General features: G+C 43.3%; 3 protein-coding genes and 1 non-coding gene across 5 annotated transcripts; 1 reads left to right on the top strand and 3 right to left on the bottom strand.

Moving 5' to 3' along the window:
• Positions 1-7,628: 7,628 nt before the first annotated feature.
• On the bottom strand, positions 7,629-14,155 carry LOC126913105 (histone H3.3A). The gene is made up of 4 exons (XM_035559796.1): positions 13,965-14,155; positions 12,570-12,724; positions 11,001-11,154; positions 7,629-8,267 (listed from the first exon to the last, which is right to left on the bottom strand). The coding sequence occupies exons 2-4, from the start codon at positions 12,695-12,697 to the stop codon at positions 8,139-8,141; spliced, it is 411 nt and encodes a 136-aa protein (XP_035415689.1). The 5' UTR covers positions 12,698-12,724; positions 13,965-14,155; the 3' UTR covers positions 7,629-8,138.
• A 242-nt stretch (positions 14,156-14,397) lies between these two features.
• LOC118254515 (uncharacterized) lies at positions 14,398-25,879 on the bottom strand. Of its 2 annotated transcripts, XR_007708116.1 has the most exons (5): positions 25,730-25,879; positions 21,600-21,801; positions 17,153-17,310; positions 15,781-15,937; positions 14,398-14,525 (listed from the first exon to the last, which is right to left on the bottom strand). It is a non-coding gene; the product is annotated as an uncharacterized LOC118254515 (transcript). The 2 variants fall into 2 exon arrangements; XR_007708117.1 differs by lacking the exons at positions 15,781-15,937; positions 17,153-17,310; positions 21,600-21,801; positions 25,730-25,879 and adding exons at positions 14,774-14,834; positions 15,044-15,383.
• Positions 25,880-29,967: 4,088 nt separating this feature from the next.
• SDE2 (SDE2 telomere maintenance homolog) lies at positions 29,968-42,240 on the top strand. Its single transcript, XM_035563541.2, has 7 exons — positions 29,968-30,133; positions 30,318-30,435; positions 32,488-32,599; positions 33,193-33,362; positions 34,094-34,205; positions 34,852-35,251; positions 38,282-42,240. Exons 1-7 carry the CDS (start codon positions 30,023-30,025, stop codon positions 38,501-38,503), a joined length of 1,245 nt encoding a protein of 414 aa, XP_035419434.1. The 5' UTR covers positions 29,968-30,022; the 3' UTR covers positions 38,504-42,240.
• A 5,197-nt stretch (positions 42,241-47,437) lies between these two features.
• LOC118255649 (left-right determination factor 2-like) lies at positions 47,438-50,272 on the bottom strand. Its single transcript, XM_035562001.1, has 4 exons — positions 50,008-50,272; positions 48,940-49,171; positions 47,944-48,183; positions 47,438-47,777 (listed from the first exon to the last, which is right to left on the bottom strand). Exons 1-4 carry the CDS (start codon positions 50,270-50,272, stop codon positions 47,438-47,440), a joined length of 1,077 nt encoding a protein of 358 aa, XP_035417894.1.
• Positions 50,273-65,138: the final 14,866 nt, after the last annotated feature.

The following is a 65,138-nucleotide window of genomic DNA, read 5'->3' as shown; positions in this document are numbered from 1 at the left end:
TGCCCAAAAGGGACCTCTTCTGCAGTCCTGCCTCAACTCCTTCCTCGCACACCAGCAGAGCTTTGATTTTCTCTCTGTGTTGTACCTTTCTGGAAATCCAGAACTAAAACACTTATCCTACCGAATTTTACCTTATTTATTTTTTTGGACTGAAAAATACCCTCGGCATAGGGCTAACAGTTTCAGCTAACATCACTGCCTTCTTCTCACTTGCATGGGGAGGGGTATGGACTCAGAGGGAGAAAGTTGAACAAGCTCCGTCTTGGGGAAAGTGATGGGCACGTATTTTCCTCAGAGGGAAGTGTAGGTAGTTCTGATCCCGAGTTGGATCCATCTTCATTCACTAGCCAGTAGAGCACATAACCACTCAACAAAATCTTTGCTGGCATTAGGAGGAACCAGACCTTTGCATGACACCAGATCAAGCCAGGAGACTGCTGAAATTGGGCATTTGTTGTGTCCCGTTCCCTACCTCACGTTGCACATCTTTGCAGATTGGAACTTGAGACATGAACCTTGACTCTGAGCTGTTTGCAAAGCAAATGCTGGAATCTAAATACAAACACAGGCTACTTTGGCATTTATTGAAAGATAGGCAAGAAAGGACTTAGTCATTAGGACTGCGTCTGCCTCAAAGCTGCAAACACAACCTCCCAGAGGAGGGTGAAGAGGATAGAAAATGCAGCAGTGCACGTGTGGATTCACAAGGGAGAGCAGCCACAGATCTCCGTTTTGCTGCACGTCACACATTCTGAAGAGTGCCTGCACAGGCACTGGTGGCTGTGGCCTAGGTAAAAGCAAAAAACTTGAAAGTTTTGTCAGTGCTACTTTAACAGCTGTGCTTCTGTAAAAACGGTTCTTCATCATGAAGAATCCACTTACTTTTTGCTCCTTTAAAAAAAAAAAAAATGAACAAGGCAATATTAACAAGTAAACCTAAGGCAATCTACCTTTACCAGCCCTCCTTCGGCATCAGCACATTTCCCAGCATCTCCTGCTGCTCACATAGCTGCGCTGGAAGCAGAGCAGCTCCTCACCAGCGTGGATGGGAACAGATACGGCTCTACAGAGCTGTTGTGCCTGGGTTCCACTATGCTCACGGGTGCAGTATAACTGCTATCTGCACGGGCAGCCAGGTTTTTTGTATTATGGATAGTGGCGACTGTGGTGTTCAATGCTAGCAGTAGCCACAAAGGCTTAAAAATAAATTACTTCACTGCTGTGAACTTCAGTGCTCCCCTATTAGTGTTTATTTTATTAATTTATTGAATAAACACTAGCAGGTTCGATACTGTCTGTGGCTTTGGCTTCTTCTCCCACAGCATTCAAAGCAATTACTTTCATGAAAGCAAACGGTCCATTTAGTTGGGGAATCTATGCAGCAGCAATGAGATCAGATTCCTGAACAGATGTGTCCTCCTCTAGAGGGATTTGATGTCTGGTAGGCTTCATGCTGACACTACAGAGAAAGCATCTCTTAACTTCCCTAGCTGGCTGTTATACCAAAGAGCCGGGTCTGTAACTTCAAAACAAGTGCAAGTACCTATCAATGTAAAGCATTTCAGCTGGCAGAGAATGGCAAGCAGGAAGGAGTCCCCTGTCATGGGGATGGAGGGAGAAGACAGGAGGTGGGAGGGCGAGACCAAATAAACCTACCCCAAATCACTGAAGGAAGATCAATCCACCTTCCTCAATCAAAAAAAAAATAATCCTACTGTTCATTTCTATTACTACTGCATTGTTGCACATGTGGGCATGAAAATGGGCGCTGCAGGAAGCAGACAACCAATGTTGCAGTTGTTTTTTTTTTTTCTCCCCACACCATTTATAACTCTATCCTGGTTTCTGCTACACATCTTGGTAAGCAGCTGAGCTCCCCATCTAGCATAGCCCCATTGGCTATTAGCCCATTAGCATTGGCAAGCTCACACAAGGAAGCCTGTGCTGCTGCCTCTGACAGTTCTCTACCTGCTCTGTGGCTAAGCCGAAGCTTGAAGTCTCAGGTCTATGTGTACCTGTGCCTAGCAGCAATCCCAGACCCAAATTAGCTGGCGGGAAGACCGAAGCCACTCCAGCCTTTAGATGTAGTGACACAGAGTTCCTCAAAAGAAGGCAGTCCTGGGGATGCACCCATCTGGGGTTCCTCTCCAGAACCTGTGCTCCTCATGCAGCAGCACCCACATGGCCAGCACCCATGCCCATGTGCTGGCCTGGAAGCCTTCCAACCCACAAGCTGCTTGACCAAGCCTCAGCTGCTGGGCAGTTACGTGTTCAGAGCAGGACTGCAGATATCATTTCTCCAGGCCGCCTCCCCGAGCAGAGGGGAAGAACAAAGCATCTCGCACCTGACAGCTGCAGTGTCAATCTTTGTCCACTTGGAGCACAAGAAGATCAAGACAGACAAGACACATATTATACTCACCATCAACGAGGAGGTGAAGCTACGTTCCTGTCAAGGTAAGGGGAAAGGAATGCATGGTCCAAATGCTTGCAGGAGATATCGGTTTTTTCCAGACCTGTAGGGATGGCTTTTCACTTTTTTTCCCTCTCTCTTTCTTGGCTTTTTTTTTTTCCCTTAAATCTTTCTGACTTCACAGAAGCTTCCAGCAACATAAAGCACCCCTGCTGTGCTAGAGATCATACTTGCCTGCCTCCAGCAGGAGATGAGGGGGATGCTGCTGGCAGGGGACAACGCAGAAGAGAATACATGTGCACATCTCAAACCCCAAGCTAAGGATAAGCCTACAAATGTGTTATCAACAGAAATGGGCAGTAATCTAGGCTTGTTTCCCACTCATGAATGACAGCACATGCTGTACCTGCCTTCAGCTCCAGCCTCATCTTCTGTGAGATTTTACCTTAGCATCTTGATATTCAGTGTTACTACTGCAGAGGAGCAATAAGCATCACCATTAAGGAAAAGGCAGAAATTACGCCCTAGGCATGCTGCAAAGGAGAGCATTCCTAAACCCATTTCCTTACAATTACGCAATACTCTCCTTTTTGAATAGTTTCTTACATATGGTATTTAGTTGTGATCACGTAACAGGTAATATTCAGAGGGTTGACAGGCAGAAAGCCACCGAAAAGCTCATCAGACTTACAGCTGTAACTCATGCTGCCCTTTCCCATTCATTCAGAAGTATCTCATCACTGCCAAAACTAGAGAGAGAATCCTCAAATGAAGACGGTACCTAGCCTCCTACAAGGATCTGATTATTTTTCTTTTTTTTTTTTAATAAATTAAAATCCCCATGCATGGGCCAGAAGCAAGGTAATGGGTGGTATGAATGAAAAAAACAGGTGGGATGAATCTTAGTTTGGGGATTTATTTTCTTTTTGAGAGCAATTCACTGCCTCATTTAACTATCAGATAGTGGCTCTACCAAACAGAAAACAGATAATCACTAGAGATGCTTTCAGAGCACACTTTCATAGCAAGTCTTCAGACTGCTAGATCCATCGTATGTTTCAAATTCAAAGAGACAATACGAACTGGATTAGGTACCATCTGATGAAATTCAATAGCATGCATTAAGCAGGTCAGACTATACAACCAAAATGGACGCTTTTAATTCTACAATTGATAGATGCAGAGTTTTTCAGTTTTTTTCTAGGTGGTGTGTTTTTTTTTCCTTGTTTGTTTGTTTTTGACATATTATCCAGGTCAGAAAATATCAAAGCCTCCTCAGATAAAAAAAAAAAAAAAAAAAAAAGTTATTCCCCAGTACATTCACTTTAGTTTCTAGTAGGCATGACTGCTTTGTGTTGTTGAGACAGTGTTCAACTTTACAAAATCTTTTGGTTTTACTCTTGAAAAAATGCAAGTAAATACAGCTGCTAACGTAAAAAAATCTTAAACAAGGACCTAAAAAGCAGGTTGCATACATGTATAATATGTGTATAAATACTTTACAAGGTACTTCAGACATTCAAACATAGACATGCATGCAACAATATGTCTTGAACAGGTGATCTACCTTTGAACATTTGCCACTAACATGTAGCAAGCTACCTCACTTCCATCCCTCCACCCAAACTGCTCCCGGTGACCACAACTTGTTTCTAATATTCAGAATCCCACCTGTAATTGAATTGCCCAGGAAACAGTAGAACCGGTAAAGGGAAAAAAGCTAACTATTTTTAGGAACTAAGTTCAACCTATTTTTTTTTCAGATAGGGAAGAAACCTGAAGCCATTTCTTCCACAGAACGCAGATGCTTTACATCAGCATTACATCTCTCTCGCATGTAAAAAGATGATGCAGCATGTGTGAGTTAAGTGGGTTTCTTTTTCTGTCACAGTTAAATCAGTCCACATTCAAGTTTAATGATATTCCCCTTTTCCCACAATTCCCAAACACCAGAAGTTAATAGGATTTTACATTTTTAAATATGACAATTTCCTCAACTCACGGTAACTGTAGATACTAAGACTCTTGCAAGATTATAAACAGTGCTTGCAAAACTGGCCGAAGAAAAGCTTGCAACTCTGAAATACTTAAAATTATTGTAAAATGCATTCAAATTTGTCAGTAGTTTCCTCAAAAATGATCTCACCCAGTAAATAGGCATATACAGTTGCAAGAGGACGACCCCTTGGTTTTATCAAAAGAACAATTAGGGCACCCAAGAGCAACAAAATGTTGTAGCAGACATCCTGTGGGTCAGCCACCTCCCCATGCAACCCATTTCCCCACCTGCCAGCTTCAGCGGAAGCAGCCCAGGCAACTGAGAGTGAAAAGATAAGCTGCAGTACCTATCTGATGAATGCCTGCATAATTTGCAGCACAGGCTGACCTTCCTTTCAGCTGATACCCAAACCTCCATATGCAGACAACTAACAGGGCCACCAACAGCTATTGCTCACTCCCATCAAACAGCATGGTGGATGCGTGGCAATGTGTGAAAGAAGAAGATTGATGCAATCAAAACACAACTCTCCAGTTACTTTTAAAAGACACTATTGCACGTAACTGCATCAGATCTATTTTGTCAGCACCTCCTTTTCACTCCAGGGAGCAGGATCCTGTAATCCTGAAGCGACTACAGGAAGGAAGCACCAGCATCACTTCTGCAGCTTAAGAATTGAATCTAAATAACATGCCGCACCGTACCTTCTCTAACGACCCGTGTATACCCTAATCCTTGATCTTGAGCGCTGTGCAGTCCTCCTGTCCCTCCACCACCTTCCAAAAACGTTTTTGTGGGAATGCTATTACACAAGGAAAAGAAGTTGATTAAAACAGGAACCATAGAAGGTCCATCTCCGCCAGCAGCTTTTGTATTAACCCCATCTTTCTGCTTTGTTTTCTATGTTGCAAAGCCTGTTTTTGACAGACTCCCAGGCCTGGCAAATGAACTGTCATCTCCGGTTAAGTTATGCCAACAGACAGATAGCTTCAAAATCTGCTGGAAAAGACAATCCCAAATAACTGAACTCTCAGCATTAAAAAAAGGAAAAAAGGAAGAAAAAAGGAAAGTCACCTTTTGTACTCTCCTCCCTCCATTAACCCTAGCTAAACAGCATTGACTAGAAGATCCATCCAAAATTACACTGACACCTTTGACACCTTACCATTCTGGCAAAATATTAAGAAAAAAGCAACTCTTATCGAAAGCTGACGATTAATTGTTCCTATTTTCATGCTGCTGCACAGTAAAGACAAAATATGCACTTGGCGCAGGGGGTAAGAGAGCTAGAAATTAAATAATTTGTTCCGTTGCACAGTGGGAAAAAAAAAATCTCTGAAGAATTAAAATTCATCTAATTTGAAAAGACAAATGAAGAGCAGAGAGGTGGTACCCTAAGATTCCACAGCAATAAAAACAAGCCAACACACTTGGTATCAATACACATGGTATCTCTAGGACCACAACTGTCAGAACACTCTCAAAGAAGCAAAGCTTACCCTAAGCTGTAGGTGTAGCACTGCACGCTTAAATGCTGTCAGCTGCCTAATTCCTGATCCTCTCACTCTTCCCTTATGAATTCTTCTGCCTTGAACAGTTTACGTGCACTGTTCATCGTATTCCTCATCCCGTCTCTCTCTTTTAAAGGGAGAAACTCAGTATTACATTTGCATACCAGAATTTCTAGATTTGGTTTTCTAACATATATACAAGAAAGAAAAACTTAAGTTCTTTTGTCAATACTTCACAATTCCACGTTATCAAAAAAAAACAAAACAGCTTTACCTTTTTGTGCGAGTGCTTGCAGCATTGTTGACTGATGCATGAAACAATTCTGAGGTATAGGACAAAATAGTATTTAATATCTGCAGACTTGGTATATTGAAATGCATTTATATCAAGTTTAACAGGGCTGTTATCAACCTAACAGAAGTGACGTCTCATGTCAGTTAAATCTCAGTTGTACATCTTTTATATTTGCCGTTCAGGATGCTCCAAAACAAGTTCTCCTTAATTTTTACTTCATAGCTATGAACTGCTTGGCATCAAGTGTGTGCAGTCACATTTTGTCTAGCACTAGTTTTCTCTGTGACAAACTACTCCATTAGAACAAACTTTACATGGCACAACCCTGGCAGACAGCAAATTATGAATAATGTGATTTATTCTGTAATCTTTGGCTCTGTTCTAGATGCCAAAGTAGATAATACATCTCTATTAATCCTCTTTAGAAATCTTCAGACAACTTCACTTGTGTGTTTAGAACTCACTCAGAGCTTCTTCAAAGAAGTTAGCACCAAATAAGCTTTGTAGGAATCTTTGCATCCGTTCGCTGCCTGTGTGTTTTCTTCTCTGTAACTCGTTTCATCATCTGCAAGAGCTATCAAGAAATACACCACATAACTCATTTTCAGATCGTCCCATCAGAATCTTTAACCCAGTTTCAGGTGAAAAATTTAAACCACGTTTTGACAGACAATCTCAGCAGTAAATTTCTTCGCAGGAGCTTTCATCAGTGATGGAAGGAGGTATATAAAAAATAGTAGGTTTTAAACGTATGTTCATGTCTAAGTACTGCTTCTATAAAGTACTTTAACAAAAACATTACAAAAGTGTCTTTTTGATTGGAGGGTACAAACCACAACTAGTCATGTGGACTAAGCTCTCCAACATCCTAGAGGGTGTTACTGAAAAAGAAAAGAGGTAGTCAACCAAGAAAGTGAATACCTACAAATCAAGAAACCAGATAATGGAGTGCAGAAAGGTTTAATAATAACAAAAAAAAGAAAAAAAACCCACCACTTATACTGACTGCACTTTCTAGTGAAGCACAAAAAGATAAATGGTTCCAAATTCAGCATTAATTCAAATAAGAGAAGAATCTAAACAGCAACAAAGCTACAGTGCTAAGAAAAAGCAGTTAAGTTAGAAAGCTCAGTTGAGCTCCAGGCTCTACACAGCAATATACACATACCAAACTTGCTTTCATGTGGAGTAGACAGATTTTAACCTCTTAAAAAAAAACCCTTACATATACAGTACTTCAGCCAAGGTAATATCAGCTGTGTTTGTTTCCTCAATCTACCTTAGGTATTCAGGCCACATATGGAAGAGAAAAAGGAAAGGGGTAAGAAAATTTATCCAGATACAGACTGATTACTTTTTAATCAAATATAACCCAAACGTAATATTTAAAAATCAAGACTAAAACCAGGCATCATTTAATGTATTTTAATAGCAAACTTACAGGAACAGCACAGAAGACAGACAACATTAAAAACATGTATTTGCATGTAGGACAACTCAGTTAGAAAAGTATAGTGAATGGATGGAATCTACTGTATGATAAAAATGCTACAAACACCATTTAGTTGCCATTGATAAGAAATTTACTTGTTTAAAAAAAATCCAAATGCTGGCATTGTCCAGAAAAAATTTGACAGGTTTATTTATAATTTTTATAAAGCTGAATTGTTGAAACTTGTTCACTGAGACTTTTTTTTTTGCCTGCATTGATGTTTTATGCCCCCTCATTGATATTAAAAATCCACACACAAATGAAAATGGAAAAAAACTTGCCAATACCAATTCTGTCCCCTATTTTTCCATTTGCAACCATATACTTAGGTACCTTTTAACCCCATGGAAAAAATATCTAACGTTCATTACTACCAATAACAGGAAGAATATTTTGCTTCAAGAATGACAAACCCATCGTGGTGAAGTTTACGCACGCTCTCCACGTATGCGGCGTGCTAGCTGGATATCTTTTGGCATGATTGTGACACGTTTGGCATGGATAGCACACAGGTTGGTATCTTCAAACAGGCCAACCAAGTAGGCTTCACTTGCCTCCTAGTATAGAACAAAAGAGTTAAGAATACTTTCACTCTCTGAGTATAAGGCAGAAAAAAGAATTCCAAGTACAACATAAGATGGCATTAAGTCTAGGCTTCTACCTTTATTAATACACACCAAAAGTTTTAGATTGTTAAAACATAAAAGACTCCATTTTCTTACAAACCACCAAATAATATTCTATGTCAAAGCTACTACCACTTAGTGAGGACATTCTCCGGAATACAACTGAATAAATATTGTGACAGCACTCTCACAGATAAGGGATCATCTTATCAAAAGGTGAGTTTGTTTAAGAACTTCTCTTTTTAAAGGCCGTGTTACACCATTTAAGTTACTTTTCTGTTCTTCCAAAGTAACAGCTACTGAGCGTCAAGTAACATTGGCTGTTGCTAAGGAAAAGAGCAGATATTCCTTCACAACACACAGTTAAGGCACACAGCTCCTTGCTGTAGGATGCTGCAGCTACTGAAGAGGTTGCTTAATTCAAAAATCACAAACTAAAAAAAGAAATGTACTGAGAATTATTTGATACAAGGGTACGACACCTCTGACTGACAAACTTCTCGAATCACCAAAAGCAGAACAGCAGTCTGAGAATTACTATTAGACACTTTTCACGATCCTATACTCTGTTCCCTCCCTAAGCATCACCAGTCTATTTGGGGCTCAGATGTCACAGCCCCCAGCTACACAGCAGGCTCTCACGTCTGTGAGAATCACACGGCCAGCACCTTGGAAGGGCAAAGGACAAGCCCTGTCCTAGGAAAACTACAACCCTGATCACTGTGCTGTCCCCGTTACTAAACCACTGCAGACCGGATCTGGGGTTAGACAGATGCCCAGTTGGACCTAATTATTCTTCTAACTCACATTAATTTGGCTGGTATTAAGCCTAGCACATAACAGTTTACCCATTTTGGGGTCGATTCAGAATTCTAACACCTAGCAGCCTCCTAAGAAGCATGCCACTATGAGACGCAGAACAGGACACAGCATGCACGTGGGATAAAAAGACAGAAGCAATGGGGCTCACTTCCAGAAGGAAGGCCGAGGTCCACCCTTCTAGAATACATGCAAAAGATCAGCTTGTGTGAGCCTCCAAATCAGCTTCCTAGGTTACATAGAACATTTAATTCGAAGAAAAAAATATTTACTACAGCAGATGCTGACTGTAGTATTAAGTCATTTCATATGCCATAAGTTATCCTAACACAGCTTTGCTAATTCTCTACATGAAAAGTTAAGACGCTTCACTAAGTAAGCAATACTAGCATGAACAACATGGTACTAGAAGAGTTAAGTTTGCCTTTTTTTTTTCTTGAAAACATGCAAGTACAAATATTATACAAACAACTTCTCTAACAACTGCTTAACACAAAACCAGGAACATTCAAGCTAGCATTCTGAATTTGAATCTAATACTGACTAAATTTTAACGCGGAATTCCTGATTTAAAAGACCAAAACACAGATAAACCTCATGATTTAAGAACTAACATATTCACTCACAGCAATGAAGTCAGAACACCAACTAAAAGCAAAAGCAGCAACCATACAAATGCAGTCACCTTTTGAAGCTAAGTGCGTGCTCAAGTTTACAGGACATCATGGCACACATTTTGGCCAAAGTGGAAGCCATGAATCAGAAAAAGACAGCTGTGTTTTGATATATTCTATAATTACAGATACGTTTTGGAACAATCTTTTAAATCAGGAATATATTTCTCTCATGAGAAAGAAATGCAGCATTTAATTCCATGATGTTCCATGAATTCCCTCCATAGCCTTGGAGGGGACCTAACTTAGATGCAAAATCTCTGCCACAGGATTAAACTTTCGGGCACCATATTTAGGAAGTACAGCTACACAGCTGCAGTCCATCAGTTTTCAGAACACAGGAAGCAAAAGCATACAACTACTTTAACAAGGATATCAAGTTCTAAGTAGGTTACACTAGATTTTAAATTATACTGCCAAGATTTTTGGTCAGAAGGAGCAATCAATACTTCACCGTCAATGTATTTTAAGTCAGTTATTTAACTAACATATAAGAAAATGTGTTTATTATCAAGTACTTTACACAAAACCACTTATTTCCTCAACCACGTTTAGGTGTGGCTCATCAAGCTGGTTTTCTTTATTTTTCAAATGAAGACCTCCATTTGGACAGACTAGAAAGTTCTACACAGTGACACTTTCCTCTCTTCCAAATGTAAGAACTCTGACAATGCTCGAGGACAGAAGAAACAGATTTATCTTAAGTGTCTTATTAAATTAACTCTTCTGTCACCTGGAGAAGAGCTGGGGTAGCTGGTTACAAAAACACATTTGTTGCTGTTAGAAGGAGCTGCTGACCTGCCACTGCATTAGTTTAGCTATGGTAACTGCAGGGCGTCACCGCATCAACTGTGAGCAATGGATGCCAGTGAGGGTGCATCTCCCATGCCAAAGCCCCTCTGACAGCAGCTCTGCCCATCAATCCAGGGCAGCTAGAGCTAACCACAGAAACATTCTGGCCAACGGGGCAGGGGGCAGAGCCCTCCCCTACCTTAAACCTCTGCCTTTTAGGGTGCAAGAGCCACTTTATTACAACATTTACAATAGCAGTAGTTGTGTCCTTACAATAATGGCTTCTTTTGGAAAGCAGATAGATGCATGCTTTAGCAACTTCCTTGAGAACCCATACCAATTGCCACCCAGGCGAGGTGCTTCTCCCAGTAGCACTTACCTGCAAAGCACCGATAGCAGCGCTCTGGAAGCGCAGATCTGTTTTGAAGTCCTGAGCAATTTCACGCACCAGACGCTGGAAGGGAAGTTTGCGGATCAAAAGTTCAGTAGACTTCTGATAGCGTCTGATTTCACGGAGAGCCACAGTACCTGGCCTTTTAAAATTAAATAATAATAATAATAAAAAAAAGAATTAGTATTCAAAACATAGTTCATCACCTTAACATACGGGTTCACAATCTAACCTAAACTAAGTACATACACGCACTGTGTATAAGCATCCCAGCACCTACAATAGGAAACCAGTCTCTCTTTCAAAGGGCCCCTATTTCTCACCACTGATCTGTATGATCTGTAGCCCCAGTAGGGATCCCTGCAGGACAAGACGAGGCTGTCAAGGGTCCTGACAGCAACGAAAAGGCTGTGTAACATATGTCAGCTACCTTACACTGATATGTGTTAGTGGTCTCACTGCAGACTATTGTGAGTTACCTTGTTCAGCAATACAAGGAGATACCCTCCTGGCAATTAGCCTGACAAGCGATACAATTTTAAGGGTCATCTGGCTCTTCCTCCCTGCTGACATAAACCACTGACAATGTTCTCAGAAGTAACAGAATTTATATTCTGTACAGCATTATCAGTAAAAGTATCCCATCTATTTCCTGGTGTTAGAACTACAAATTCTGATGGACAATATACTTACACACAGAGTTTACCCAAAAAGTTAGCAATGCAATTATTTCTGCAGAAGTTTGGTACTTTCTAACTCTAGCCTTATAACCTGCCTCCTAGGCTGTCAATTCAGCCTCACACCTCCCACAATAAACTTTCGGTTACGCTCACTATTCGCAATCCGCTCCTCCTCCAACTAACTTGGCGCTTTTCCCCAGGTAACACGCACACCTATCCCGGGACCGTCCCCAAGCTGCAGCACAACTCTCACTGCTCCGGACTGAGGAAGGGCTTCCCCGGGCGGAGAGCTTCGCTATCGGAGCGCCGCTGAAAAGATCCGCCTCTCCTCCTGAACAAACTATTCCCTTTCTTGCTGCGAGCGGCTATTTTGGGGACGAGCCGCGGTGCACCCGCGGGCGTTTCGCGCCCCCCCGTGGCCGGCCGTGCCTGCTGCACCGCCACCGCGGGCGGAGCGGCACCGAGGGGGGACAGCAGCAGAGCCGCTCCGCGACGGTAAACTTGGCGGCGGCACCATCCTGCTGCGGGACTGCGGTCCGCACGCGCCAAAAATAAACGCCACGCACCCACCACCTCCACGGCGGCAGCGGCGTGCGCGCGCGTGCGGTGCGTTACCGGTTAAATGGTGAAAGGCGGAAGGCGCCGAAAAGGCACGATAATTATTAAATTGTAATTAACGGGGGGGCTGCGGGGGTGCAGTGCTGCCGGGAGGCCGGCGAGCCGGGCAGGCAGGGAGGGAGCACGGCGGCGGCCCCCCCGCCCCGCCCGCCCGCCCGCCGCCCCCCCGCAGCGCGGCCCGTTGCGGGAGGGGGGGGTTGGGGGGGGTGGGTGCGGGAGCGGTGCGGGCGCGGCGCCGCCGGTGCGGGGCGCTGCGTACCTGTAGCGGTGCGGCTTCTTCACCCCGCCGGTAGAGGGCGCGCTCTTGCGCGCCGCCTTGGTGGCCAGCTGCTTGCGGGGCGCCTTGCCGCCGGTGGACTTGCGGGCGGTCTGCTTGGTGCGGGCCATGCTCCTGCCGACGTCGCTGACTTACACCTGCGGCGACAAGCCCCCGCCCCGCGTAACGACCGCTGTCCCCCGGGGAGAGGAGGGGGGGGGGGAACGTTAAACCGGCCCCCCCGCGCCCCCCCCGCCCGCTGCGCCCACCGGCTGAGCAGAGGGGCTGCGGCCCCACCAGCCCGGGGAGCCGGGCGCCGAGAGGCGGCTGCGGGTCCCCTGCCGGCCGGCAGCCACCGGCAAAGTGCCGCGAACGCCGCCCGGGGAAGGCCGGGGGGGGCTCGCAGGCGGTGGGCGGCCTCCGCCCGGCCAAATCCCCCCCCGGGGCGGCGGAGGAGGGGGCAGACCGAGGGGCAGCCCCGGGCGGCCGGACCAACGGGTGCCCCCCCCCCCCCCGCTCCGCCGGCCGGCAGCGCTCGGCGGGCGATCAGGCGCGGACCGGCGGTTGCCGTGCGGGAAGGGAAGGGAAGGGAAGGGGCCGGGTGGAAGTGCAGGAGAGCGGCAAACTTTTCGGGGGGCTGCCTTGGGAGCCGCCTCGCCTCCGCTCCGCGGAAGCGCTTCCCCCGAAGCCGCCTCGCTCCCAAGCGCCTCTCAGAGGCAAACTCGGCTCCCGGCCCCAGAACAAGATGGAAACAATCGCGAAGCGCAGCCCCAGTCCTCTCCGGCGAAGGAGGCAAAAAATAAAACGCGAAAAAAATAACGCGAAAAAATTGCGAGGAGCTGCAAAGCACGCGGGTGCCCGTGAGGGGGGGGGGCCAGCGGAAAAGTTTACGCTCGAAAACCGAAAAATTGCGTGGGGTTTGGGCCGTTCCTTCGGCCCGTTTCTTTCCCTTTTTATTGTTTTTTTTTTATGCACTAGGAAAAAAAATATGGTCGGTGACCAGAGAAAAGAGACAAGATGGTGAAGCTGAGCAACAACTGTGGGGAGCAGGGGAAGGCAGGCAGGCAGCGGAGTTACCCGGGGCTGCCCAGAGCCCCCGCTCCGCGGCCCCGACCGGGGGGATGCCGGCCCCAGGGGGCAGCCGAGGGGCCGGGGAGGCCGCCGGGGGGGTCCGGAGCGGGACCGAGAGGGCCAGCGGGGGGCAAAGGGCCCGAGAAGCGGGGGCGGGGGGTGCCGGCGGAGGGAGCCGCTCCGGCCGAGCGGGGGAGGCGGCGGGGGACGGGGGCTGCCGCCGCCTGCCGAGCCCCCAAAAGTTTGTGAGGTGGGACGGGGGGCGACGGGCGGGGGGGGGGGGACGAGGGGCGCGGGGGGGGGCGGCGGGCGCGGCGCGAGACTTACCCCGTCCGCTGGGCGAGCGCGGCTGCCGTGCGGGAGGGAGGGAGGGAGGCAGGGAGGAGGGAGGCAGGGCGGTGGGCGGGGAGGGGGCGGGCGCGAGGAGGAGCCGGAGCTGCGGCGGCTGCTGCTGGCGGCGGCGGCGGCCGGGAGCACAATTGGAAGATGGCCGCCTAGCGAGGGGCGGGCCCCGCCACGCCCCGCCCCCGGCCCGCCCGCCCGCCAATGGCGCACAATGGAGGGAAGGCGCCGCCCCGCCCCCGGCGCCGCCCCCTCCCTCCCTCGCTCCCTCCCCGGGCGCCGTGTGTACAAACACAAAAGGCACGCCGCCAGCCGCGCCGCGCGGGGGTACCCGCACGCACCGCACGGCGCGGGGCGCGCGAGGCCGCGGCGGGTAACGGCCGCCCAACCGCCCGGAGCTAACGAGGCGAACCTGGGGCTCGGGAAGGCAGAGGCAGCTTGTTCCCGTGTCGGCTCTCCCAAACTATTTCCGTTTCGATTGGACACGCGGTGTGAATTTTAGCAGGCGCTTCCAGCAGACCCCGCTCAGTTAGGGCCGCTGCCGTGCTGTGTAACGAGAAAAACCCACTCTATTTTCTGCTGACATCAATAACAAAATGCCCCATGTGAAAGTAACCTCTACTTTGACTGAACAGCCGCTTGCTATTTTAACTACATTTCAACTACAGCCTCAAATTCTGTACTCATGCGAACCTCTCTCGTCTGTCACTTGGCTATAGGAAGTCATATTTGGTTTGCAAAGTCTTTATTACAAACGATGACACAATGCGGTTCTGTGCAGACATGCAACCTACCTCCAGTAGCAGAAACAGCCGAGCCATGCGAGCGGAGCGATTTGCTTGGGGCTCACCAACCCTGCCGAGGAGCAGAGCGTTGTCAGCAGCACAGCGCCCTGCTACAGCAGGCACACTGCTCTGGCCCTCACATAAACACGGTGAGCCGCGCTACACAGGCTGCTGCGGACATACCATACCCTCTGACCCTGCTGAGTTTATCAAAGGCGACTGCTTGGGTGAAGCTACCAAGGATTTTAGTCAAGAAGCAGAATTAGTGGATTAATTTACCTGTTGGCGCTATTTTGTGAGAGAACAGAATCCTAATGAGTAGCCAGAGAGAGAACTGGGAGCTGCACAGTGGAACATTCTGCAAACTTTAAGAGCCAGGCACCAAGATGGGCATCCACCCAACACAACACACACGTAGGATAACGAGCAGCTGGAGGAGTCACAAGCCAGCAGTGCCAGTTCCCAGCTGCAAGAAACCTCCCGGAGATTAACAATCCGGAGATCGCTTCCATCAGAACTACGGCCCCGAGAACGCCAGCAGGGGAGACGGAAGCAGCCCTGCCACTCCGCGTTGCCCTGCGAGCCCTCTTCCCGCAGCCAGCAGCCGGCTGTGGCCGGGCAGGGCGCTCACCCGGCCGCACGGAGCACGCAGCCAGCCCCCCCCCCTCAGCGCCCTGCCGCTGGCGCAGCGCCCGGCGCCGCGATTGGCGGAAGCGCGCAGGAATCCCGTGACGCGCGGGGCGGGGCGCGGCCCCGCGGCTGCTCCGCCCGGCCTCGGCAGCGGGAGCGGGGGCAGCGGGGCTCGCCCCCACTCTGCGGCTGCCCTCGGGGGCACGGCGCCCACCGACGCCAAGTGTTTACGAACGGCGCAGTGCGCTGAGGCGGCCTGTGTTAATTACACGCACCGCACCAACTTTTGAGCGACCAGCGTTTGGTCCTCCTTTCTCAAGGCCTTTATCTCGCAGGCCACAAGGATACCCTTCAACCTCGTTAGGACACCCCCCAAGAAAGCTAACCTGATAAGATCCCGCGGGTTTAGCTGACGATAGCGTGCCAAGCGCAGCGACGGTACTTCATCCACAGCCAGAGTAACCGCTGCTAGCATGTCCCGATGGGTAGAGGAAATGAGATTAGGGTGGAGAGCAGCTGGAGCCAAAGAAAACTGAAGTGACGCTGGACAGAAAAGAGGAACATTGAAATGAGAAGCTGTCTGATGTTTTTAACACCTTTCACAGGAAGCGCACAGCCCTTATCTAGCTCAGAGAGGCAGGCTTTCACAGCCCCTACACATTTTGGCTTTATATCCAAGTAGCATACGTTTTCCAAAATTCTTTCACCTTGTTGGGAGACTCTTATCTTGCTGAGGACAGTCTGGACAGAGAAGGGAATGCGTTTTTCATACCAGGTTGGATTAGTTGCAACTCATTGTATCAAGCAGAAAATACTGCTTCAAAATTGTTACTGACAATAAATAAATAAATACGTGCTTTGGAGCAAAAGCCTCAAGCTTGAGTCCTTCAGACAGCTCCTAGTCAGCTCCAAATACCAGAATAAGGCATTGGGCCTGGTTAGCACAAGAGCTAACAAATCATCATCCCCAGTAACATCACAGACTGGAGCAGCTGCTCTCCTTTGCAACAGCACAGACTACAAACCCCAGAACAAAACAAAGCAGAGAAGATGAAGTGTGCCTTTTTTAAGGCACTTGGACAAAGGAGAACATGCAAGTCCAGAGTATAATTGTTCTTAAGCAACACTGCAGGCATCTTTCAGGAACACCTGAAAAAGATTTTCCCTCTATAAGAGACATTCACAGTTTGTTATATCACCAAACTCATTCCAAACAGTCTCTGATCAAAGATTTTTCTTTCCTATCCCCACAAAAAGCACAAAGTAAAAATCCAAACCACTTGTCCCCACTAATCCCCACTCAACAAATAAAGAAAGGTCTCCTCCTGTTACCCAGGGGAAGTTAGGGTTGCTATTAATTTTTATGTGAAAAGTTACTCAGACACTCCAGTGAGGGAAGGAGTATAAAATACTAGCTTTACTTACATACAACACACACTTGCCTGCCTCAGACTTCCACACCTCTCCTCCAGGATCCAGTTCGCCCTTCCCATTCTCCTTCAAGATCCATCTCTCTCCTTCAAACCTCTAACCACATCTGCACTCACGTTCTGCATACTCGCTCTCTGTCTCAGCTCCCAGACTGCTGGACATTTCATGATTTCGCATTCCTTAAACAACCTCCTCGATTCCATGTATTTGTTCAGGCAGTTTAATTTTCCTTTCTTTCTCCTCGTCCCTATCTCTTTCATGCCCTCATTTTTCATGCCAGACCATTCCCACCTCCCCCTAGTTTTTCAGCCAGTCCCAGTCCCTTACCTGATGTCTTTCCTTCTGCAGCTCCCAGCCTTGATAGCCTTTCCTAGGCGATTCCAATCTCTTGTCCAGTATTCCTTCGTCCCCACTCCAGCCCTGGCTAGCCTGCTGGCTAGTTTCTAGCTGTGGTTGCAGCAGCAGCTACACAGTTAAAACTTCTCCTGGAAATTAAAGTAAAATCTGAGTACAATATGCTGGGACGTTTTTAAGCTATCTTCCTCTTAAGGTGTATTTTCGCAGGATGAAAACATTTGTAACCCTAGCTTTGTGTTAACAGTACACATTGGTGTTGTTGTCCTAAATATTCATTACAGTACATTTTGGTGTTTGTTGTCCTAAATATTCATCTACACAATTTCTAGTGTTTTTACTAGGAATTTACTAAGGGCAGCAAGCACTGGCACTTACATTGGAAAGTACGAGTCATTTAAAACCTCAAAATGATTTACAATAATTCTGTGTAAATAATTTTTGTTTGTTAATTGTTTTGAAATTATCTATGTCATGAGCTTCTAAACCACAGAAAGTATACATAACATTGTAATAGCGTCCATTGTAATACACAGCTCTTTGGCATGCTGGATTGGCTATTATATCATACAATGCACAACCGTTTGTATTATTTATACTCTGTCAATGAAGAGGAAAAAAATACACAGGCCAAAACTAGTAACTGGATCTGTAGAAATGTGCACTTACCAGAAATACAGGCAAAAAGTTGTATAATAGTAGTACACATCACTTTTTTCATCTGTTTTCATTGGGTCTTTCAATCATGTATTTTGCCTTTTCCTGTTCTCTAAAATGCTTCACATATATTGACATTATGGCCCTGCTATTTAAAGAAAGGTCTTAAACATATATACTTCTAAGCCCCTACTTAAGCTCCATTGACTTCAGTGGTAGATAGATACTCTTAAATTTAGACACATGCTAATGTACCTTCCCGAAGACTGATCCCTGAGGAAAGTCCCACTGTATAAATAACGAATGAGTGAGTACCTGTGCCACAGGTACAGGAGTCTTGGAATTCCTGGGTTCTTTAGTTTAAAAGAAACTTTTAAACTTAAAATAAACTTTAGCTTAAAAGAAAATTAAGAACAAAATAAAATGCACTTTAAAATAATCTATATAATATGCTATTTTATTTTTAAAATACTTTAAAATGGAAAAAAAATCAGTCCTGTCAAAGGCACTTCTTTTCACACTTACGCACAGGAGATTCAGAACAATCTATTTTGGAGAAAAACTGTATTTTTCTAGTGTCTCATAACCTAAGAACTGTAAATCTGTTTTTATTATCATTATTATTTTTATTCCAGCCTTTTTTCCCCTCTAATTTACACCATTTCACTGAGACTGAGAATGAAAAGTTTCTTCCAAAAGGAATTTCAAGGACACAGTTCTAAGGAGTGAAAATAAGCCTACTATAGCACAGACAATAAAGTTTGGGACTCATGGATTTTGCTTCTCTTTTTGGATTATTGCAGATTTTTAGGAGGCTTGATGAGTTTGATTCAACCTCCACCTTTGTGGTTCCTCTCCAGCAAAGACTTATCCCATGCTTAATTTCTCTGAATACATGCTCGCTTTTCTATATGGACTCCTGCCTGTTAATTCCCTGTGTATCATCAAGGATTCTCTTATTATAATCTCATTTATATCGCCTATTATAACATGCCTGCACTGCTGGAACTCATCTCTCATCAGTAATGAGGTACTACGGAATATGAAAGAGTAAATAACATTACATTAGAAAGTACTAATCCTTTCTTTTCCGTGGTCTACTGAGTTTCCTCTGGAGGAAAGTGTGGTACGCAGAAAACCTGTAAAAGCACCCTATAATGACGTCCCAAAGTTACATTCCAATTCCTATCTTGGTTTCTTATTTATTTCTTACAGCTTTTAAAATATGCTTAATACTTTAATATCCATAAAAATTCAAGTCCATTACCTTTTAAAGACTGGAAGTTAAAAATATATTTAATTGTTCTTCTCTACGCATCAGGCAGAGTTCCAGGTACCTAAAGGTTCATTGTAGCTGTAACCACTGCCTCCATTTTTACTTATCAGCTTTGCAAGGGCTTGTATATGACAGTTCATTATCTTAAGGTGGAAACAGGACTTTGTTACACACACACACATAAAAACAGTATTCCTATTACATTAACAGTATAAAAACTCGATGCAGAAACCAAGGTAGCTTTTTTAAGAGCTATATTCTATTTTATATAATGTTGTCACTATGTTTAACTCGCAAGCTTAATATCAGATAATTATATTCTCTTTTGTTACAATATATGGTATGAAAAAGGACTACAATAAAGGTAGCACACGTTTACACAGTCAGGGACCTCCCCCTGTCAAGAGAGCTTCCCCTTCTTAACGGTTTTGCTGAGCTTATACCTTTCTTTTTGCTTTTCTCAGCATACCATTATGCTATTTTTCTTACCCTTAACCAGATACTATCCGTTCAGAGTGCACTGAAGGGTTAACTGAAACAGAAACAGAGTCCTAGCACCAGATAGGGAATAGCATTCAACAGATAATTGGGAGGTTGTTGTACTCAAAGGCTGGAAATTATGTGATAGGGCAGAGTATCTGTGATTTTTAGATAAAACGTGATCAAATGTCATAATGCATTTCAGAAATATGATGCGAACTATTATTACAAAATTATGTCCAAGGCCTTGAATGAAAGGGCTGGTGGACAAATAAAAAGAAAAGAGAGCTTACCCTCTGTAATGGAAATAGAAGATTTTGAAATTTATTGTACCTGGCTGAGTTAGTGCACGTTGATAGACACATTTCAAGTGGGCTTTTGCAAGATTTTCTGCAGTACAGGGAAGAGCAATTGTTCCGGGGAACATTTCTTTCTAAAGTTACAGTACCACAAAATTATTAAACTCATTTTAGCTCTCCTGGTTCTTCGCACATAACTAAATTATCATAACAAACTTTTCCGTCTTTTAGAAGCATTGTATTGTACTGTGGAAGGAACTGGATTTCTGGTGGGCTTCATCCTAATGGAGACTACCGTAAGATCTTTTGTTTCCTAGTTTGTGTTGATAAATTCATTAAAGCTGCTAAGGAGAAAGAACCAGCACAAACTCTGATTGGTTCCCAAATAAGATGCCTACTACTCTAATGATTTATTTTGAGCTCCTGTTGTAGTACAGTTTCAGCAAGCTGATTTGCTCTAAGACTCATACACACTGGCAAATAAACCCCTGCAGGCTTGCATTAGGGAGCGGGGGGAAAAAAAAAGGCTCACTGTTTTCCACCACCCATTAGGCTCACATTGGCCTCATTTTGCAGCACTGTTCTTGTAAAGGATGTCTTTTTTTCCCTGCACTGATGCAGTATCTAGCCCATGCTGACACTGCCTTTAAAAGCTCTTTCTGTGAGCTACTATAGTTGACAGAACTAAAAGAGTTACATTATTTATTTCATTTCTTTGCTCAGTGGGGTAATCTCGTGAGATATGAATCTCTTCTTCATGAGGGCCCCGGGGACAGCAGTCAGAGCGAAACTCAGGCACGTTTTAGTACAATGCAAACAGCACAGAGTGCAGTACTCAGGCTCCAACAGCAAACAGCAGAACAAGACATCAGGTGTGATGCCCAATATCCTAATTTTATCCTAATTTAATATTCTGTGGATGGGTTACTTTCAAAATAGGCCTGTTTCTTCTATGCGAAAACATGAGCCAAAGATTGTCTTGAGATGGCATTGATGCTTCACAAGCCTAACCTGTGAGTTAGCTGAAGAAGGTTCTCAGAAATGAAATTATTATTCTGAGGGCTGACCCTAACACAGTTGTGAGGTGTTCTGCCATATCCCATCTTTTTTAACAAGGACTCCCAAATCTGAAAACCCACTTTAAGGAAAACTAGTCTCCCAAGTGACATCAGAAAAGGGGAAGAAAAGATGGAGTGGCAGACAGCATATTTTAAGATGACAGGAAAGAACATTAATTATGTTCTTTTCAGTCTGAGATGACAACAGTTTGCTTTTTTTAAAAGAAATTAAAGTTTCCTTTTTTCCCAACATTCCTTGTAAGTCACATTTTGTAGACTACACTGTACCGTGCCACATTTTGAAATTATTTTGGTTATGTCTCCTCCTTCTCTTTGCAAATTTGCATCTCATGAGGCATCCCAATGTGAAAACTACAGTTGCTGTTATTAGTGCTTAATATTAATGCTGTCCAGTGAAGTTTCCTAATGCCTCGGAACTTATCCAACACAATTCGCATCCAACCCCTCTACAGAATAACTAACATGTCCTTACTACGCATCGTTGAGTACCTACAATCCCAGCTGAGAATAAAAGGATTTGCAGGTATTAAGCACTTAATCTAGCCTAGTATGCCTTTAACTGCATTTCCAAACTGGGGCACCACAATTAAAAGCCATTTAAAAAAAATGCTTTAGATATGCCCACATACCTGCCTTCATGCCCTGAAGAAGCACATGTTAGAGCAAGAAATAGAAGTTCCTGGCTTGTGAGCACGCTGACCACCTTCACGGGGCCCAGTTCCTTTAAAGCAGTTCAGTGGTCCTTGGTGTATAAGAAGAATCTCTCAGGCAGCACCAATTCTTCCGATGTCGCTTGTATATCTTAATCAGTTGCTGATAAGCCCTAAATCCCTGCAGACAGGTGATGATACCATCAAAATCTCATCTTTCAGTTTTGAATTTTAAAGAAAATGTCAGGCAGCTGTGCTTGCGGAGACGAGTTTGATTCCTTAACAGTTCAAAACCCACCAAAACAAACAAACAAGCAGCACAAGGCAAATGTGAATGAACACATTCAGCATGTGCTAACACTGTGTGTTCGTGGAAAAGCTTATGTTCTGCGAGGATTGACTACAATTTTTGTATGCTAAGTCCTGGCACTACTACTTCAGGCATTTGAGTGATGTTAAAATACCAGCCTCAACCCAGGCCACTAACGTGGAGAACATCAGCTGGGTTTAACATGGACTGCTGAGTATGGATCTCAAGACAAAGGCAGAGAAGAAGCACCACCCAGAACCTCAGCAACAAAGAACTTTAGGAAAGGTTGCCAGCCTCTGGGCAAGAAGGTCTTCAAGCACAGCTCCCATGCTGGCACTGTGTCCTGCATCCAACACAGAGGACATACAAAGACTAAATCCCCACTGTGAAGGAATAATTTGTCCAATACTACATAAATTGACATTATACATGCCATAACATCGTGAAGTTACACCCTTTAGCCTAGCCCTGACCCACAATGGCCAGCTAGCATTCCTGGGAGCTGCTGTCATTTCCCACCTGCAAAAAACAGGCAGTACCCTTCTCCCTTGGTTCGCTGAAGAATAAGCTAGCTATCCAGCAGTACCACATTTTGGTATGTGGCTCAGAGGTCCAGGAAGATCAGCCACCCCACATCTGCAATATTTAAGATTCTTGGTTATGAGACCCACAATGTCACTTTATAAAGAGCAGGTAGAGGGCTGCCTGCACAAACCCTGCAGTGAACACACTTCAGTGCCATGCTTATTTCTGCAGACCTGAGACATGGCTCTAGTGGCAGGACAGCTTCTCCTGATAAACTGTTCCTGATACTTCCTGGTACAAAAGAACAACGAGGGTGGGGTGGGGAAGTATGATGATGACAACATCAAAAAAAAAAATCCAGAAACAAATAAACAAACCAGCAAATACCATCAACAAGGCTTTCTGACTGTAACTTTTACACACTAGCACGACTTCTTCATAGCACTTCTTTGATAATCAAGCCGTCTGACGTGCTCTGATACTGACAACACTCCTAGGCCAGAGCCCAAGCCAGGCAGGAACACAAAGGAACAAACGCACAGCTGTAACATTGTCATGTCGCTGATGTTCAAGTATAACCATGTGGGGACAGGATTTTTCCAGGCCTCACATAAATATGACTTAAAAATCCTCAAGGGGCATACTATGCTGTATTACAAATTCCTCATAGATGACATAATTACCTCTATTTTGGAAAGGATTAGACGAAATACTGGAGAAGAGTCCAGAATTCACCAATGACAGTTGTTGTATAAACAAAATGGCAAACCATTCAAATATTGAGCAAACAAGAAGCTTCTCATAGCTGTAGTGTTATAAAGTCAGTGTTCTCCAAACTTGAATTTATTGTATAAAAATAACAGAGAAAAATGAGCATTTTCCCCCCAAAATTGTACTACTGCATCCATTATTATTCATTTGCAAGTCCTCGTTAAGCTAGCAGAACGTTCTCTAAACAGGAAGATAAATATTACTGTTACAAGAACGTTGTCTGAATGTAGCTGGTCAGTAATGACCTAGGCAAAAGGAAGCCGTGTCAAACTCAGCATCCAAAGAATGAAGCCTCTCTACACTGCAGACTGGATCCGTAAGTTAAGGCATTTCTCCCTGAAGCCAGTGGAGCTTTAACAGTTTACGGTAGCTGAGGACCTGACTTGACATCGTATCAAGAAGCAAACAAATCAACAGTGTGATCTGCTTTAAACAGGATTTATGAACACCCACAGTGTGCCATGCCTAGTAACAAACTGCTAACCACTCGTTATCTCTGCTGAACATAACTTGAAAAGAAGGTATGCTTGTTTGACGCACTCTGCTCTAAATTTTTGTCTGTTTAAAAACAGTTCTCTTCCTTTTTTTTTTTTTTTTCCTTCCTGATGTCCTCCTTTTCTGCATTCATTTCCTTTGTAGAATATTCCCAGGTAAACCAAAAGCAACCAGATGTGGGTTAGGTAATATAACCTGGCAGCTCCTCCCAACTATTGGAAATACGGCTTCAGTTTTAGCAAGGAACATTTTCAAATTAGCTTTCATCTCAGATGAAAGACATATAAGGATACCTAATCTCTCTCTCTTTTTCTTTCCCCTCTCATTCAGCTGATCATTTCAAGAAAAGCGCAATTTCTTTTGCTCTAGGAGCTTCATATTATTGCAAACAGCGTCACAACTGGATGAAACGCTCACATTGCAAGGGCATGTGAATGTTCAATCTCTAATGTTTCTTAAAAACTTTAAGGCATAGAGGTCTGACGCATTAGAGATATATCGTGTGCATAGTACTGATCTCATCTTGTATGCTCACTCTTAACTTCGGACTTTTGAAAAAGCTGCCAAACATTCAGATGCCAATTAAGAAACTAGAATCCAGATCTTACACAGAGAGTAGGTAATTCAGCGTAGTATCTCTACAAACTATAATTAAAAGCAGTTAGCTTCATTATGGGGAAAGCAAAAGTAAAGAGGCAGAGACCTACTTTCGGTATTGCTTTCCTATAAAATATACTGTACATTACAACTAACCCATTCATCATTCTCCAGCTGCATTCAGTTAAAATTAATCAGGACAGACCAAATCTAAGCACTGAGACTAGCAAATAAGAGTAAACACAAGGTTACAGAAATCCTAGACTCTCTTTGATTAGTAGAGAAGTATCAACTTCTACAATATTACCTGGGTGTCTAATTAGCCAATTCACCCCAAACCATTGCTGCCAAATTTAAAATTATTAACAACACCACAAACAACGCTGACTGTGCTGCTGATACTCATGGCCAGACAAAACCAGACCTCAGTTTCTCAGGTTCACTACCTACATATGCAGAGCAGTGCATATTTCTTCCCTGAAAGAACCCAGTTTAAACATCCTTGCATAAGATGGAGACAAAGATAAGATACACAGCAAAGGGAGTACTGTGATGGCAAAAAGCAGGTTAACAACTATTTTTAAATCCTGATTATGTCTAAGTATCTCCATCATTACCAACTGTGATCTGTAAGAATAAAATATAGTTATTCACCACAGACTTGTTAGGAAATTGATATCAAGGCATTCACAACAGAAGCTATTGCACTAATAAGGGGTAATATAAGTAATGCAATATCTGTATTTCTCCCCCAGCTGCTACCAACCCAGCATCAGGCATCATAACACACTGTCTCGAGCCATTGTGCTGATGACACAGAAACTGAAGCAGGTGATTATTGACATTTGGCAGGAAGCTTCACTTGCAAGTATCAACTTAGATTAATTATGGTTAATTACACTTTTGTCAAACAGTACGATGTCAGTATCTGAAGGAAAATATGTTCTCTCATGTCATACAGCATCTTATTTATTGTCATGAGAACATGCACATAGAGGTTTCTTTTCATGCTATCCTGATCCCCCATGAAAAACTAACGTGTGTAGCATGTTTAAGGTTTGCAAATATATTACCTGCAACTTATACTTTGTGATACCATTAAAATGTTAGAGAAAATATATCCAGATGAGACAGTCTCCACATGTACTACAGCATATGATGGACTGTCTAGCAGATGGAAAATCCATTCTTAAAAGATATGATTTCAAATTCTTGAAGTGACTTCAATATCACTTTTGTTAATATCTCTGCACACTTACAATACTGTAAAAGGAACATACACATCCATTTCATATTTTAAGTGATACCTTTTAGCCCTTCTCCCTCCTATGTATAGGAACACTTCTAAAAGTGGGAAACATTGAATTCTTATCAGAGCAAATTTTAACCCATCTTTTGTTAATCTGGGTACCTCAGCGAACAACTGCTTCTATGTTCTTCCCTTCTACAGGCATCTTTTTTTTGGTGCACATTAAAAGTCAAGGGCCAATGAGTATCTTGCACCTTCTCTCAGCGCAGAGTCTTGCATAATGCGATCCTGGTCTTGACTGAGGCCGTTATTAGCTCCTGTAAAGTGCTGCTACTACTATTAAAATGGAATATACTGGAACAAACAGTAAGGATGAATGAATAAGTGAATAGCATTTTGATGGTTATACATCTGATGGTTCTAGATACTAAATACTGAAAAAAACTCTGTTCCATGTGAAATGTAGTAATAGATTTTAAGCAGAAAATAGTCCAATGCACTACATGTTGTAGGCCATAGAATCACACTCAATAACTCAGGCATCACATTCACAGTACCCAGAATAAAATAAGAAAAGGATGGGTGTTCTCATCTCTGAAAATTATGTCAAAATAGTAGGAAATTTTAAATTTGAGCCATTGTCCTTACACTGAATTGAGAAAGTAGTGTAACCAGTTTGCCTGAGTTTCACTATTTAAAAGTTGGAATACTTACTTATGCTATAACAATAGTGTCAAGCTTAATTAATTATGTCTGTAAAATCTGTTCTAAATGAAAAACGTTAGGCATGATTTATTAATTATCTCTACAGCACCACTGCAGAATAACAGACTGATCGTTGTTTTATCAAGGGGATAAAATTTCTAATAAACTACATTTCAAACTGGAAATTACAGTAACAGCCTTTTTGACTTATTTAGACTTGTTTTGTGGGGAGAAAGGCAACATGCTTTTGATGAGTTCTAGGTACAGAAGTGTAATGAAGAACAAGAGATACAGGAACACTCACACAGCTTTCCTAGTGACATTAATGTTGCACTAGCTAAATGGCATTGCATAGATCATGCAAATAGGGACTATATACCTAGCACCAATGCTAGACCAGGCTGAAAGAAAACTACTCTTCTATTAGATGTCACTTATTTGTAGCCTGACTAGTTGCAGGGATCTGTGCCAGTCACCTACCTATAGCCACCCAGAACCACAGACAGTATGACATTAACAACCCCAAATTACCCGCGAGGTGACAATGTTTGATCTATAAAGGGCCTGATTTACGTTATGACTCCGCTATTGTCAGCTTTCAAGTTCACAGGTGCATTACTGCTGTAGCATGCATCTGCAGGCCAAATCCACATATCAGGGCTGTGAACAACGGTTGGCTGCAATTGACACAGCCCATCTCTCAGGGTGCAACAGGACCTCTTTTTTGGTGCTCTTTTCCCTGCAAGGAGTACCTTAGCTGCTATCACAGGGAAATTATAATTCAGCCAACACTTACTAGGGCCAGGAAGTCATCAGCACAGATATGAGAGTAGAACAAAATATTCAGAAAAGACATGTATCAAATGACCTGTGAATTACACTGATTCAGCACATCTACTGGACAGTCCTGTGGCCCAGCTCTTTCCTGGACAACTCTGCCTATTCTTTGGCCTGTACTGGCAAGCTCCACACCCTCAGTGCCAATAGCCGGAGTTTCAGAGGAGGAAATGAATCATGCCCTTGGAATGCAAACTGAAACCCTGCAGATCTAAGAAAATAGTTACTCATCTGTGTATATATATACATGCATAACTCACGTATTGCCAATTACATTTCAATCTGATACATGAATAAAAAAAAATCTAGCAGAATTCAGTATTAGATGGCATTCCAGAGATAAAGCACATGGTTATAAATGAAACAAACAGCACCATGTGACTTAAAATACAACGTGGGCCGAATTGGGGCCTGATCCAGCACAAAATTACCACAGCTTTTCCTGGTACATGGACATCAGATTGAATGGTTGCACTGCGACAACATGGCACGTAATTCAGAAATACCAACCTGCTCTTGAAAGTGAGACAGTGAAGGGCTGTCTGGACTGGGTCAAAACGCTTTGTGAAAACATTGTGGCTAAAACAAATATAATGTAAGCAGGAGTGGGCCAGGTTTGATTTGTTAATTTGTCAAGATGATCCCATGGGGAGATTCCCTTAATTTATTACTCATTTGTTTACGTGAAGTCCAGGCTTGCAGGTCATGGCACCTCTCTGTTTCCCACACACCCTTAGGGCTGCCTGGCAGCGGAGCTGCATCTCCACACAGCCTCTGCTGGCCCAGCCGAGCAGCACGGCGCTCCCACAGGCGAGAGCAGCCGAGAAGCGCGGGCCAGCCCCGTCCTTTTAAAGCACAGTCGCCACTTAAGACCTTAAATTCGCCTCAGGCCCCGACGCGTCCGCCTATCTCGCTTCCTAACGGCCGGCCGGCAGGGCGGCCGGGGAGCTCCCGGGCCCAGAGCTGAGGCAAGCAGATAAACCTCCGCCCGGCGCCAGATAAGCCGCCGGCCCCGGCACCCGTCCAGGCGCCCGGGTCTGCTGCTGCTCCGCCGCCCCTCCTCCGGAGGCGGCCCCGGGGAGCCGGGCCGAGCCTCCCTGCCCGCCTCCCCCGGCGGGAAGGCCGCTGAGGCGGCAGGTGTGCCCGGGTGATCCGCCCCGCTCGCTGCCGGCGGCACGGAGCAACCGCACAAAGCTCAGATCGCACTGACTCTTCCCATTTTCCACCGTTTGGGTTTAGGCTTCACTGCAGCGTGTCTTAGTGATCATAATTCCACCGATACACAAAACTAAGAGGCCGTTTCTTGCCTTGGATATATCGTACCAGCCATCCGATGTCAGTGGCTTTGGTCGCAGGCCAGATTTGTGCGTGCCTGTATCTACACAAAAGCCCCAGCTCTCAGTGACTGATGCTGTCCTGATGGTAATAGAGAGGCAGGAGGCTGCCGAGCCCGACCATGTTTCTGCTAGCGTTTGCGACAGTTCTTACAAGAGGCAGGCAGCAGCAGCCTACCTTTACACATCCTCTCACCAGAGGGCTATATTGAAGACACTGAAAGTGTTTCGAAGCCACTGAAGAATGCAATAGTTACACTGCTTGGATCTCCATCATGCCATTGTACACGCCTCTTTCTGGGGAGGTAGAGGTGTGCACCTTCTGCTAACCACTCTTCGAACCTCCTCCTTATGGGTAGCTACTGTATGTCACAGAGCTCAACTTTCATCCTGATTTAAAAGCATTTTATGTAACTATGCTACTGAATCAGCCCCAGGTTTCAGAGTTTGAGGCCTCTTCCCAAACTGTACACTGAAATGCATGTAGGAGTGAGCAGGACAAATAAGTCCATCATCCTGCAACTCCTTACCTGCAATTTGCACCGCCTGTGATTGGACACCCAACAGCTGCACGTTTCTTGTACTTACCACAGTCTCAGTATTTTGCCACACTTGTGGTGAGCAGAGCACAAGCAGTAGCTGATGCGAGCACTCGGTTGCAGTGCCTGGTGATGGCAGAACATCCACCTCCCACTTACCTGGGGCGGGATGAATGTTCCCATTCTCATGCTGCTGCCACCACTACCAAAGCAGCGAATCAGACAAGCATGTTTAGAGAAAGTATGTATTTTGCCTGCTATTATGTTCTCACAGAGGCGCTGTGACACACTTTAAAGAGCCTTTATAACCTGGTAGGCTGCACTTATCAATCTGAATTAGAAAGGTACAATTATCTAGTGTAGAAAAGGGGCGGAAACGGCTTTTAAGATTGCTTGTGCCATGTACTCTGGCAGACAGGGCATTTTGTCTATGCAGCACACTCCAGATGAACCATTCTCAGAGCCACTTCCTAAAGCGAAATATCAGGTCACTGTTTGTGAGCTTCTATTCCCTCCCAGGCAAATTGTCACATTTCAATGTTTTCATGGTAAATGCAGACTCCCACAGACTGACCACTATAAGCCAGTGGTAAAAACACCTAAATTCTCAGAAGGACCTCACATACATAAAAATGGTAAGTTGGGTCCCTGAAAGGACTGAAACGTCAGATTGACCCCGAAGGTTAAAATACAACATATGCAGGTAGTTTTCGGTGAGGTTTGAACCTCTAGCAGCTGAAAAAATGGAAGCCCGGCAACTAGGAAGCATACTAAAGTAAAAAAAAAAAAAAAGTTAATAGTCACTAGCAGCACAGCCACACCACCTGAAGAGAGGGCAGAGACCCTAGGTGCATCATCCCCATCCCCATCCCCATCCTCCCCATCGCCATCCCCATCCCGCCCCACCCTCCCGTTATCGCCCCGCACCAGCCCTTCCCCCCCTCCGCTTCCCGCCTCACGTCACCCGACCGCGCGCCCGTGACGCCAGCGCGGCGCGGGGCGGGGCGGGGCGGGGCGGCCGTTGGCGGAGCGGTGCCAAGATGGCGCTGCTGCTGCTGCGGGACCCGCTGGGCTCCCGGGCGCGGCCGCTGCCGCTGCCCCCCGGCGGCGGCTCCGTGCGCGGCCTCCTGCGGGACTGCGCCCGGCGGCTGGTGAGCGGCGGCGGGAGGGGGGCCGCGGGCACCGGGGGGTCTCGGTCCCGGTTTTCGGGCTCCGTGTCTCACCGCGGAGGTCCCTTCCAGCCCCTACTACAGTTCTGTGATTCCTTAACGGTTCACTTTGCCAGATTATTTCGTTTTTCAGCCCGTCACATGATAAAATTGTGTTGTTTTTTAGCGTATTCCCGAAGAAAGTTTATACGTGAAGTGCAACGGGCGGCTGGCTAATGATGACGATGTTCTCCAGAATGGCGTGGTGTATAGCCTGGAACCGAGGCTTTGTGGTGGAAAAGGAGGTTTGTTGCTTTGTGTTTTCTTACTAATTAAGGTCTTAAGTTTAAATTTCATTTATTTATTTATTTTATACCTTAAACAATACTGATGTCAGCAGTCGTAATCTGGTAGCAGATATCTCGTAATGCAGATGATTGCGGGCTGTCCACGAGGTAAAGCCAAAGCTGAGAGTTTACTTTAGGTTGGATATTAGGAAGGACTTCTTTACCGAAAGGGTTGTTAGGCATTGGAATGGGCTGCCCAGGGAAGTGGTTGAGTCACCATCCCTGGAGATCTTTAAGAGACATTTAGATGTAGAGCTTAGTGATATGGTTTAGTGGAGGACTTGTCAGTGTTAGGACAGAGGTTGGACTAGGTGATCTTGGAGGTCTCTTCCAACCTAGACAATTCTGTGATTCTGTAACAGCTGTTGCTGGCACTGTCCTGTTTTGCATCCCTAGTTAGCTCTACTAGCAGAAATCTGTAAGGTGCCTCTGAGTGAATTCAAGGTCAAAATTGTGTTTAAAAGGCTTCTTAGGCTCCTAAATTTCACTCGTGGTCGCTTATGGCAAGTATTCCAGCTACAAATAGTCTGTGCTCGAATACGTTATATAACCTAATTGATTTTGTCTTTTCTTATTTGAAAAAATAAAGCCAAGGTCTTAGTACCCTGAGAACTAAAGATTTCAGTCTAAAACAGGCTGCTTCTATTGTCAAAATATTTTAACATTGTTGTAGATGACGTGTTAATCACAAAAAAATATGCAGCCACTGACAATATGGGCATTCCGTAAAATGTAACATGAAGGGTGAAACACGTTTAGCAGAGTATATTTGCATGTAAGTGAAGTCCATGTATGTTTACTTTTTGAATTTAGTTCTTGGAGCTTTCTGGCTGTTGAGCTAAAATGCTGAATAATTGTGCAGCCTCGCATCAGACTGCATCTCAGCTTGCGTTGCCTTCTTCATAGTTTTAGAAAGAACCGAAAAGAAACATTACTGCTTTAGCTTATGAGCTGTTGTGTTGGTTGGTTAAGTGCCCTAAAAGTGTTGCATGTCTTATAAGCTAATTGTATAGCATCCATCTTCCTCACCTATTGTCTGTCAGTTTCAGTTATCCTGGGATGACCCAGGATGCACATGCTGTGATTCACTCTGTGTTACTGATGTGCTGTTGGAGTTGCTTAAAAATTGCTCTTTGACAATTTTGCCTGCTTTGATTTGACTTTGTAATTAAAAGACTGATTAAAAATAGGCAAACAAGCACAGGTCAGAAATATCAAGACTTACTGTATGATCTCAAAGAGTTACAGATCATGCTTATCATCTTATAAGAAAACTGAGCGCTCTATTATCAGGTCTAATTCAACACTTGTGACCTTAATGAATTCATTGCTGTTGATTTTTGGGAGCATGCCTGGCTGGGTGTAACAACTAGGTTCTTATTCTTCAGAATGTGAAATTCGATAGCGTGTTCAATGAGCTACATAAATTCTCATCGCCAATAGCAGTAATTGGTTTTACTAGCTGAACACAGTACTTTTTCTGCCTCATGATCCAGCAGACTATCTGGATTGGTTGTTATTTGCAACACTTCTTAACGGTACTTTGAGGGCACTGATGGTACAGATGTGTTCAGCTTTTAATTGAAAAACCGTGGTTGGTACTTTCAAGTTGCTTAAAGGATTTGATTAATCCACATTGCCTCTTTGAGGCTGTTAAGTGTCTTTCTCAAACTTGGGACAACATAAGATGGGACTCGGTGGGAAATGTTAGCAGTTGTGCTTATGAATAGTGGCTGAGGAGCATATAGAAATCTATTTTGGGGGGCTGTCCAGCATAACATTGTCCATCATGATCATCTCGATGAAGTGGCTATGGCTGTCTCCTAAAATGTCACCTGGTGACATTTCTAACGTTGTAATTTTCAATTTACCCCATATTTCAGTAGCATTGAGGGAAAGAGAAGTGTTGAACTCACTATGTTATTTTTCCATAGTTAATTCTTTTGTTTTGTGCTAACTCATCTCCGTTTGTTTCTGTTTATCTAATTCTTGATTACTTTTTTTCCTCAGGATTTGGATCTATGCTGCGAGCACTTGGTGCACAGATTGAAAAGACAACAAATAGAGAGGCTTGCCGAGATCTCAGTGGAAGGAGACTTCGAGATGTCAATCATGAAAAAGCGTGAGGCATTTTCTTAGAAGCTAGCATTATAAAATAGAGTAACTGCATAATACGCTACTAACAAAAGAGGTCATATAACTGGCTGTTATAGCAATGAATTTTCCTTTTGAATACTAAAAGGAGTGAAAGTGAAACTATGAGCACAGATAGACCGGAATCACAGAATGGTTGAGGTTAGAAGGGACCTCTGGAGGTAAACTGGTCCCATCCACCTGCTCAAGCAGGGGCAGCTAGAGCAGGAAGTCAACAGCATTCTTTTGGCATTAATGTATTATTGAAAAATAGAGGTGATTGTACCGTGACCTTCTTTTGAGAGAAGACTGATCTGCACGTCTTAGATTTCTAATCTGAAAGTCTCACAGTTCTTCTGTCTGAAGCTGCAAGGCTGTGATATTGGGAAAAGTTAACCTTCCTGCTGTTTCTGGCTTCCAGAATAAACTTTATTCTCTTTGTTTTAGCAGACTTCCTATATATTCCTTCAGTAATTCCCATGAATGTTTTTGTTCTTTGGCATTTGGTAATTGCGAAGTAACAAACTAATATTACACTAAATCTCAGAAATGCTGTCATTTTCATGGCTATGTAATATGCAGGATGGCTGAATGGGTGCAGCAGCAAGCAGAACGGGAAGCAGAAAAAGAGCAAAGGCGCTTGGAAAGGCTGCAGCGGAAACTTGCAGAGCCAAAGCACTACTTTATAAATCCAGATTACCAGCAGCAGTGTCATGAAATGGCTGAGCGGCTAGAAGATTCAGTCCTTAAAGGTATTGCAGTTTAGCTTCACTTTATCTCCTCAAAAAATAAAGCAAATTGAAAGCCCCTATGACCGCAGCCCAGCATGAAAATTAAAGAAAGAAAAAAAAAATGCTGACAGTAGCTCTTTCAGTTGAATTACATTTTAAACTCCAGTAAAATTTGTTGAATTAATTTTTCCTCTTTGGCTACTGCTTTCCTTAAATTGCATTGAACAGCGTAACACAGATTCTAGCGATACTTTATCTTACTGTACTACAGTGTCATCTCACAGTAATATCAAAATTCTGTGAAGGTAGTGTTGGTATTTCATCAGTAAGAATTATGTGATCATTTTCAGTAAAATGACAATATGTGATCAGGTCTTATGTAAAAAACAGAAATGGAATACAGCTACAAAATATCCTGTTTCATTTACTGTTCTCTGTAGTTATTTTATTTATCCACTGGTTGTTCCCTTGCTGGCAGCTTGATAATGAAACTTGAGGCTGAATGGGATGTAGAAACAAGGAGTTCACATCAGGAATCCAATTTTAAGATCAACTCTGGGTCTTAGTAAAGTGGGATAAGGAAACTTTTGTTGCTGCTGAGTTTGTTGAAGCTTTGAATTTCCATAAATGCGCACTGATAGTGATTATTTTCAGTTAGTGTTTTATATTGCATCTGACATAAAAAGAGGCCTGTTGTAAATTCTATTTATGAACTGTATACCAGTGAAGTAGACTTTGACTTCCTTTCGTAGGATTGCAGGCCACTTCAAGCAAAGTAGTGTCACCGGGAAGTGGCAATAGCCGGAAGCGTCCAGGTGAATCTGGAAAGAATGGAACAAAATATGGAAAGAAAAAATGCTTTTTGTAAGTACTATGACTCCATAAAACTTTGAACTTAAGGGAAATTTGATAAATGTAAGCAAACAGCATCTCATCCAGAAAGTAGACTTAAATAACAATTAATAAATGGAACTGATCAAACGGGAGAACTCTAAGTAAATGTTGACGGTTTCATATAACTCAGTCCCAGCAGGAGCAAACTTTTTACTTGCAAAAGTAGGCATCCTTTTTTTCCCCCCCTGTTTAATATGGTTATGTTCTACTAACACTCATTTTCCTTTTTTTTTCCATTAATGAAATCAATTTAAAATGAACTTAAAAAAAAAAAAAAAAACAAAAAAAAAAAACAAACCAACCCCAAACTACAACAGCTGTTTTTTCCTCACGTAACACGAAAGAGAAGGCATAATGATTCTCCAGTGGTGCTTGGAGTAGCAGTAGGTAGCACACACTTTTGTATTGGGATTGCTGTTAAGGTACACACCTTTTCTTGGGGGATGTCAGGTCCTGTTTGGTATTAGCAGCTCTTCGTCTTACTGAACTATCCTAAATACCTGCTAGAGTAGTTCAGTGCATCTCTTTGAAGCAAGTTTTGGAAAGAAAAATATTAGAATTAAAAAAAAAAAAAGTGAATTTTAGATAAATACTTGTAATATACTGCTTGTTGCAGGCTGGGATTGGAAGGATTGGATGATGCTGACAGTTCAGATTCTGACAACGACAGTGAAAACGATTCCCCTCATGCATCTGACGGAAGTTGTCCATCAGGCAGTGGATATAGTGAAAATGCTGGCAATTCAAACAAATGTTCAAACAGCCCTGTGGATCCAGCAGAACATAGTCCAGTTACTGAGAAGGCACCGGAGCAGCCAGAAGTTAGTGGAAGAGACCTGCAAAGGGAGATGCACAAAGGTGGGCAAACTGAAATTCCAGCTGATGAAAACAGTAAAATGACAGAGCCCCAGAAGGAAGAGGCCCAAGAAAACAATGAAGTAACCCAAGCCGTGAAAGAAGAGGTGCAAGAAAATGTTTCTTCCAAGGTGCAGGAAATGGACCAGTCACAGAGCACAGTAAGTATGAAACAGTACAGAACATAGTGTCTCTTTTCTTCAGTTGCTTTTACTTGATCACTTTTTTTTCTGTGATCCACAAAGGGAAGGGGAAAGGATTTGTATCATCTGAATTTAATGCCTTAGATGTAAGTGCTTGAGTTAGAGTAATTATCCTCCTAAGAAGCTAATAGAATCTTCAGTGTTTGATACAGAGCAGAAAAAATCCCAAGGTTAAAAAGGAAAAACTGCTTGACTGAAGATGATGCATTTCCATACTTACGAAAAGGGAATGTGCAAGATAAAGGCAGCTGCAGCCAAATAAGGCTGTTAGCTGACAGTCTCTTCACTGGTAACCATTAGATCCATGTGCAGGAAGTACAATTGTAGTAAAGTGGTGGTCTTGAGAGATCATAAGTAGAGTGGGTCAAGGCAAAACTACACAAAATTAAGATTTTTAATAGTTTAGAGTTTCTACTAAGATGTAGTTGCCCTTGGCTGTGTAGTGTTGTCTTTCCCAAGATCTGCGTTTCACTTTTTTTTTATCTGTTTTCACTCCTTCCACATAAACTCTGGATCCAGAATTCCTTATTGATGCAGGAGGTAGAGGAAAATAAAACCGTTCTGTAGGATGAAAGACTCTTACCAATACTTCTTGAGACGTTACCACTCTCCAACTTGACTAATCTTACTTATAATTTGATCTTAATGTTTATAACTGACCACAATTTTAAAATTAGAAGTTATTGCATGTAGATGCCCCCTAAACCAATCAGTTGATCTGTGTTTCTCAATATTTTATTTATAAAAGACTTGAGTCTAGCTCACAGAGAACCGTGGTCTGCTGCAAATTTCAGTTTTCATTTGACCAGTGAAAGTCTGAAAGCAGCAGCTCCTTGTATTAGAGAGGCAAGATTAATGTAGGTGATAGGCTTTGCCTGAATTTGCAATGGATGGTGGAAGAATGGTTTTAAAATTGATCATTTGGCGCATTAGTGATAGAAGCACTTCTATACTGTTGCTGTACCATTATCCTGGCTGGCAATTTGGGTTGGTGTCAGAGCATGCTCAGCTGGATCAGGAGCAGTGTTGACCATGAGGTTCCTTCTCTGGTGATGGACAGGAGGATGACAGGGATTCTTTTGCTGCAGAGGCTCTGGATTGGTCTCTCAATCAGAAGAGAGTGCAGCTTTTCCCACTGAATTGATGAAAGCCCAACTAATATTTGGCAGTAAAAGTTGCCAGTATTTCTGCTTCATTGTCCCTTGCATAATACTAACATTTGGAGGGGGTGGAGGGTGGGTGGGGTTGGAGAGGGAAATGATGAATCAAGTATTTTTTCAGGCTAGAAGAGTTGCTTGAATTTTTTGCCTTTGTTCAACTAGAGCAGAAAGGCTCCCATGAATTCAGCCATTGGCAATGGCTGAATTCTGATAAGTAAAGGTTTAATACAGTTAAATGGGGAAAAAAAAAGATCAGGGCTATAATCTGATAAATTAGAACTTGATCGTCTATTGTACTATTAAAGCAGGGACATTTTAAAATGGATGTTTACCATTCTCCACTGTTTACCTTTTGCTTAGTGTTTGTGAGGCTGTCTATTCTTAGAACAGGAAACTCCACCAGTGGCAGATTGTTATTGCAGGTGGAAATATTTTTATAATAGTCCTTGATGGTTTTTTTTGTGTGTTTTCTGTTTTTAAGTAGGACTAGAATAATGAGGCAACCAGTCTTTTTTGAATGCTTAGCGGGACAAAGGTTCTGATTCTGCTAGTGCTAATTGTTTTTGTTGAGCTCATAACTCAGTAGTCTCACCGCTGATGCTACTTGCTCTGAAGTCCCTTTGATACCTCCAGTGTTATGCTTACCCTAAGACTAATAGCTCGTTCAAATGCTGAACAAGGTGGGGTTGATTTTCTTTTGTCCTTCTTAGTGTGCTAGTGGTCAGGGTGTTAGTAAATTCCCACTTTTGAGTTGTAAAGTCCTTGTCTGTATTCTTCTGTGGACAAAACCCTGGGTAACCTGCAGTTGGTAACCTTACTATGCTGGTAATCCAGAGGCCTGGACTAGACAATATGCAGGGGTCTCTTTCACACTCAACTATCCTGTGAATATACCAATTTTCTTTTAAGAAGAAATTTTAATAACTCTTAATGTGTCAAGATGAGAAGTAAGAGCTTTTTTTGTTAATCTTATTTGTATCTATTTCTATAACTAGAGTGTAACTGCATTAGAATAATTGTTCATTCCCCTTCCTACTACTGATAGGGGCATATTCTTGTATTCTGCATGTCATTAAAAAAGGGCTGATAGCTTTGTTGTGACTCTGGAAGCCAAGGTTAAGCTATGGAGCTGCTAGATGAGATGGTGGGCTGTTGTTTTTAGTTCATTTTTTTGCGAGTACTTAACTTCCCTGGGGATAAAAACAGTGCCATCTATTTTGTCTCCTGGAGAAAAGTATTAAATAACTGCCACTTACATTTTTAGTTTATTTTTTAAACTGCTATTGCAAGTAGAATGTGTTAATTTTAGCGGAGTAATTAAAAAAAAAATCACCTACGCTTATTTAAAATGGCTGGTGCTTCTGTCTTGGGGGCTGTGTACATTGCAAGACTAAGCTTGTCTGCAGCTTGCCTAGACATGTTAGAGCGAGCCTTTAACTAGCTAGCAGAGGCATTGCAAGGAGTAGAATCGTAGCAGCACAGCTGGACACTGGGTATGAAGCCCACCTGGGCATTCACCCTGCTCTTGGGTGTGTCATCTCTGCTCAGATGTGCATGCTTTAAGGCCAGGCTGCTAGCTAGCTTAAATTTGCTTGCACGTGATGCAGTAACACTTTGCCTGGATAAAATAGGTACTGCTAATAAAGAGAATATCCAGCCTAACACATATGGAGATATAGATCAACTTCATTAAGTAAAGTAATTAAGATTTTGAGATAATCCTAATATAAGGTTTTTTGTAAAATCAAGTATTTTGTCTATACTTGCCCTGCGCCCTCCATCAGGAAGAAAACAATAATTGTCACATTGGATGTTTTTCTCTTTGCAGGAGGTGGAACCAATAGACCTGCTCACGTTCAACTCTGCTGCTGAAATGGAAGTGCTGGGTTTAGATAAACTGAAGATGGAATTGATGGCTTTAGGACTGAAATGTGGAGGCACTTTACAGGAAAGAGCAGCAAGGCTTTTCTCAGTGAGAGGTCTCGCTAGAGACCAGATCAATCCTTCCTTATTTGCAAAGCCACCTAAAGGGAAAAAAGCGAAAGTTTAAATTATTTTGCGTCTGTGTACTTTTAAGTTTTCCTTATTCTGTTTCCATTCTGTACTGCCACAGAATTCTTTGTTGTCACCGGATAGTTTTCTGTTTCTATTTTTAATGAAGTTTAGTTAACATAACACAGTAAGTTGCTCAATAGTGAGTTAGTTTTGTGCTCATTGTACAGGAGTGATATAGTATTCTTTACAAATGGTTATAACAAGTCTTAATGTGACAGAACAAAATTGCTGCAGACGGGAAGAAATAACCTCAATATCTTGAATTTGATGATTCTATGACACTGTTGTCATTTATTTTAAGAAGTATCAATCCTTTCTTGGCTTTAATTTGATTCTCCTTTAATATGTATTCAAGATAGCACAGTTACAACTGTCAAAAGATAAACATCAGACTTATTACTTAGGCTTAAAAGCTGAAGTTTATATAAAAAGAACATTTTTATATGGATGAGGATAGTATAAATACTGTTCTATGAATTTGTGAGATGTCAGGTATCAATACGATATCAGTTAATAATTGATATAAGTATTTCTTTTATAAGAACTAGTTAAATAAACAAATTTACTACTTTTCTTGAAAAGTATCTGAGTGAGGAAAAAGAGATGTACATCCTTAAGAAATTAAAAAGAATAAATTATATTTGTTGCTTGCTGAAGGTTGGTAAGATACTGAGTGATCGTCTGAACCTGAATGGGAAATTTAGAATAGGTTTAAAATTTTTTTCCAATGGTAAAAGCAATGGAATAGTCTCTCAAGGACTTGAATATCTGCAGCAGTGGTGCTTTATCCTAGAGCAGTGTCTGTAACCTTAGGGCTGGATTTACCCTGTGAGGCGCTAAGGTCCCTTGCTGGAAGGGCAGCATATTTTCATGACTGCGTGTGCAGCTGCCACTTCCTTTGTTTCAGTGGCTTTTATGTAGTGTTCAGTTTGGTGCCTCAGATTTTACCACTATATAGTGGGGAATATTACGTTCATGGTCTGCCTATCAGATTTTCTTGGAGAGACCTGAAAAATGACCTGTAAAAAAAAAAATTTACTTTCTTCCTTTTCTGTCATGTACCATTAGTCTGTCTGTATAAAGTTTGGCTCAAAAAATAATTTCGAACTGCAACACTGACAGGAAATGGGTTTCAAATGCTAGGGAATTAGTTCGCTTGTGGCATTTTATGTCTCAAATATGAGCAGTGCTTATCTAATAGTGTGACTTGGTTTTTCAATCTTACCACCTTTGTCCTCAGAAGTTGTTTTGTTTATGCTTGGAAGTTAGCTCGGCATTGAGAAAGGGTTTTAAAGCTCAAAGTTTTTTTTCTTGACCAACTGTAGAGGTGAGCTGCTAAAACAGTTGTGTTCATGCAGCTGCCCCAACATGCTGATTAATCCGACAGTTTATACTCAGTCACTGATGGGACCTGTTCTGTGACTTGCCAGGACAGTGAAGGGAGTTGAAGTCAGAAGTAGGTCCTTGCTAGATCTGCTGGTCACTTCTGGTCACACCCAATCCCCTGACAAAATCTCTGGCATCTGGCCAAACCAAAACCAGCATTCCTCTCTTGGTCTTTCTGAGGTACTTGGTTAGAAAATGAAGATGGAGGGTTTCCTGCTCTGGAGATGTATCCACCTGAAGTTTACAAGGGAGCAGTCCTGGTGCCAGCATTCCTCCAGGTGTCGCTGAGGGTCAGGGACAGCCTGGGTGTGAGCAAGCATCCTTAACTCACCTGGCAGCCAGGTCTTCTGTTCTCCTGCATATATTCCAGTTCATAGCAGATGGTGTCAAGTCATACTGAGGAAAGGCGTGGAAACTGGGAAGTGCAGAATTTATTTCTAATGCAGCAGCTGATAGGCAAGTCAAAAACACTTCCTGTGCTTTGTTTTGTCTTACTTGTAAAATGGATTTGAGTCTACTCGCTAGTTGGAACCATATTTTGTGCATTTAAATTCTGTAAAAGTGCCATATATTACATACAAGTCCTTGGTGCCCTTTTGGGTCTTTCAACTGAGTATGAAACGGATAGGCAGATATTTGTAGTGATGGTAATTACACCATCATACACAAATCCAGCACTCGTGGATCTACCTGATGGAGTGTTCCGAAAACACAAATTATGGCAATTGAGGGCTAAACTGCTGAAGTGTGTTTGAACTGTTCTCTACTTACCTACACATGTGATCCAAAAGTAGTGAACTTGCCATTTTGCAGCTTATCATTAGTATAATTTTGTTTATTTGATGAGCAGTGATTTATATACAGCAAAGAATATGGCAGATAAATTCATGTTTGTGGCAATAAAGCACTTGACATGTCTGACACTTTAATCTGTAAGGGAGACTTGGAAAATTACAAAAAAAAAAAAAAAAGACATTAAGATTCTGCAAATCATATCTCATGGGGGTTGTTACAGGACAAGGGATGGATCCTGGTTAGAAAGGTTTGGTTTACTCAGTATGTCGGATTAGGGAACAGGAGTAGAGGGTACCTAGAAGGTCACCTCAGCATAGTGAAGTTTGGTAGTCATGAATATGTCAATCAAGAATATTTTGCATCAGCAGCAGTCCCACCTGGGTGGTAAGCCATCAGTATGCTTACTGCTCTTCTCATAAAAGCGTATACATAGGGTGTGTCAGGAGCGCCTTAGCTACGTGAACATGCTGAAGCTCCTTCATAGTATGGCAAGGGATCGTGTGGGTCAAAACGGAATAGGCCAATATAATGATGTGTGTTGGTAACAACACTTACCTAACTTACTTCCCCTGGCTGCAATCGCACTTTTACTTCAGCTGCAGTGACTCAGCCTCTTCTAAGCCTGTCCCATGCACTATCATCCACTTGCGTTTCCTGTTGTGGATTCCTTGTTCTAACAAATCTGTTCCCTAATGGGGCATGAGGTGTACCTCTTAACAAATTTGTGCCAGCATAACTAATGGAGCATTGTATAGGGTAGGGAATAAACATTGGTCAGCGGAGAACTGGAGTATCTTCAACCAGCAGTAGTGCCAAACGCTTGTGAAATTGTCTTCAGTAGTGCCAGAATTAGAAGAATTACCCTTCCTCTCTGTGTTGTTAGGATAATGGCTTATGTGTACCTTGAACCAGCTCAGTGCTTAGGCACATTTATTCTGTAATTGTTTAGATCCTGCTGAGCTAAACAGGAACAAGCACTTGTTCCGGAGTATGTCTGCATACGGGGTTAGTCTTGAGCAATACTACATCTAGACTGTCATACAGGCACTCACTGGCAGTGCTTTACTTCCATGTGACGATAGGGTATCCTTCAGAAAACAGATCATAGACAAGACTCAGATTGATTCTTCAACAGAACAGAAACAAGTGCTTGAAGCTTTCTGAAGTATTTGGACAACAGAAGAAAGAATTCAGCAGCTACTAATTATATATAAATTAAAGCCATTCCAATGTGTAATGGGTTGTTTCATATAGTACAGAATGGCCTCAGGATAAAGGTGATCTTTTCTAGTGCAGGACCAGAGGATAATGCAGAGTGTATGGTACTCCTGCTTTTATCTTTGCAATGAGTAATGCAACTTGGAATTTCAAAAAATGTTTCTGGTTGTAAACACATCAAGACTATGAACATCTGTCCGAAAAAAAGCTTTGTGCTCCTGTGCAAACACTTCCCCAACAAGCAAGAAGTGTGTCTTGCAGAATTCTTCTGAAGTGTTTTACTTTACATTTGTTTTTTTAAAAATAAAAAATAAAAAAATCTTCTAAAAGAGCTAGAGCATTGTCTTGGGTTTCTCTTGTATTTCAGAGTTATTGACTGGTGATAGAATTAGAGAAAATAGTGGCGCAAACCTGGGGAAGAGCTTTTACTCAATACAAATCCATGTATATCCTGGAAGGAAATTTAAGTACGTATAATGCAGAAAAAGTAGCAAGGAACAGGGCAAATCATTAGCCATGTGAAATACTCAGGTTTGGTAAGAATTTGCTTCTGGCTAGCAAGTTCAGAATTAGAACATAATGTCTCCTTCTGTGCTGCTGTTAAGCAAGGCTGCGGTCTGCTGATCACTCAGAGCTTCAGTTCTAAAATGCAACTCTGGATCACCCAGTGTTGCCAAACAGGAGTATTCATTGCTAAACCTGAGTAATGTTTTTCTGCCTTTTTTTCTGTGACACGAATGACACACTGCTAAGTGAAAAATAGTATTTTTATCCCTCTTAGCTCAGAAGAAAAAGCTTTAGAGAAATTGCATATCACATAAAACCACCTAATTTCACTAAACAATGTTTTTGATTTCCACAAATAATTTCCATCTTGGGATCTCTCAGCAGTGTAAGAAGTCCTGAAGAGCTTACATTCACAAGAGCACTGTAAGATTAGGGTTGATTATGTCTGTTTTCTAAACTGAGGTACAGAAACATAACTCATGGAAGTTTACAAAGATGACCATGGGAACAGCTGACTGCCTTCAGTCAAAAGGCTCTTTCTATTTTCTTCTGCTAGTTTTCTGCAACACAGATGAGTTACTGAAAAGCTACTTCAGTGTTTTAGACACGTCACTGCTAGCGCTGCTAGTAAGGATGCACGGAGCATGCAGTAATTTCCTTGTTTTTCTGAGTGTGACAGCTTTTACACTTGCTACTGTAGGTGGCAGTGGACTAACAGAGGAGGATGTGTTCCGTAAGTCCTGACTGCTTTGTGGTGGAGTACAACAGGGAGCAAGAAGCTCCTCAGAGAGCTGCCTGTAGTGTCTGGAAAGCAGAGCGGTGTTTATAAGGCACCAGCTGACTTGTGAAACATCTGCTGCAAGTGTTCCACAACTCACTGAAAACATCACTGGATTTCTGGTGGTTATAGATGAGGTCACGTGCGCTGGGTGATGCTGTATACAGCATAAGGTAATTATCTGAGACCTCCTAAGGATGACAGTCACTAGCCACAGGGTGGGAAGTTGGCTGCTGCCTTAGAAACAGCAATTACGACCTGAGTGTATTAATTTTCAGCAAATAAACACTTTAAAAGGGAATATGCATACCTGAACTTTCAAAAGGGCAGATTTATGATCACTGAGAGGATCAGGAGGAGGAAAAAAGCAGGCAAATAAAAATTAGGAGTACCTTTAACATGAAATTTGATGTTTGTGCTGTGGAGCACAACCATGGCTGCTGCCTGTGTCAGGGGAGAGGCCCTGGGGTGCAGACCCTGTTTGTGGCTGTGTGCAGGTCCAATCAGCCCAGCAGAAAAGTGCTGGTGGTGGGCATGTTGCTCTCCTACTGCACCTGCTGGAGGAATGGAAAGAGGCATTCAGATCCTGGCTGCCCATCTTTGCACTGGAGTTAACTTCACATTAAGTTAATGTAAAAACCAGGAGATGCTGAGACTGTTGGATGGCTCCTTAAAAATACCAGAGTTCTGAGGGATCACACAGTAGCCTGAAAACCTATCACTTCCCCTGTTTGTTTGCCTTGGGTCCCCTTTTCCCAGACTCCAGCTGTTCCCAGCCAAGCTAGAGGAGCTGCCCTGGTTATCACCTCTGTTGGGATGTGGATTGGGAATTTGACTTTCTACTTACCCCAGCAATTAGGAGGCTGCCCTGAAAGGCCAAGTGTCAGACACTCTTTGTAGGAGTTTGTGAAACGCAAAGGGAAAAAAAAAGGAGATGGAGAGGAAATGAGGTCTCACCAGAAAGGCGAAGCTGCAGCTTATCATAGATTTTAAAAGAAAATGGGAGGGCAGCCTTTGAATGAAAACGTGGAAGGATTAGCCAGGGCAATTTGACTCAGCTAGCAGGGATGTTTAGTATGACTTGAAACCTCGGTTATCTCTCCTAAAGTGTAACGGTAATGGAGAAAGTCCCTGCCATAGGAATGTGCTGCTGTCCTGCCCAGGTCTGCTTCATAAGAAAAGGTTTCACAAGATCAATAGGTCTTCCCTTCCCTTCCTTTTCCTTTTCCTTTTCCTTTTCCTTTTCCTTTTCCTTTTCCTTTTCCTTTTCCTTTTCCTTTCCTTTCCTTTCCTAGATGTTAATCAAACAGTCACCATGTACATAAGGTGTTTTGTCTCCTCAGTCTGTGCTGCTACTCAGGCAGGAGGAATAACATGACAGCTTGACAGACTTTGTATCTGTTACAGCTTGTACAGATATAAACGCAGCAAGACAGCATGCACAAGGTATCACAGCAAACACTGCCTGCCTTGAAAGTGGCAGGCCAGGAGATAATTCCCCGTGGCACTGGTGAATGTCTGTGGAAGCCCCTGGTGGGGCAGGATTTAACCCACAGCCTCTGCGCTGCAGAAACCTCTGGACCCTACTTCCCTTCAGACCCACCTTCCAGCCTGCTGTGTTTTCCCTGCGAAGCCAGCTGGCGTTAGTCAGAAGAATCACATGCTATGTGTCTTATGATGCATCAGTACTGTGCCTGTGGTATTTGGGCGTGATGATGGGGGTGACAGGGTTGGTGCCTCCAGCCTGCCTGGCCCCCATGGCACATGATTTCTCCCAGGCTTGGGGTGGATGCCCTAGGTCCAGCTGGTGGCTGGAGGGACACCATGGTTAATGCTTTACCTCCTCATGCAGACACCAGTTCCAACACTTTCCTCGCCAGGAGCTGGCGGTGCTCAGATAAATTGGCGGCTTTGTTCCTCAGTTATAGCTGAGCTGGCTGTGCCCTGTCCTCAGCAGGGTGGGGAGGAGCCAGGTCTGAATGTTCACTAAGACAGACACCCTATAACCATGAGAAGAAAATGGCTGAGACCCACCTGGCTCATCCAATTCTGATCCAAGTCACCCTTGGTGCTCTGTGCCCAGTGCTGGCACTGGTGAGTCCGTGCTCCTGCCATTTTTACTCCCCTTTAAGCTCTTGTTTGTTTGTTTTGTTTTGTTAGGAGTGTTTACAGAAGTGAAAGGTGCCAACCCATCTACGGGCCAAGGGGAAGGCCTGTAAGGCTGGGTGGCCTCAGAGCTGGCCTCGTGCAGGGTGGCAGGGGCACCTGATACCTCAGCCTCAGTGATGGACAGCCCGATGCTGCTGCTGAGTCCAGCAGGCCCCAATCCCCACAGAATCACAGGGTGGTTGAGGTGGGAAGCCACCTCCGGAGGCCACGTTGTCTAACCCTCCTGCTCAAGCAGGGACACCCAGCGCAGGTTGCCTGGGAACACGCTTTTGAATATGAACATCTCCAAGGAAGGAGACTCCACACACTCTTGGGGCAAGGTTCACCTTGTCTGTGGCCCTTGGGCTCCCTGCCCAGCCACACAAACGCACATAGGAGTCCTCCCACCAGCAGTGGGCTCAGCCAGCACCTTGGTTTGTTCAGCCTAAAGAAGAAGAGACAGAGGTGGCCTCATCACAGCCTACAGCTTCCTCACAACAGGGAGCGGAGAGGTAGGTGCTGATCTCTTCTCTCTGGTGAGCCCAGGGCCAGCATGGAGCTGTGTCAGCAGAGATTCAGGTTGGATATTAGGAAAAGGTTCTTCACCAAGAGGGTGGTCAGGGACTAGAAGAGGCTCCTAAGGGAAGTGGTCACAGCACCAAACCCAGCAGAGTTCAAGAAGCATTTGGACAACGCTTTCAGACACATGGTTTAATTTTGGGGTGGTCCTGTGTGGAGCCAGGAGTTGGACTCGATGATCCTTGTGGGTCCCTTCCAACTTGGGATATTCTGTGATTCTGTGTTATATACAGTTCAAAAAAAAAGGATTATGCCACATTATCACTGCCTTTCTCTGGGAGATGTGCTACTGAGATGCCCGTGAGGAAGGGCCGGGGCTAATGCACTTCACCAGGGCACAGCAGAGGAGGGAGGCAGCCTGTCTCATCCAGGACTATAGTTATAGGACTATATACTTGCCTTGCTGCCTGCCCACCCTGACGGTGCACTGCTGCAGCTCACACAGAGGGCGTCATTGCTTGCCTCTCAGATGAGTTTCTGGAATTTCTCCTTGTAAAGGTACTAGCTTATACCCTGCAGGAGCACGGGGAGGAGTGGCGGTGCTGTGTCCTCCCCACCAGCTCAGCCCTGTGCCTGCCTGCATGAGCAGATAATCTTATCATGAGCAGGCAGAGACACACACGTAAGCGGGCTGTTACTGGGTGCATGTTTGTCGGAGCTGGACACTGGGATACATTCAGAAATATCACTGATTTTTTTCCCTCTGCTTTCACACCTAGGAATAACTATAGGCAAACACATGGATATTTTAATAATTATATTTTATTGTTTCCTTGTTGTTGAAAGCAATTAAGACTAGAAAAAATAGCCCTTAACTGAAAAAACTGTAATACACAATCAGAAAAATATGGGCCTGATTCTACAAACTGCTACTTGTGCAAGCAAATCATAGTCATGGTTTGTAACATGCCTATTGACATCAGGACTCTAAATTCTGCCTAAAACTGTGCCAAGCCCTAGGTACAGGGATGAAAAATATTACCCTTTGAGTTCCGGACAATATCATATGTACATTTATATATAAGTATACATACATACAATACATACGCACATGTATATAAATTCCTTTGAGCTCTGGACAATATTCTATGTACTTATATGTATGTATGTAGACAATATGTATATATACAATATGCATGTATACAATACCTGTTTGTATACTACATATATGTCTGTGTGTGATACATGTGTATACATGTGCGTATACAATATATACATGTAAGTGCTTCTGCTCTGCAATTCACAATAAACATGACTTGGACAGACAAGGACCAAAACTTACAGAGCCCTGGGAGCTGAGGAACTGAGAGTCAAACCCAGGTGTGACTTCTGCACCTGACAATGATTATTGTCCTTGCCTTTTGCCTGCAGCTGTGTGCAATACCCCAGGGTAGGGACTGAAATAACCTGGAAGCAGCTCCACCAAATCCAGCAAGGTGTAAGTCACACAGGTTTGTGTGAGGATGGATGCTCCTCTGAGCCCACTGGTGTCACAAGTCCTGTCCATCCATCTGCCCCTCACACCAGTGCCGCACCATTTGCCATGCAGCTGCACTTCTCGATGATCATGTTGGGAAACTCAGCTGCCTCGATCTCGGTGCGGTTGCCCCTCCTGACCAGGTACATGACGGGGAGCGAGGAGGTCTCAGCCACAGCGCAGGCACGATCCCCAGCCCCCAAGTGCTGCAGGGACCTGGGGGGCTGCAGGCAGCCCCCCTGGCACCGGTAAGCCTGGTACCCAGCTGGCTCAATGACCCAGTACTGTGTCCAGGAGAGCTCACGGAAGCTGATGTAGTGCTTCTGACGGCAGCAGGTGGACTTCCCCGTCACCACACCATCCTTGCAGTCCCCGGGGCCCCTGTGTGTGAAGCAAGAAACAACAGGCAATCAGGAAGGCTGATGGCAGAGGCTGGCCCTGAGTCATGATGCTTGGACCATGCTCAGGTTTGCTTTGAAGAGTCAGGCAACAAAGTGAGAACGGTAACTCAGGGTCAAGGTTGCACAGATTTTGGTTTCATACTCACCCATAGTCTTCCAAGTCGAGGGTATAAACCACCAGCTCGGGCTTGCCCATGGCTTTGTCCCTGGGGTCCTGCGAGGTGAAGCGTACTGCTTTGGCCACCTCCGAGGCATAACTGCCTACTCGCTCCCCCTCAATCCAGACCTGCAGGACCATGGGCTCCTGCCTCTTGTTTCGCAGCCAGTAGTGCACGGCCTGTGTCACGTCAAAGTTCTTCCAGCCCGACTCTCGCACTGGAACCAGCCTGCCCGTCAGAGAAAAGCCCGTCAGATAAAGCCTGGGCTCATGGTGCTGTTGTTGCCACTGAGTAATTTGCTCCCTGTGTGTTGTCATGTGCCTCAGTTGCACGATAACTTGCTGAGCAGCTCTGGGCAAGCACCCACAGCAATTAACTAACTAAAAGAAGCACACAAAGCATGCAAGTCTAGCAGACACCGAAGGGAAAAACAAAAACCCTTGTGTGTGCCTGTGACAAGGTATTCATTCATGCAGTGCAGGGTTATATGCAGCATCAGTGCTCATGACAGCAGCCTGGTAAACTTAACTACTCCCACCTGCACCTGTCCTAGCTGTATTAGGGCCACAAGTCCCTGCCCACCCAGAAAGCTGGTTTGATGTCTAATTCTGCCTTCAAGGGTTGTAAAGTTTTCAAAAGCTTTAGACTGCAGAAACAGATGCTTTTTGCGTAATTTACATATTGAAAGCAGCTAATGAAGTTGCCAATGGAAAGACTATCAGCAGCCAGTAACCCCTGTGAGTTAGATTGAAAGGTAAGCAAGTCAGATGGAGACTGTCAGAGGGGAAGACCATCATCTGACACAGAAATGCTTCACTTTAATGCATCATTGCATATTGCAGGCTTAACCTTATACCTGCTCTTATCAGCTTGTTCTGGCCTTAGAGGCCACACAGCCCAGTTCTACAGATGTACCCATGCCGGATAGAGGCACACCCGGTGGCACCTGTCCCCTCCCCAGGGGACTGACAACCCATAACCTACCGGGAGTCGATCAGGGAGGTCCTGTTGGTACCATCACGCTGCCGTTGCACCCAGTAGACACTGACTCTGGCGTTGGAGACAGGCCTGTGAGACTGCTTAGCAGGCAGGTTTGCCCTGTCCAAGGGCTTCTTGAAAAGTTTCAGCTCGGCCATTGTTACCTCACTGTTTATCGGTATTCTCCCCTCCATGTCAAAGACGAGGTTCTGGCGTGTGGGGTCAGGATAGAGGACGTCTCCCCCAATGTCTGCACACATTTTGGACAAAAAAAGACAGTCTGTCATTGCCACCCTCTGTACCTCATAAACAATTATCATCACAACACACTCCTTGCATGCTCCCAAAATGATCCCTTGTGGCAGAGACAGCCACTAAACACACCTTTTCTAATGTATACCTGAATCAATGTCTTGCAAATGCCCTAATTCTTCTTCTAGGTCTAAGCCTCTGCAACTTGGCAACAATGGAAAGAAATGTATATAATTCACCCCTAAATGGAGCAAACACCCAAAGGTGTGCATCCCTTTGTGCCAGCAGCACGTGTGAAAGCAGCAAACTGCACAAATTGCAATGAAAAAGTGTCTTCCTTTGCTGCCCAGGATGCTATGTGTGTCTTTTAAAAGTAAAGCAAGCTTGAAGTGTCCTTGCACAGACTGCTGTGTCTGCACAGCAGATTTCCTTGTGGATAATTTTCCCAAGCAAAATAAAAGGACCAGGGTGAGTGAAATATCCTCAAAAGACATATCACACCTGTTTCCTACAAGAACAAGAAGAGGACTTTCTGGAGCTTTGACTAAAAAACAGCAAGGTTTGCACTTTCTACTAACAATTTATTTATTTATTTTTTCATCTGCCCCAAATGCTTCCTGAGCACTAGGACTTTTCTCTCACATGCCAGCAGCGGTCTGCCCTTTGCCAGGACTGTGGGGTCCCCTCTCCAGCTGTGAGGAGCCACTGACACGTGTTAATCTTTACTCTGCTGCTACACATATGCTTTCCATCCTACTCCTCTTCAAAGGCAGACCCCAACCTCATGCCCCCCGTGGGTTTGCCCCCGTGCAGGGACATTACCTGCATTTCCAGGGATTCCCCTGAGGATGGTGCCCAGGCTCGGTGAGGCGCGGCGCTTCACCCTGTGGCGCTTCAGCATGGAGATATACTTGTTCCTCACGTGCTCTGGGATGACCAGGTCCACCAGGTCTCTCTTATGAAGCTTAGGGACCTCGGAGAGCCCCAGCTGCTTCAGCAGCACCTCCTTGAACTCTTCCTGGGTGAAGGCACAGACTGTGGTGGCCAGGCAGAGCGTGCAGAGCATCTGGGCAAAGCTCGCCTCCATCCTCCTCTGGCAGCGGCCCCGCAGGGAAGAACAGGGATGTCACTGGGGCTGTGGAGTGCTCGCAGGCTGCTAGAGCAGGACAGAGGTTTTATAGCCAGCCTCGTCCCACTGGCACAACAAATTCCACAAGTGGGGATGAAGCAGAGGACTTGAAAGGATCACCCCCCCTCCCCTTGATAGACACATGCCAGTTTAACACCTTCGTGTACCGCCAAGCTGACAGAAGAAGGTTTAGGGGAGCTACCAGATTCCTTCACTGGGAAGAGATTTCCCTGCTTTTTTAACTCCCTGCAAAGTTTTGTCCCCAAATCCCCTGAGCAAGCAGAGTCTCCTGTTCGGTCTAGGTCAGACAGAAAATACACCTGCGGACTGCGTTGCTGTCCGTACTGCACCAAATGACTCTTAAAGGGAGCCTCGATCTTTACCCTAGGAGACTTGTTACCTAAAATGGCCAATATCAGCCAGGAGAATAAAGCTACAGCTGAATGTCCATCTTTATGGCAGACATTACAAAAATAATTTATTTTTTCGGGGGGTGGAGGGTAGGTACCACTTTGATCTCTGAGTATATGTATCAAGCATATGAATCGCAGCATTGAGTCATGGTGGTTGAATGGTTTATGGTTTTTTGCACCGCCTCTGAATCACAGGAGGTGGAAGACGTACAGGGCTGGCATTTTGGAAAAATGTTCCATCACTCTTTATGGATTCCTGAGTGCTTAATAATATGTGTGCTTAAGAGAAGATGGCTTTATATACAAGCAGATAATCCCTCAGTGAATGTGAGAAACCAGTCTGCTTCTCCAGAAGACAGGTAACAGGTATTGGTGTGTGAGTGGTATCAATAACCACAATGGAGAGCTGTCTCTCGAGAGCAAAGCTGAAGTGGAGGCTGGATTGCGGGGGCTGTTTGTTCTCCTTGAAGTCAGTCTTTAAACTTGAAGCTCGCATCCTCTGCTTCCTTGGCCTTTGCTGACATAAAGTGAAGGAATCAATTTTTGAAACCAATCCCAGGAGAAGGGAATTGAAAAAGCAGAACCTGATCGATGAAAGTCTTAAGGAGCACAGCATTAGGGGCAGATTCTCATCCTCTCCAGCAGAAACAAGAAGCTGAACTCGTACAAAAGCACCCTGGAGTAGTTCACCTCTCCTTCAAGCAAGTGTGAGCCGAGGCAGCCTGCTTGGGGCATGGAGGAAAGCAACAGAGCCTGCTGAGAGAGCCTGGCCAACCACCTCTGGTTAGACTGTTTTGCCTTTGGAGCCTCTTAAAGAAAATTGCCTCCTTAAATACGATGAAGCCTCCACTAGATGTTAAAGGGGCACCTTCTTGAGTTGAATTGAATTTTAAGGTGGAAGTGGAAACATGATATAGACTATAAACGCATCGGCTGTGCACGGCCCAGGGCAGTGTCTATTTTAATTCTTTGTGTAGCATCTTTCTAAGAACAAATTATTATTTTCTGTGATATTAATTCCCAGGGCACTAAAAGCAGTGAAAATTACCCACTTCATTTGACCATCAGCTCTAAGTCGTGACAGAAACTTCTTCTCTTGCAAATAAGAGGGGGGAGGTTTATTTTGCTGACATCTCTGTGACTCTCTTAGCCCCTGAGGAAGGCCCTGCCTGCCCTGCTGTCCCCTCCAGCTGCATCTCCAGCTACGTGGCACGTCACTGACCGGCACACCGTTATGCTGGTACACGTTGATGTTGTGAGAGTCATCACCTGGAAAAAAATACAGTTCATACATTCGTAGTGGTCTCTCTTAAAACATGTCATAAGACCTAATCCTGTAAACCTCTGTCCAATTAGTCTCTATTTCTGGATCTGGATGTGACTTCTCCTGTGGCTGATGTCTGAACTGCCAGGATGAAATCTCTTCCCTGTCTAATGTTTATTGGATGGTGATTTATGGACTTCACACGTAAAATAAATTTTTTTGAGCAAATAGTTGAAGCTCAGCTAAGAATCAAACAGAGGATGTGGATTGCAGACTTTTCACAGGAGAGTGATTATCCGGTCCAATTGGTGGATTTGCCATTCTCCCTTTGCCATGCAAACAAGAAAAGTCAGGAATTTTATAGTAGCTCTATTTGTGTAATGTGTATTAGAATCTCCACGGTGCATTCAAGGAATCAGAGTATTTACAGGGGCTGTAGGGCACGAAGTCCCAGGAACTTACAGTTTTAATGAAAGCCAGGACCTGTTGAAGGGAGAACCTCTATACTTAAGCTTTAAATTTAGTTTCAAACTGGGCATATCTATGCAATGATTTTGGTAAATAAATCTAATGGCTTACAAGAGAAAGTGTGAAAGGCTTAGCATAATTACATAGCCATTATCCTGGGACACAGGAACGTTTCAAACACATTTTCAGTGTGCCAGTGAGGATCTGAATACTTAATTTTTCAAGATTTGAATTTGCATGGGCGTAATTATTTTGTATTACAGCTGGGCCCATATTAGAATGGTCTTTGCTTGGGTGATGTGAAAGCCCACAGTTTTTTTGTACTCCAAGAAATGCCCTGATTAGTTCAACGGGCTTTTTATATAGAGATGTGAATACATCTCTACACTGATTTACTGATTTTGGTCTTGTTTGTTTGTTTGTTTGTTTGTTTTGTTTTGTTTTGTTTTTCCTCACAAAGTCTGTGTCTTTTGAGTCTAGAAGTATGGAAGTAAAAATAAAAGTGTTAAGATGCAGGTGCGAACTTGCCAAATTAAAGAAGAATTCAAGTAGAGGTTCTGTTTCTGACTCTTATTCAGAAGTCCCTCTCGGTGCAAGCACAGCTGTGGGATGGCAGTGCATCCCCTGCCAGGGAGGCAGCCCTGGGTTTTGATGTTGCCTTTATGCAAGGAGAGAAGGGCAGTGGATGCCTTGTTCCCATCTGTGTGGCTTCAGGACAGCACAGGTTGCGGACAGTTTGGTCACCGTAGGACAGTTGCAGCCCTTCTGCACAAGATCTGCTCAACAACCCAGATGGGAACTGCAGCTTCTTGTTTGGAGGATTTGCTTTCAGCTGGGTCAGCGAGTTGCTGTGGGTCACGAGCCAGCTATTCCTTAGATTGGCAAATACTGGTTCCTGTTCTCAAAAACGGAAAAAGAAAAAGAAAAAAAAAAAGAAAAAAAAAAAGAAAAAAAAGTGGTAAGCCCTAAATCAATTTCTTTTCTTCCTCAGAAGCAAGACCTCTGAGAAAATTGAGAAATTTCTCTACTGCAAAGAGGGAGTGAGCAGGCCAGAGGGTCATTATCTTATTTGTCTGCCACTTTAAATCCAAACACCACCAACCACCGGCCTGGTCTAGAAATTCTCTGACCTGTGTAATACTTGTTTCTTGAAAATGGCATATATCTGCTGAAAGATACTGGTAAACTGTCTTCCCAGAGTAGTGGCTTTCCTTCTACTGCTTCTAGGGATAGCTGTTCTTTCATTAGGGCAGGGATAGCTTGCACAGTGCAAAGAGCTAGGAGAACAGCACCCAGGGCCAGTACAGCTCACTGGAGTCTGCATGAGCGCTCCCCACAGCATCATCCTGCTGTGCAAGATCTGGCACAGAAAAATTTCCTAAGATAGTTTAACAAGGAGAACTGCAGAGTCCTGCACCTGGGGAGGAACAACCCCAGACACCAGGACATGCTGGTCCTGACACCAGGCATGGGGCCCTCAGCACAAGCAGGACGTGGAAGTATTAGAAGGAGTCCAGAGGAGGGCCACAAAGATGATCAAGGAGCTGGAGCACCTCTCCTACACAAACAGGCTGAGGGAGTTGGGGTTGTTCAGCCTGGAGAAGAGAAGGCTCTGGGGAGACCTTACAGCGCCAGAGAGTTTGTGGAGTCTCTGGACGTGGTCCTGGGCAACCTGCTCTAGGTGTCCTTGCTTGGGGAGTGGTGGTAGTGGTGGACCCAATGACCTTTAGAGGTTCCCTTCCCAACCTCAGCCATTCTGTTATTCTGTGATATGGCCTGATAGCACCAGACATACAGCTTTTATCTGGCTTCCAGTGCCAGACTGAAAACTGCATAGCTGCTCGATGCAGAGGGTTGATCTGCACTGAACTCACTTTTCAGATTCTGATTTCTTCTAAAAATTCATCCATGTTAATTTCCGTGCCAAAAGGCTTTGTGCTAGATCAGGTGTCGTTTGACTTACCATGCAATTCCATGTGTCCCCAGCCACCCTGCCCCTAGTGAGCATAAAATCATAAAATAGGCAGTTATGGCAGCATTGCAAGCTCTAACACAACTCTGGGAAACACAACATAGAGTCTGACGGCTGACCTGAGCCATGGTTACTCTGACCTGATGGCACCCAGATCTCACAGCAAAGACACAGCAACCACAGCCTCGGTGCCCAGCATTTGCTCTGCCTGCCAGTTTCCATGGTGAGTTTTGTGGTGCATCATTTGCTTGAGCTTTACAGAAATCATCCAGTTCATTGAATCTAGGTGAGGACGTGAGTCTGCTCATGGGGAAGAATAGCTTTTCCTTATCACCAGCCTAGGCCAGGGTGCATTGGCTATTTCCAATCAAAATGCCTTGCAATGCTCCGTTGGGTTCCCTCTCACAAGTGATGGTGGTGAAGCCCCAGACAGTAACAGGTATGATGTTCCCTTATGCCAGGAGTGCATTTGTCTCACAACGTATCCAATATAGTAAATGCCCCATTTTATTTGAGACAGGTTGCAAACCTGGTTCTTATCTTGAGTTCAGTTATATATTCCTGTAACTTAGGTGATACATGACTTCGATTGCACTGACTCGCAACACACCTTCCTTAAGCAGCCTTCTGGTTTTACTTATGGGCTTGATCTGCTCAAATGGCCCAGACAAAAGGACATCTGTTACAAGAGGAATGGATAAAATGTCCACAGTCCCACCATGCCCTTGCTCAGCTGATATCAGCTGGCTTGCTCTCAGGGTTTGTGTTGGCAGCGTTTGCAAAGTGCCAGTGTTCTGGCAGAAAAGAGCTCTCTGAGAATTATCTTTTTTTTTTTTTTTTCCTACAGAAAAGCCAGCACAACTGTTTAAATACAGCTTTTTCTGTCCCTTCAGCAGCCTCCTCCCCGCTGCCCTCATCTATGCTTTGTAACTGGGGCAGCAGGATTTGTGACCACCCTATGACAGCTACAAAAAAAAGCTGCTGGGAAAAACACTGGCATTTAGCAAATACTGTTGAATTAGATAAATAAGCATATGTCCATAATTTGTTCGCTTTACACCACCATATATATTATTGAGGAATGTCCCAAAAGCTGAGAAATAGATGTATTTTGTAGGAGGACCACTTAATTTTCTAATAAAAAACATTTATTTGCTGAGTTAAAATGCTGTTTTCTTTTCTTTTTTTTTTTTCCCTCCTTAGAGTTGTGTGTTTACACTGTCAAAGCTGGTCACCTGTTTTTAAGAGTATGTTTTTGCTGACTTGGTAATGCAAGTGAGAATCCACCTCTGGGCTAGGTAGTGATGGAGAAGCTCTGAGAGGGAGAAGAGCTGTGCTAGCCTGCTGCTCATATGGCTGCCTTAAGAACACCCTCGCCTGTACAACCCGCTTCACTCCCATACAGCCAAGTGCTCCTGGTGAGACCCAGCACAGAGAGCATTCATGTCCTGAAGCATGTTCTGCACCCCTTGTAGTCCTGTGCCAAGTCTTGTAGCAAGCGGCCTTCCAGTTCGTTAGAAACACACGTGTTTTCCTGTCACGCTAGCAGACTTGGAATACTATTCATATTGCATCTGTGGCAGTGAGTAGCCTGGCTTCATTATGGATTGTATTTCCTTTAGTTAATTTTTACTCTTATAACTTTTGCTTCACTAAATGCTTTTCTCTCTTGTGCTGTGAAAACTAATAACTTTTTCCCCACTCAGAGAAAGAGTAACGCTGTGTTCCAGGAGCCATACTTTATTACCAGGAGAAGCTGTAAAAGCAGAAATATTATGAACTACATGTTAATGAAAACTGAATAATTTGCATTACTAACTTTGCTGGAGGATGTTTTTTTTCTCTGTAGGCCAAAAATAAACATGAAAGGCCAAGAGGAGTGAGATCTAAAATGAACCTCTTCCACTATGTACTGTGAGCTGTCGTGCAAAATAGTCATTTGTTAGTTTAGTGCAAAAAAGAAAAAGGCTATTCCCTGCATGGAAAACCATAAAAAACAGTACAAGACTGTAGAAGACACAATTAGACCATAGTACTCACAGAGAAGACAAATTGAACTGATAAATACTTTAGACTTCACTCATTTGGTACATCTGATAAATTGTGGAGTAACTGCTCAAAGGCTTCGTTCCGCTAGTCCTCAGTAAAATACATACTTGCTCAGTGAAATATATATTTGCTAAGGCACCGTCCAATTTAACGTTAAATTAACATTAACTTGTTAATGACTTACATTAACATTAACTTGGACAGTGCCTTAGCAAGTATATTGCCAAAAAAAAAAAAAAGAAAAAAAAAGATATCTGCAACAGCAAGAAATTGAGCTAAACTACTTGTAGATTTGTTTTCTGTCTCTAACATCTGCTGCCAAAGCAATGTTGGGGCTATTGCACTCAGCAGGTTTTACACTGTGGAACCTAGATGGATTCAGTTTCAAAATAATCACTTGCACATGGCTTTTTTCCTTGATGTTTACAGCACATTAGCTCTGTGATCAGAAGGACGATAAAGTGGAATTCAGAATGGGTCCAGCAGCACCACCAGACCTGGGTGAGCTGGTGGGAAGTATGAGAGATTTTTGGTAGAGTCAGGAGATTCAAGAAGAACAAAACAATCTAAAAAAGGTGATAGGGATCAGACTGTAATCCCTCATCTTGATCCTTAACATTAATTCCTTTAAAACAGAAAGAGACAGACTTTATTTGCTGTAAACTTTGCATCATACAGCACTGTTTCTTTCTCTTCAGAGAGTTCTGCCATCTCTTCTGAGAATGGCCTCAAAGGACTATATAGTATTCTAAACGCATTTAAAAAGATTTTATATCTGTTAAAAAATTTCAAGTGGTTAACGTTAACTCATTTTACCCTTCTGTCTAGACTGTGTACCTCGGTACATCTTTGAGAATCACATAATAACTAATATTAAAATAGCCCCCTAATTTTCTTTTGCCTTCAAACAGTGCTGCAATGTTCTGAAAGGAGGGCGTGCAGGTCAAATGCCCCTACTCAAGCAGTTACTACAAAGCTGTTTTCACTTAAGTACTTATTATTGTTATAGTGTTTTTTTAAACTATTTTCTGTATGTTATTACTTTTTAATAAAAAAGACTTCAGTATGAAAGAACTGGAGAAAATACAGTTCTTTGTGTATTTGACTCCAAAACAGAACACAAAGGGGTATTTTACTTCATGTCAGAGGTTAAATTATGTAATTTCCTGCCATGTACCCATATCTATGTAAACAAAGGGTATAAAGTCTTGGATTTAACATAGCCCTTGTGAAGAGTAAAATAAAGTTGTGTGACCTGACTAGTTTTAATCCTTTTAGCATTTATACTACAGGACCCTGGGAGATGCATTGTGTTCATTTGATTTTAAAAGGGAATCTAGCCACACTTGGCCAGATCACTTGAAGCGTGAAACACAAGCTTCAGGTTTTTGTTTTTTTCTTACCTAACCATTTGCTTTCTTAAGTGCATTAATCCAGATATGGCCAACATTTACACATCGCAATCAAATGCATTTCTGAACCTTAATTTTAGATTCAACACAAGATTTTGCAGGAAATGCCACACACTCAAACCTCATATCTGTAAGCTTTCCAGGCTGAATAACATAGTAAAGACATGGTGACTAAAATTTGTGCTATTTATGCAGCATGGCTGTTAGTTTCAGCAGTCACCAGTATAGAACCCAGAGTCTTCCAGCAAATCACATGTGCAGAAAAGATTTTCAAAGGCATAAAAAGGAAATCAAAGCCCATCTTTCATTGATTTGAGCAAAACTGGGGTGATTGTCCCTCTTCTCCGCTTTGATTCTAAAAGAAAGAAAGGGATATTTTACCTCTGTGACAGCAAAACTAGAAATAAAGTACTACAAGCAGAGCAGAGACATAGGTAACCTGGAATTCATTGGAAGTACTTACTCAGTTTGACCAGATCAGTTAGAACACCTCAACAACAGACGAGAAGAAAATGGTGTTTTCAATAAAGTTCTGCAAGTCCAGCGCAGGGAATTTGAAAATCATGCTGTGCAGCAGATTTGGAAGACTGGCTCCCCAGGCACCTTGGAGATTGCATTGCTTGGTTTGTTCTCAGTCCCTTGTGATATGAAAGCTTACCTCTGGACTTCACTGTGTTCCCAAGCTGGAAAACTCTTAAATGTATGCTGTCCTTAATAAGCAAAGGCTCAGATGCATAATGGAACATGAAAATATGTTATTGCCTTGGCTTGCCTTTGCAACTGGTCCAGAAACCACGACAGTTACAGAACACAGTTGTCTTGTTTCCTAAGAAAAGTGGATGAGAACTGATTTCTTAACAACATTTCATGTCCTCAGAGAAATATTCTTACTATAATAATTTGAATAATAAGTTCAAGGTCTTATACCGACATACAAAATCCTTCTAATCATTACAGGAACTATGGCGAAAACAAACTACGGCACAAAGGAACTACGATCAACTTGGCCTGCCCTTCCTCAGGGCAGTTGGTCATTTTGGGCCTTAAACCTCAGGTTTGCTCCTCTCGGGGCTCTGTGTGCCGCAGTGCCAGCTTGCACCTACCCTCTCAGCTGTGTCCATACAACTGCATGTGGGGCAGTGCCAGAAACTAATACAGAAAGTATAAAATCAAAGGTGCTGTGAAAGCAGGAATAGCCTGCTCCCCTGCTGCCACAAGGCACAGACATTCCTTCTGCCCTGGATCCTGTCTTGCACTAGGACCTGCTTTTAACTCCTCCCAAATTAATTCTGATCACTCACCTCATTATAATCTGGTACATAATCTGCACATATAAGCATCTGCTTTACTGGGACTGTGCAGTATGTCAACAGGAAGGGAGAGTTGAAGACATTTGGGCTCTCCTCCCAGTTCTGTCCCTGAGTCAGTACAATGACCTTGAGCAAATTGCTTTGGCCAATATTTTCAAGTCCCTGTTTAGTCCCTAAGATAAATAACATGATTTTCAAAGGTACCAGCCAACCACAGCTTCTATCAACAAAATTCTAATCACCAATAGACTAAAACAATTACAGTACATACACTAGTAAAACAAGTGATACAACTATTGTCAGCTGTTACTGTGTCTTTACAGTGAGGAAAATTCTCCATTGATCCGTAGATTACCTGTGTGTTTAAACCCAGTAGGCAGTGACAAGATGACTTTCCATTTTTACAAGATCAGGAGCACTCTTACTCACAAGAAAATGTTAAATGTGCCGTGTACAGCTGGAAGGGTTGCTAGAGAATACCTTTATACTCTTTGCATACATTTGAAAGGAGAAAGATGGAAAAGAAAAAAATAAATTGATTAGGAGAAATAAAATCATCACAAAAAAGGAGATGTGAGAAAGAATGAATGGGAAGAGGAAAAAACTACTACAAAAAGAGGAAGGAAAGAATGGATAGGGAGGGATGAGAGTGGGAAAGCCAGAGGGTATGGTGATCGTACGTCCAAGAGGTGATGACACGCTAAGGACCGTCCTGTATTTAGGCAACTCCTCTGTCTCCCTAGAAGTGGAGGGGCCATAAGATACCCCAAAGAACCCACAACACACCCGCAGTGTGCCTTGAGTGGCAGTCATGCACCTGAACTGGTTAGATGCCGTTGCACACCACACAAACTCTACCCAAGCCAGGCCCTGGATGTGGGATCTTTCTGTATGGAAACAGCCAGAGTGCCATCGGTCGTGGCTGTTTGCCACCGTGACAGCTGTTCACAGCTTCCCGCTTAAGGTACTTTGCATTCTGTCACCAGTTTGCTCCAGACACTTGCACCTGACCCCCTGCTTGGGCTCACCAGGATCATCCAGCTGCCATTATTGCCCCCCGTGCTCACCTGCTGCAGCATCAACGTGCAAAGGAGCCAAGCCACCGCTACACTGCAAAGTGCAACAGGGACTTTTTGTGCTCTTCGCAAAACAAAACTCTGAAATTAACAAATCGGGCCTAATGGCTGAGTCACACAAATCCACAGAGATAATTATTGGTGCAAACTGCCAGGCGTTACACTATGCTATAAAGCGTAACTCTTAGTTTGGCTGCTTCTAATCTGCTTTGAGTTAGCCTGAGATGAAAATAAAGTCAAAGCTCTTTGAAATCCTCACAGGCTGCACTCAGACTTTTTTTTTCTTTTTTTTTTTTTTTCCCATCTTTAAATCCAGGAGTTGGAAGTGGGAGTTTGCACCCAAGGAAAATAAAGACCACTAATTTTAAATGTTCTTTCAAAAATATTTAATCCAGGTTTCTATTTAAATATATTCCTATTTATAAAATATAATTATTTAAATTATAACCATCTACATTAAGGCTTAAGCTTTTGACATTTAAAAATGTTGTAAATTACATTTATAAATGTTGAAGCAGTGTGCTTGATACTGACCTTTTAAGGCAAGCCAAGCCAGTGAGCTAGACAGGGCCATGATGTTGGCCTTGGAGTCCAGTTCAGAAGGATGAAAGCTGAGGATCTCCATGGACTCTGCAGAGGTACTGTGGATGAAGCAGTCCACCCAGTTCATTCTTGCTCCAAGTTGTCAAACTGATTAGTATTTGGAAAAAAAATAATGGGAAAACTAGTTTTCTTCTTCTGATCTATTTTGATTAAAAACAGGATTTGAGAGATTAATCAACAACAAATTACTTTCAATTCATCTTGGGCATACAGGTTCCAGAATATCCTCCTGTCTTGGCCCTCCAGTATTTTAGACTGCAAGATCTCCTGGAGCATTTTGTGGCCCCTGTGCAAGCAATTGCCCAGCTTTCTGCTCAAGGGAAAATATGCTAACGCCTATCCAGGTCTTACCCCAGCGCTGTTGCAACAGGAGTTGTTTTGTATGATCAGGACAGCTGTGGAGCATAGAAACAAGGACACTAGACTGCTTTGCTAAAGCTAACATATATTGTACCCAGGGACAACAAAACATTACACGCTGTAAGTGGTTGGTGATATCATCACCAATGATATTATCAGGCTGGTGATAAATACACCTGCCTCCTGGTTCACCTAAACCAAACACGTGGCCAGGTGCTGTCCTCTTCAGTGGAAGAGACCAGGATGTGACAGATGGTTTCTCTGCCTCCCTCTCTCTCCCAGGGAGCTGCCTTAATTATAGTTAGTGCTACACTACCTATGCATTAACTCCTTTCAGACTCTATATACACAAGGTTAATGCATGGATAGATATTAACATAATATGTAAAGTTAGAAAACAATGAAGTCATCCATGTTTCAGGTCTCCTTGTCCTAGTTTTATACCAAAATATACCACTTCAGCAATGGTCTCATTTCAACATCCTAATAATAAACCTAAAAATTCTATATATCAGCAATAGATTCTCCACAGCTGCATCTACCCACAAAACAAAGGTTTGAAATCTCACGCTGAAATCTCACACTGGTGAGTGACGAGGAATTCCATGCATTGCCCTGTGGCAAGGCATGGGCCTGTCTTGGCCCAGGTAGGACTACAGCAAGGTTTGACAGTGTTCACAGCTGAGGTATCAGTACAGAACACAAGGAACGCTCTCAGGGACTCCCGTTTATACATAACAAGGACGATAAAAACAATGATCTCAAAGCACAAAGTAGGAACAATACCTCACTGTTTAATAAATCATATTTAAATGCAGAAAACATTGTTATAAGCTTACTCCCCCCCCCATACATTTCTCATATACTTTTCAGAATTGCTGTTTTAGATTCAAGTCATTTGTACATTTCAATACACTTCCAGCTTTCATCCAAATATAACTTGAGAAAGATCATGAGAAAAATGTATCGTGCTCAACCACCAACACCAAGGCTTCATGCACCATGTCCTATCTGTAAAAAATGTAAAAGAAAAATAAGGCAAATTTCTATTACATGTTGCTAGATATATTTGGTTAAATGGTTTGTATAATAATGAGTTCTCTTGATTAATAAAAATGCATTCAATCCTTAATGCAAGGCTATTTTTACCTTGAAAATCAATATTATCTATGAATGAGAAGCAACACTAAGAATTAAAAAGGACAGAAAGAAATCAAGTGTAATTAACTAATTTAAATCTGCACTTGCTGCTTGCTTATTTGTATTATGATTAGAGTTCATGTAAATCTGTCTATCTGTCTAGATTTTTCTATTTGTTTTTATTGCGCACATTTAAATGCTCAGATCTTTCACAAAGAAATGCCCACACTAAGTCCTTTGGTATATCGAGATTTGCAAACAGATTGCTAGATGAAAGCAAAGATTAAAAGGTAGCAATGAGCTGCCAGGCTAGAAACCTGAATTAAATCCATTAAGATAGATTTGAATAAGCAAATAAGTAAGGAGCAGCAAGCTGAGCTGAAGGTTTTCTTCAGAGAGCAGCAAAAGTAACCACTTCAAGAGCTGCCACACATGGTAAAGCATCAGGGCACCTCATACTTGGTCCAGAGACTATTGATGTTTTGTTGAAAGTTCACCCATTTAGGGAAGTCCTGCTGTGATAAATCAAACCTAAAGTGACAGGCCAGTTCTTCAGCCATAAGGTCATTTAATAAAGTACCTTTGCCTGAGGGTGTAACTCAAGTAAGGGAACAGTCCCACACGTAAGTGTAAATACTTTGCACACTTGTTCAACTTAGTGCTAAAGAGCAGTTGAGATGGATATGGAGCACGCAAAGTACAATAAAGATGGAAGAACTTTAAATTCTGTTGACTTTCTCTGAGGCTGGATTCCATCTGCTCTAGCAACGTAATTAAAAGTTTGCTAACTAATGACAGTATGTGGCTTTTGTCACCAAAAGAACAGACAGTGGTAAACAAACCCCTATTTACAAGAGGTAGAGAGAAGGGAGATGTGACTGCTGCTGAAATTAGAGATAAACAAAATCACACCTCCTAGCTAAAGAGCCTGTCTAGACAGAGGAGGAAAAAAAAAAAAAGACAAAAACTTGATTTATTCTTGTGAGAAAGAGAGGGGAAAATGATTTTGCAGCTGGGCGAAAATCTTCAGAACCAAGAATGTCAAGCCAGTGACGTCAAGACCACTGAACATCATCTAATTTACACCATAGAATAAGACAGTCTAGCCATAGCAAGACCTCTGTAATTCTGGAAAATAAGACAAGAATAAAAAGTACAAACAGCTTAGGAAACCAGTGAGAAAATCAACCAAATGGATTTTCATCCTAAAAGTATAAGAGCTGCCTGGAAGCATGCACTAGGGCTTCACCTACATGGTAGATCTACTCTGCTATAGCCATGTCGGTAAGATTTAATTTCAAAAAGAAAAAAAAAGTTATAAATATTCCACTTTTAATTCCTGATTGAAGAATTATTGAATTATTACACGAAAAGTTATTCTAGAAAATCCAGGATAGAATAATTATTCTAATATACTCACACCAAACAGCTTTCCCACCAATTTAGCCCTAAGTAGAAGACAATGAGTTTTTAAGCAGAAACCATTAACACCATTCAACAATAATGTACGTCTTTATTCCAGCATGAATCTGAGCCACTCTGCTTTAAGTTGAGGACTTTTATGCCATTTTCCAACTAACATAAATGTTCATGGCCAACTTTAAATCTCAGATTATCTGCATTTATCTACAATTATTCTACCCTAAAATTTCTCTTAGTTATTGCATATAACTGGGACTTTTTCCCTTTTTGCAGGACGGAGTGGTGGAAGGCACACGGCACATACACATCTGCTGTGAACTGCACAGGCATTCCTGAAAAATGAGACAGGGATTTGAACGAGAAGCAATTCTTCCCATACAGAGTAATAAAATGGCAGGGAGCAGGATAGTGGGCATTGCATGCAGGGACCTAAAAACACAGAGTCTGAATACACACAGAGTTGAAGATGGAGAGGCAATAATGGGATTGCCAACTAGAGGAGATGCTGGCTCTTAAGCAGCTGAGATGCTAATTTCTTTTAAACATAAAAGTTGAAAGATGACTGAGTACTGGGCTGAGATTTTGACTAGTGTAACATGAGATTGAATCTTCCAGCGCCTTGATGATTTAGGTGCATCAAATGACTGTTGAGGGAACACTAAAATAAAGGGTAGAGAAGCAGCGGACAGTGGGGCCTTGCTGCACTGCATTTCTAGCCTGTTGGCTGGAAGCAATTCAGTTCCATAAAGTAGAGGGTGTCCTTATAGGTGGCTGGAAATCATTCTCATCCCAGCCCTATCGTAGACACAGTAACTTAAACACCCTAGGTCTGGTGCTTTCTTTTCTTTTCTTTTCTTTTCTTTTCTTTTCTTTTCTTTTCTTTTCTTTTCTTTTCTTTTCTTTTCTTTTCTTTTCTTTTCTTTTCTTTTCTTTTCTTTTCTTTTCTTCTCTTCTCTTCTCTTCTCTTCTCTTCTCTTCTCTTCTCTTCTCTTTTCTTCTCTTTTCTTTTCTCTTTTCTTTTCTTTTTTCTTTTCTTTTTTCCTTTCCTTTCCTTTCCTTCTTTTTTCTTTTTTTCTTTCCTTCCTTCCTTTTCCTTTTCCTTCCTTCTTTTTCTTTTGTTCGTTCGTTCATTTGTTCATTCTTTCTTCCTTTTTTTTTTTTAATTTTTTTCCCTCTCCAATGTACAACATTTAAACACTATTTCTGTGTTTATAGATGCATTGAGACAAGAGGCTTTGAATATTTCACAGAACATTCATATTACCACTATTACTGAATTTATTTCAGAGCTACCCATCTCGGCATACAGCCTGCTTCACTGGCACCTGTGTGCTC

This window comes from Cygnus atratus, chromosome 3 (assembly GCF_013377495.2).
Source record: "Cygnus atratus isolate AKBS03 ecotype Queensland, Australia chromosome 3, CAtr_DNAZoo_HiC_assembly, whole genome shotgun sequence".
NCBI classification, from domain to species: domain Eukaryota; kingdom Metazoa; phylum Chordata; class Aves; order Anseriformes; family Anatidae; genus Cygnus; species Cygnus atratus.
The sequence above is the reverse complement of the archived record's forward strand: the minus strand, read 5'-3'. Positions and strand labels throughout refer to the sequence as shown.

Excerpts from the sequence above, each read along its gene's own strand:
- LOC126913105 (XM_035559796.1), bottom strand. The coding sequence starts at position 12,697 with ATGGCCCGCACCAAGCAGACCGCCCGCAAGTCCACCGGCGGCAAGGCG. Across the intron at positions 11,155-12,569 it reads AAGAAGCCGCACCGCTACAG|GCCAGGTACTGTGGCTCTCC; the intron begins GTACGCAGCGCC and ends TAATTTTAAAAG. Across the intron at positions 8,268-11,000 it reads CTGCTATCGGTGCTTTGCAG|GAGGCAAGTGAAGCCTACTT; the intron begins GTAAGTGCTACT and ends GTTCTATACTAG.
- SDE2 (XM_035563541.2), top strand. The coding sequence starts at position 30,023 with ATGGCGCTGCTGCTGCTGCGGGACCCGCTGGGCTCCCGGGCGCGGCCG. Across the intron at positions 30,436-32,487 it reads GCTTTGTGGTGGAAAAGGAG|GATTTGGATCTATGCTGCGA; the intron begins GTTTGTTGCTTT and ends TTTTTTCCTCAG. Across the intron at positions 34,206-34,851 it reads GGAAAGAAAAAATGCTTTTT|GCTGGGATTGGAAGGATTGG; the intron begins GTAAGTACTATG and ends TGCTTGTTGCAG.
- LOC118255649 (XM_035562001.1), bottom strand. The coding sequence starts at position 50,272 with ATGGAGGCGAGCTTTGCCCAGATGCTCTGCACGCTCTGCCTGGCCACC. Across the intron at positions 49,172-50,007 it reads GGGAATCCCTGGAAATGCAG|ACGTCCTCTATCCTGACCCC; the intron begins GTAATGTCCCTG and ends ACATTGGGGGAG. Across the intron at positions 47,778-47,943 it reads CTCGACTTGGAAGACTATGG|GGGCCCCGGGGACTGCAAGG; the intron begins GTGAGTATGAAA and ends CTTCACACACAG.